Below are 69799 nucleotides of genomic sequence, written 5' to 3'. Positions count from 1 at the left end.
GGTGTATTAAGGGTTAAAGCCTAGCTAAAGGGTAAAGTCCTTAAAGCTAGCAGTGGCTGCTATATACTACGCCCTATAGGAAACTAGTAGTAGTATAGGGGCGTAATACCCTATACTACTGCTAGTTTCTATTTCGCGTTACCTATAGGAGTTTTTTTATAATAGGCCAACCGTGTCTTATAGGAGGGGGCTGTAAAGACGCTAGGTCCCGTACTAGGTAACTTACTCCCCCCTCTTCTACTAACTAAGCTTATATCCCCCCTTTTTATAAGCTAGCCTATATCTCTAACTATTAAGTCCTTGTCCAACTGGCCTATATTTTCCCTATAGCCTCCCCTATATATATACATTAGGTTATATATACTACGCCTATTAAGACCCTCCTATAAGTCGCCTTATATATATACATTAGGTTACATACACCACGCCTATTAAGACCCTCCTATAAGTTACCTTTTAACGCCATAGGGCCGTTAAAGCTGGCCTGTGTTTCCGCTGCCTAGAGCTTTACCTATATTTCCACCTCGTTAAGCCGTCTAGTCGCCATCACGTCGCCGTCACGTCGCTATCGCGTCGCTGTCGACCAGGTCGCGCGCACTACGCCTATTAAGACCCTCTTTTAAGTCACCTAGGTATACCGAATACTAGATAGGCCCTTAAAGGGACCTTAATAAGTTCTCTAGGCAGGGCCTTAACAAGTTCTTTATAGTGGCCTTAGGGCCTTAATAAGTTTCGTATAAAGTATCTGCGACGCGTTAACCTTAACAAGTTCTTATAAAAAGAGGTTCCCTACGCCCTCGCCATATCTTGGTCTTAGAGCTAGTGCAAGCCTAAGGGTGTCCTGTTGTACGCCTAGGACGCGTCTGCATCCGCTAGCTTAATAAGGCCAATTTCGGCCCTAGCTACGAGCTAGGTAGTTGTACGTCGGGTGGTTTTCGTATCCCAGTTTCCCTTGATTGATTGCCTCCCTAGATAGTAGAGCAGGAGCCTCAAGCGGAGGCAGTGAGGCTCCTGGTGGTGTTGGGGGCGATGCTTTGTACGATGCTTCGTACGCGTCGCGAGCTCAACACCACAGAACCGCGACGACAGCGCGCTGCACGCGCTGCGACGGCTCTCTACCATCGCCTCTGCACTTGGCCATCGTAAGGAAGGTTTTCCTAATGATGTTTCCACCCGCGGCGACGTGGACGCGTGCAGTAGGGCTTCGCGGGCAGGCGTTATTAATATAGCTTTAAAAGGTGCCTAGGCCGTTATATACGCTAAAGGGTATAATAGTATATTTAAATTGGCTAAAGCGCAATACGAATATAGTTTTCTATTTATTACCTTCCCGTATTTAGAGATAGTTAAAGGCGGCGATAATATTAAGCTTAGTATAGATTTTAGCTTAACTAAGCCGTTTAAGGGTCTTATATATAAGCGGTACTAGGTATTAGTTTTTAATTATAATAGCGTTAAGTCCTCTATAGTTAACGCAGAATTAAATACCTTTTTCTAGCTTTTTAGCAAGAAGGATAGGGGCGGCTACTAGTAATATGCTAGGACAAATAAATCCTTTATTAAGGTGCTTGTTAATATACTTTTTTATAACTAAAAGTTTATCTTTTAATATTAGGTAGGGTCTCTTATAAGGTAGTATTTTTCCTTATTTAATATTAATGGTATAGTTATTAGGTTAATATAGGGGGAGTATATCTATAAGGGTTATTTTGGCCCTTACTCGGCTGCATCGCTTAGGAGCTTTAAGGGGTAGCTAAGGCCTAGCCGAAGGCTAGGCTTGGCACCTCCTTATAAGCACCTTAGGCTTACAGCCCTTCCCTCCTTATCGGTTTAAATGTAAGGCAGTATTGCTAGGGTATACGGTAAGGAGTAGGCAAGCCGAGTATAAGTCATATAGGGAGTTGATAGAAGAGGACGATATAGTAATAAGGGTAGGCAATAGCCTAGTATAGAGAGACGAACTAATGAGGAGGGAAGGGCTATAAGCCCAAGGTGCTTATAAGGAGGTGCTAAGGGCTAGCTAAAGGCTAGCCTTGGCGACCCCTAAGAGCCCCTAGGTAATGCAGCCGAGTAAGGGCTAAAATAACCCTTATAATATCTACGCTCTTTTATAAGCATATATTAGTAAAGTTATAGTACCTCTTAGGGAGGAGCTTACGGAGTTCTTTATTAGTAAGTTCTTTTTTAAGCTTTATAAACTTTTTAAAGTCTAAAGGTAAAAGTCTATAAAGTTCTATAAGGGCGTCGTCTTCTAAAAGGTTAATTATATCTATTCTATTACTATAAAGGACGTAGTCCTATTCTTTATTAAGCTTATATAATTATAATTAAAAAGCTATAATAATGGTTTAGCCTTTCTTACGTACTATATGGTAAAAGGCTAGGGCACTTATATAGTAGCAGTTAGTTATAGGTGGGGTAATAAGGGGTTCCTTAGGTTAATATCCTAGGGAGTAAATAGAGGCGGTTAGGCCATGCCCTAGGCAAGTCTCTCTATAGTATTTAGAGTTAAAAGTTACTTTTCTCTTTTTCTAGTTAATAGCGGGGTTATATTATTTAAGCTAGTTTATTCTAAGGATAATAAGGTAGTTAGTAATTAGTATAATATAGGCCTAGAGTTTTTCCTAGTGCCTATTTATATCTAGGTGGAGTTATACTATATAGGTAATCTTCTATACGGTATAATTACTATTAGCAAGTTATAGGGCGCGGGCTTTAGTAAGGGGTAAGGTAAGTAGGTTATAAGTACGCATAAATTAAGTATCTATAAATTTATTAGTAGCTCCGCAATTAATTATAAAACGGCTTTTATATTATTTTTTAGCAGTAGTTCCTGTTATAGGTAAAACTATCTATTTCCGTCCATTTATCTTTATAAAGTTATCTATTAAGTAAGCTAATATATAGATCCCTCCGTTATTAGGGCGTCCTAACCTATAACTTAGGGCTAAAATTTAGCGTTTTCCGTTTCTGTATCTAACTCTACTACTATTACTATATCTTTATCTTATATAGTAGTAGCACATAGCAACGTATTTAGTGTTTAGGGTATTAGGTTAGGTATTAGGCGGCGGCTACTAAACCTAGCTATTAGGCAGTTTAGGTTATTATAATAATAGCCTTTTTAATAGCATCTATAGCAGCGTCTTAGTTTTTAAAGTAGCTCGTGCTCTCTATCTAGGAGTTTTTATAGAAAGGTTAGTATAGAGAAATTGATATTAGTTCTGGTAGTACTTAAGGTAATAGGCGTTAGTGGCTTAGTATATATAGGTTTAGTAGGCCTAGGGGCTTCTATAGAGAGGTCTTTAGGTAGAAGTTAGTAGTAGTATCCATGGCCTACGTAGCTGCGCCTTAACCACCCACCCTCTCGGGTGGGTAGTGGACATCCTAATCGCCAGGACACCTCAATAGCTATAATTAATTAACTTTCTTAATTATTTAATTACTACACAACCACTAATATAAGCGATTATCTGTCTACTAAAAACCAGGTCGCTTGTCTTGCTTAAGCTATCCATAATAGCGAATATCCCTTAATTGCAGAGGCAACGCGTAAGAATCCTGACCTATACGGTCGCGTTAAGAATCGCGTTACTGGACGAACATCTTAATCAAATCGACCTGCAATAAATAGGCTACTTAATGACACCAAAGAAGAAGGCATTATGCTATAGATAACACGGCTAAACGATATTGGTCAACGCCCTAGCATTTCTCTGCTTAAACGATTCGTTAATCGTATCCTTGCCGACCGTCATATAGATCCTACTAAACTACCACCTACCTACGGCACTAAATAGGCTACACGCTTCTGTAAGCGCCAAAAGGTTATACTTAGGACTAAGGTACCTAAAGAGGCAAAAAGATAGGCTGCTAAAGATCCCGTTCTTATAAAAGAGTGGTTTAACGCGTTAGGGAAAGACATTAAGAAGTACGCTGTATAGTATGAAGATATATATAATATGGACGAATCAGGCGTACGTATAGGGCAAGGAAAGAAAAAGAAGGTACTTATTATTTATAATAAGGCAGGTAAAGCGTTTAGCCGTAAATCTGTTATGGTTACAAAGACAATTTATATAGACGGCCACGTTATCCCGCCTCTTATTATCTTTAAAGGTAAGACCCACTAGATACGCTAGTACTTAAAAATAACGATTCCCAATAGCTATACTATCGGTATTAGTAATACGGCGTATACAAATGACGAGATTGCGCTTAAATGGATTAAATACTTTAATCTTTATACGTAAAATCAGATAAAGGGTGCATATAGACTCCTTATCCTTAACGGCTACGGCTTTTATAAGACGCTAGAATTTACGCAATACTGTATTAATTGTAAGATCTTACTAGCCTACTTTCCCTTACATCTTACTCATAAGATGCAGCCGCTTAATGTAGTTGTATTTTAGCCATTTAAGCACTAGTACGGCGAGGCCGTAAACTAGGCTTACCGCACTAGCGTATTTAAGATTAATAAGATGGAATTTCTTTACCTTATTCCTGACGTACGGAAGAGCACATTTAAAAAAACAATAATTAAAGCGGCATTCGCAGAGACCGGCCTTTACCTGTTTAACCTAAAGAAGGTACTTAATAAACTACCTCCACTACGTAAGGCTACACTAGAGAAGGACCTAGGGTTAACGACTATTAATATTACGATACTAAAAACACTTAGGCAGGCAAGTGACCTAGCTTTATACATTAGGTAGAATTAGGAGGAATAGGAGAATAAGGACCTAAATAAGGCTATACAGAAATATGTATATAGGGTAGAGATTTAGCTCTAGGCGTTTAGATCTCTTAAATGGCAGCTAAAGGAGACTAAGGCTAAGAATAAGCGACGCTAAAAGCAAAAGGCTAATGCTAGAAAGGTTATACAGAAGTTTAGGGTAGTTACAGTTGCAGAGGGTCGTTTACTAGCTAAAAAGAGGAAGAAAGCTGATAAAAAGAAGCTTATAAATAAGCGTAAAAAGTAGGCTAAAATACTAATACTAGAGCCTGAGACTCTTAATGACTCTAGGGATAAATATAGTGAATAGGATAAAGCGCGTAAGCAGCAGGAAGACTTGTAATTATTATTATAGTGGTGCTTTATAATTAATTCTTTTTAAACCCTGGCGATTAAGGTGTCCTGGCGATTAGGATATCCACTACCCACCCGAGAGGGTGGGTAGTTAAGGCGCAGCTACGCAAGCCACGGATAATCTAATTTAGTCGTCGTTCAATCTTCTATAGAGCTGCTACCATATTATAAATATTATTGTAGTTGTAGCTAGCGGCTGCGTAACTAAGGCAATAAGTAACTTTTTTAAGGAGGTTTTTTTAGTCTTTAGTATTATCTTAGGTAAGGGCTCTAGTATATTCCTAGAATTTAATATAGAATTCGTTAAATAATTTAGTAGGGCTTATCTTTAGGGCACGTAGTTTAGCTTAGTTAGTAGCCAGTAGGTTATAATTACGGTATATTAGGTTAAGATTATTAAGGACTTCTTAGTAGGACTACTACTTCTAGGGGCTACTAGTCTTCTATTAGACGAAGAGTCTGTTAAACGGTATACCCTTTATTCGCCTAATAATATAACTAATCTTAGTGACTTCTATAGGAAAAAGGCAGGCGCTCTAAATTAGTTTCTTGTAGATTTATATCTTCTAGTAGCTATATTTTTTACGGTTTCCCTAAAAGACTAGGGGATTAAGGTAGCATATATTAGACCCTATAGTAGCAGTTTAGGTCTAATTATTATAGCTTTTATTATTGCTGCTTTAGTAGGGGTTCCTGTTAGGTAAAGCTACTTAGCACTAGCCCTCTATTAAGTATTAAGTAGGTAAAGTTACCGGGGGCGTAAAAACTTAGGTAGCGTTATATATAGTAAAAAGGTATCTAGCGTTATTATAAATATACTTATTAAGCTAAAATTATAGGTATTTAATTATGCCTTCTCTTTTAGTAACTATAGCAATTAGTATAATCTTAGCCTTCTTTAACTATTAGACGTCGCGTTTAAATATATAGAGGTCGTCTTTGGTTTCTTAATATATATTATCGGTGAGCGCCTTATAAGCTTATAGGTCTTAGATAATATTGCGATCTTAGGCAGTATATATCTTAGCTCATATAAGCTTTAGGTAGTAGTTCTATAAAAGGCGGTAGTATTTATTAGGGTCTTATACTACTATTTTTATAAACATCTCGGCGTCTCGTATTTTAATTTTAATAGGTAGTAGCCCTTCTATTTACTTATCCGTAGTTATATAATTAATAAAAAATAAGATATTATTAGTGTCCATCTCCTTAGGGGTTAAGGCTAAAGCTAATAAATTAAATTCTTCTAGGATTAATTAGCGTTGTAGGTTAAGTATAGGTATTAGATTGTTCTTTAGGTTTAATATAGTAGCTAGTAAGGGATATTGTCTTACTATTATAGGTTCCTTAGAAGTATAAAGTAAGGTAATTTATAAATACGCTGCTTCTAGCAGCGCCTATAGTATTATAGAGATATAGAATTGGTTATAGGCTAAGCATTAGTAGTAAAAAAGGCGCAACGTAATGTTATGGGACGTGGGCAGTAGCTATAAAGCGTATGTATTCGAGGAGTCTACAAGACGTTACGCGATCGATCGTAAGGGTTAAGGGCGTAAGGAGGTGATATACCTACGCGTAGCTAACATAAGCTGTACGCGAGGTGTACGTAAGAGCACGGGGCTCTCCTATAGAGGCCCCTGCGGTAGGGTTCCGTAATATATTGCTATAATTTACTAGCGGGGGAAATAGATTTAAGTAAACCCTATAGCTTGTACCTTTAGATTTTATATACTTAACACCTTTTATAATAGCTAATATACTCCTTTACTTCCTAATTAAGCTTTAGTTAGTAGTATTTATATTAAAGTAATTCTACTATTTTAGCTTAATTATAGTAGCCATCTAAAGAGTTATTATAATTCTTTATAAGAATCTTCCATTATAGATTTACTTCTTATAGCATATAAACCTTACTATTTCTATATAGTAGGCCTATTAAGCCTAGTTCCTAATAGTAGCGCCTAGTAGCTTCCTTTCCGTTATATTTCGGGTCTACTTCTATATTAAAGATAATATAAAAAGCGTCCCTCTATTATACTTATAGATAAAATCCGTTAACCTTTTAGATAGTTCCTAGGTAAAAGCTATTTTATTTTATACTACTTTAAGTATAAGACTAAATAGTACTATAGATTTTATAACTCTTTAATACGCGTATATTAGGAAGGCTGCTATAAGGTTAAAGTCTATTAGTTATTATAGGACTCCAAGTTCTAATTACTCTATAGCTTTACTATTAGTTTAAGGGGATAGCTTAGTAATTAGAGATAGTATACTACTAGGTTCTAAACTTATATTAGAGATATCCTATCTAAGTATATTTAGACCTTTAATAAGAACGGACTAGGTACTAGCTAAAACGTTAATAAAAGCTAATAAAGTTTATACTACCTAAGATTAGTATATAAAGCTATAAGTACTTAAGCATTTAATACCTAAAGCTTATTCTATAATATAGGGAGTAAGATATCTATTATCTATTTTTATTCTCCCGTTTTAAAGCCTTTAGTATAGTTTAGCCATTATAACGGTTTACTAGTAGGGTTATTTCCCCCCAGCTTATATTTAATCTTAAAATTAAATTATATAAGCTCCTCTACCTATCTAGCTTATTAAGGTATAAGCTCCTTTATAGTTATAAAGTAGTATAAATTATAGTAATCTAAGAGTATATAAGTAGTATAGCTCGCGTACTTAAGTAGTGTCGCTACTATTTAAAGCAGTTAACTATAGCTAGCAGTTTCTTATCGTGGGTATAATACCTAACTTTAGGTCCTTAGAATTTTCTATTATAAAATGCTACTAGTCTCTAGTAGAGCTAAATAGCGTCTAAATCCCTATTAGGTTATAGTAGGATACTAATAAGGGTAAAATTTAATATATTAGTAATTATTATTAATAGCTAATATAGGTTAAAATGCCGTAGTATTAAAGCTTCTATAGATTTTATAAGTAGTTTTTAAAAGGCCTCCTAAACCTTCTTAGGCTATAACTATAGTTTATATTATTTAGTTAGTCCCTTTTTAGTTTTCTTTCTTTTTACCTTTAAGCTTTTTACTTCCTAGGTTAGGTCTTAAGAAGCTTTTATAATATAGTTAAATAGGTATTAGGTAATATCTAAGTAGTTATAAATAAAGCGCTTATAGAAATTAGCAAAGCCTAGAAGTACTTAAATATCCTAATAGCTTTCTAGCTCTGGCTACTCTTAAATTGTCTATACCTATACTAGGTCTATAACTACGCTTATAGGCGTTATAATATAACCTAGGAACTTAACCTACTTAGTATTAAAGATATACTTTAGCGCTTTAGTATAGAGGCCCTAATTATCTAAACATTTAGTACTTTATAGGCGCGTTACTTGTACAAATTCTTATTTTTTTTTTTTAAATATATTAGGATATTATCTAAATAAATAATATATATACTGTTAACTAGTCCTCCTAAGGCTCTATAAATATATAATTAGAATATTAGAGGCGCATTAGCTAGCCTAAAAGGTATTATTAGATATTTAAAGTAGCCGTATTACGTCTTAAAAGCGGTCTTTTACTTATCCCCTTCTTTAATATAGAGCCTATAATAGGCGTCTTATAAATCTAGCTTTATAAAGATCTTCGCCCTAAATTATTAATCCAGCATTTTACTAACCAGTAGTAATAGGTAATAGTTTTTAATTATAATCTTATTAAGACTGCGATAGTCTATATATAACCTTATAGTTCTATTTAGTTTTAAAATAAAGAGGATTGGCGCGCCTGCTAGTAACTTATTAGGCTAAATCTATTCCTTTTCTAGTAAGCTATTAAGATACTTCTATAGGATCTTAAACTCTTTATAAAAGAGGTTATAAATAGAAAGGTTTAGCGGCTATTTACCCCTTTTTAGATTAATTATATAATTATATTCTAAGTTTTATATTAGGACTTTAGCCTACCTACCTAAGAATACCCTTAGTAAATTCCTTAGGCCTAATAGGATATTTAACAGATTAGGGTTACTTTCGTCCTCTATATTATTATTAGGTAGGTCCTAAAGCTTCCCTAAAATACTTATAAGCAGTATCGCGCGCTATAGTAGTTATTTATGCATAGTTGCCACTATATATTAAACTATTGCATATAGTAGCTAGTAAAGGGTAGGGAATTCTTTAATATAACGTTTAAGGTATTATAGTATACTCTCTATATATTACTTAAACTAGAGTAACCTATAATAATTAAAGTATCTTATAAGATCCTTAAGATCGCCACCTCCCTATAATATCTCTATAATCTATCTGGTAGTTCCCTATAAAGTATCTATTTTAAAAAGGCTATCGCCTATACTAGGCTTTATACCTATCTTACTATAAAGTAGGGGTTAAATCTAATACTCCTTTGTATATAAAGTGTATACTATTTTACCTAGAGCTATATTCTTTAGAAAATTTTTAAGCTTATTAGTAATATATACCCGTGGCCGTCGTAGCTGCGCCTTAACTACCCGGTCGTTTAGACCGGTAGTGGACATCCTAATCGCCAGGACAGGTCAATCGCCACTCTAAAACCTACTAAAAATTAGAAAATTTACACCTTAATATCTTAACAACCACTAGTTTGGCAAGAGCGTTTAGCTTAGCCCTACGAAAGCTCTCATGCATCTGGGCTAGCCTGACAAGATACTGGGGCATCTTAATGGGAGAAGTGATGAAGATGTTAGTCAGCAAACGAATATTAAAGTCCCTGTTGAGGACCAGAGCTAGACCCGAAGAGGGAAAGCGTCTTTCAACATCGCTCAGTGCAGGATTCTCGACACTGGCTCAACGTTACAATCACTGTCATTTCAACGAGATGCACAAATCAGGGCACTATTTTCAGAGATCAGTGACATGGATTTTCTGGGGCAGTCCGGGCTATCGAAACTTTACGCAGCGCGAGTCCAGAATTAGGCCTCCGGTGTAGAGCCCTCCGGGGTAAGGGCCACTGGCATGCATTGGACCCGTTCCGAGCTATCAAGACATCACCTAGCTGCGAGATCGTGGATTAAACCTCAAATTCGTAAGATCGGTTTCTTGGAGGCCTCCGGACGATAGAGACACCGTTGAGGAGTAGAGACCTCATTATTGAACAAGTACTCTTCTAACAATCCCTTCTACTATGAGGATTTCAATGATGATGACAATAACTCATAGCTCATGGCTTGCACGAGATAGGGCTCAAAACTTGACTTTACCTTGTGGGATCTGATGAAATTCGAAGCGGTGCTTCTTCTATCAACAACTTTGAAGGTATCTAAACGTTATCGAAAATGGGTATCATATCGTTCGCCAGCCCTAATCTTTCCCCCCCGTCACACTCCCAATGAAGACGACCTCGACCGCGGCAAATCTAGTTTCAGAAGTCAGCCTACATTTCAAGCTTACGTCTTCCGTAGCAAAACAGGACTTAGCAGCGGTGACGTACGTAGCGGTAGCCGCAAAAATCTCCACCCGCCTCGCATCCGTAAAGAGCGCCAGAATGAATGCGAAAACAGCCGTGATGCCCACAGAAATGTGTATCCTCGTGCGTGTATCCTTGAAGCGATCGAGCACCAGGATGGCAACCAACGGTAGGACACTGCTCAGCACCGTAGCCACAATATTAGCAGCTCGCTGTACCGTCGATTCGCTGTAGTCCACTATGTTACTCTCCTCATCCACGATGCGGGAGCGATTTCTGCGGTGCTGGCCGATGCAGAAATGATACCAACGGAGGACTTTCTTGCCCAGGAGACGGAAGAAGGGATCCTGCTCCGGACTTCGGCCGCTGAGCTGGCTCAGCGTGATGAGGTCGTGTTTGTATTCTGGTTCGTAGAGGAGCGATTCGACGTTGTTATTCTTCGTAAGGAAGTCGGAACCACCTTTGGCATCTCGGAGCCATTCCTGTAGGAAGTTTAGGTCCTCTTTCAAGGGCTTGTTGAATTTTGACACTTGGGAGACTAGAGTCCAATTAGAAATGTTTCGTCTAATGGGAGAATGTATTCCACCTTGGAGTAGGAGTTCATCTGGTTGCATTAGCTTATCGGATACACTACAGAAGCATTCAATCACGAAGGTCCATACTATACTCCTTCATTTTATTCCTAATTTCAAGAAGTATCACATACTGCTCTTCATTACTCCCTGCCGCCGCCTCCCGCAGCGACTCGAAGTTTTCCGAAAATTTCTCAAACGGCAGACCTGATATATCGTCGACATTGCATTGATTGAAGAATTTCGCTCGGAGCGCTGCCATCTCCGCTTACAGACTAAGCAGGTTCAGCATATTAAACTCGTTGTAGCGCCGGAATATTGCGATGTCGTTGCGGCCCATGAACTTCGCCAATCTAGGATAGCCTTTCGGCGTCCATAAAGTCGCCTGGGCCACCTGTTGTTGGTTCGTGGAAGCCATATTCGACCAGAAATAATGGGATCGAGAGTCAATATGCGACAAAGGAGGAGAAAAAGTGCAGTGATGAGCGAAGTGGCGAGGCTGGAGGTGAGATGCATGCTAGGCAGCTACTGCATGACATGTGGTGGCGGATCCTCTCACTAGTCGTTGTCGCCGCTACATTGGTCAGTGCGACGGCGTCACTCGCTACCTACACCAAGTCGTTTTCACACGCCATCCCCGAATTAGAACGTCAAATAGCAGAAGTGGACGTCCTTCTCCTCATCTTGCAGGAGACCACGATGACTTTCATAGACTTCGGCTCATTGCCGAAGTCAGTTGTTGCGGCGACGAAGAGGTGCGAGGATTGTTATGACGTCCTCAAGGATATACTGGATAGTATGGCAGAGAGAGGGAAAAAGAAATCGAAGTTCTCGAAGGTGAGGAAAAACCTTATGGTTGTGGCGAATGAGGAACCGCGGAGGGCTGCGTATCACGCCTTTCGTGATTCCGTGCTTCTTTTGAGAGATCTTGCGTCGGAGTAAGTTACTTGGATTAAGAATCTTTGGTGCAATGCTGATGTCAGTATGCAGCGCGAAAATGCAAAAGAAATTGAGTGAGATGAGGTATGCAAAGATCACGCCCAATCATCACTTGAGGCTAACCCAAGGCAATTTAGCGCTGGCATGGTTGAGCTTCTGGGTACGAACTTCGACGACGAGTCAATCGGGGGCGACTCAATGGAGACTGGCGACTCGAGGATCTTGCGGGAGCGAGACGAACCTAGAACCGCCGCGAACGGCCATTGATGCACGCGAGCTCCAACTTCACGATGGACGTCACGCTCGTCTTAAGACTAAACGAGTCTCAGAGCCTCCAGCATATTCCACTGCGGGCGAAGATGGACACCGGGTGCGATCACAACCTTGTATCTATGGACATTCTCCGACGGGAAGGCATCAAAGAGGATCAAATCGAGATTGGTGAAGAGATTGAGCTTACTGGCCTGGAGGGCACAAAATACACGCTGAAGAAGAAGATCACATTTACCTGGTATCTGAAGCGTAACATGAAGTCGAGAGTAGGCGATTTCTACATCGTGGAAGATGACACCTTCGACGTGATACTCGGCGCCCACTTCTGGGGAGGTTCGGGAGGCAAATCGGCTTTATTCCTTCAACGACCATGGAAATCAAAGTGTATGTTCCAGTTATAGCGATTCTCGCATGGAGATTTACTGACTTGTGTTTAGCTGAGCGACGCAAAGAAGAGGTGGAGCACGCAACGAACGTAGCTAATGCGCGAGCTGCTGAGGAAGCACATAACAGGAAGGATTTGGAGGCAAGACTCAAGAAGCGGCTTCCTCGTGTTCCTACGTCTTCCAATCCACCGCCAACCGGCTCGTCAAGCGGTGCATCAAACACCAATACATCGACCGTTCCCGCCGGAGGATCTTTGCGGATGGGCGCATCCTCGCAAACTGGAGCACCTTCGCAGACGGGCACGTCCTCGCAGACCGCCGTATCCTCACAAGTTGGCGCACCTTCCCTTCCAGGAAACACGCAAAGTAACAGCGTACCGTAATTGGCCTCTATTATCCTCCATGATGATTTCTTCTGTAAAATTAGCGTACTTTTCTATCAGCTCGTAAAAGTGGCTTGTGATCAGCCCAATTGAAAGTAGCCATAAGAGACATAATACTAGAAAGACGTCCCATTACTATGATTGACAAGATACGATGGCAACTTGATGATAGAAGTGGTGATGGTGACGTTGAGATACGAAGGATTTGAGCTTGTTCGGAAGAGGAAAAGCGTCATCGTGCCCAACCTCCAGCCCTGGAGGAGAGTAACATTTCCCCAATGCACGATTGGAACGTAAAAGGCGTTCCCAAGCCATACAGACGAAGCCCTTTTTTAAGGCTATAAGCATTTGTGTCCATTTTAGGATCTTTAAAACTAGATCTATATCCTATAGCATCTGCGGTAGCAGGGTTAAACCTTGCTACTAGATAGAACCTTTAGCGCGCTTACGCGTGGCCGGGGCTTTGCTCTTAGCATGGCGGGAAAAGGCCCCCATAAAACGGCGTTACAAACGTCCATTTTTGGAGGGCATTTACCAGAAACTAGCGTTTATTTGTAAAACAGTAGGCTCGGTGCTTTTGGGTTAACGCCGACCATACAGTAGGAAAATTAATAAACAACTTTCTCAACACCAAAGCTTTATCACTACATTCTATTCCTACCTATTCTTACCGCAGGTGGTTATATTGATTATAATTAATTAGATTATATAGTAATTATAACTTATGTAACTAATAGAACTATTATATGTATCCCTGCCGAAGACGACGGTGAATTGTAAATAGGAAACAAATGTGAAATAGTATTAAAATAAAAGATCGTAGAGCACAAAAGTAGATAGCCAACCTAGCAACAACAATTAGATTATCTATAAATTAAAAAAAGAGCTGCCTAGTCCTTTGAGATAATGCAGAATTCTAATACAAAAACATTGTAATAGTCGCCCAGAACTTAATAAACCTTCACCAGTCGCAGATATCTAATCTTAAACTATAATAGTTTAACTTTAATAAATTAGCACAATATAAATATACTAAAGACCTTACGTAATTAAGTATAACCATCCATCACTTAAAATAAAACCGCTAGGTATAAGAGCTGGGGTTAAAGGTTGGAGGTAGTGGTGCTATTTAAAGCGAGTTAAACGACTAGGTTCTGTTTAATCCCTTATTTATATACCGTATTGGTAATAAAGACTTAGTAGGAATTCTATTTAGGCTGCGGCTAGGTAAGTAACTGCTACGCTGTGTTAGCGACTTAGTTAATCGAGGCACGAGCACGGTAAGAGGGACGTGCAAGCTTATACAATTGGATTGTCTATAAACGAGGATCTAAAGCTAGGGAAAGGAAAGGAGAAGAAGAGCAGCGCCGCTCGATGTTTTATAAGATCTTCGCGTCATGTGACTGCAATATGCGGCAATCTATGGCAACTTGCCAGTACGGAGGACTGTGAAGTTCTGCCAAGTTCTGCCATTTTCTGCCAGTGCCGTGACATTACCCCCCCTTAGTAAAGCCTGTCCTTAGGCTTTATATATCTATATTACTCCTATAGGGCGTTCTTATCCTTATATTCTTCTAGTAGCTTATTATCCCTATTATACTAGTACTCTATTTACTTGTTTAGGTATTTTAAAGGTCCTAGTTTATTAAGGTAATAGCTATAAATTTTTTTAAAGCTTATAGGGACTACTAATAAAGTTTTATATAGGGTACTAGGTAGGATCTAGGTTATAGCCTTTCTAACTAATATAGTATTTTAGCGTTCTCCTTACTAGTTTATAGGCTAGTATTTCTTCAATTTTCTATTTATTATTACTATTAACTTAAATTAGTAGGGGGGGTTTATTCTTTTATCTAGGTAATAGGTTGTCTATAGCTTTATATAGCTTATTTAGTAAGAAAATAGGGTAAACCTTTATTAAATCTAGGAGCTTTACCTTATATAAGTTACCTATTATAGGAGTTACCTATATATATTCGTCCCGTAACACCTACACACGTCCTATAACTACCCCTATTTCTTTAACTACGTTAACCTAACCTATTCTATTTCCTTATCTAAATATTTTTATATTAACTACGCATAGTTACGCGTACGTAGCCTTCTTTAATTACTACTCTATTTAGTATATTATATCCTAGCTCGTGCCTACTTCCGTAATACTATATTTAGATCCCTTTTTATATACCTAGTAGGTCTAGGGCTACTAGTTACGGAGTATGCATTTCTATACCTAATAGGGTAGGAATAGAAGCTACTAGCTATAGGTAAACTAGAATGCTAGGGTTCTAAACTAGTATAATATAACTCTATACTAATTTATATATAAACCTTAATAGCTTATACCCTATTACTACTAATTACAGGTAGGTATATTACTGCCCTTTAGTTTAACCTAGCTAGTATTTTACTACTGTTCTACCAGAGCTTATATTATACTGCCTTATATATTAATAAGACCTCGCGCTACTACGCCTATAAAATGACCCTAATAACCTATTATATTAATAAGCCTACGACTTAACCCAAATATAATTAGATAGAGCTTTACTCCCTAGACCCCCGAACCTATTATTTATATTATACTATTACCTAAACTAATAAGCCTTGTGCTAATATGCTTACGAGAAAACTCGTTGCTAGTACTATACTACTACTTATATAAATATGTTACTTATATTATACTATTACCTAAAATAATAAGACCTTATGCTAATATATCTATAAGATAACCCGTTACTAATACCGTACTACTATTATCTAAACCTACTACCGAAGCTCTCTATATCTAATACCTAAATTATCTTAAGCCACCTAAACCTGTTGCTAGTATTGTACTATTATTACTAAAGCTATTTATATCTAATACCTAGACTATCCTAAGCTGTATAACCCTATTACTTATATTATACTACTACCTAAACTAATAAGCCTTATGCCATTACGCCTATAAGATAACCTATTACTAGTATTATATTACTACTATACAAACTAATAAGATCCTATATATTACGGCACTAGTAAAAACTAGTAGATTATAGCTAATAAATATTAGTAGATTATGGTAGGCAGTTATAGATAGTTATAGATAGTCGCAGATAGTTTTATACAGTTCTAGACAGTTGCTATTACGTAACTAAAGGATCGTATATAACGTTAAGCGGCGCTACCCTCCGTCTCCTTTCCTTTCTCTAGCTTTAGATCTTTGTTTATGGACTACTAATCGTATAGGCTTACGCGTCCCTCTCGCCGTACTCGTGCCTTGATTAACTAAGTTGCTAATATTATCTAAAGCTAAACTACCTCTTCTTCCTAAAAAGGAACTTAAAAATATTTATAGACTGTAAATAAAAATAGAACACAGAAGTAGACCTAAAGACTATTACTAGAACTTAAAGAATAAAATAAAACTAGAATAATAAAAAAGAATAATAAGATCTATAGAATACGTATAAACTAGAACCCCTGCAAAATCCTACTAGAAGTTACCCTAATAACAGTACTATAATACTAAGAAATACAGTAGCCAGTAAAGCAGCCGTAAGACCCTTAAATACCTCCGATAATAAAATAGCAACTAACTTAAACTCCTAGGTAGAGCTTATAGCAGCTAATACTAAAATTAAATGACTTTAAGAGCTACTTAAAGCTAGAGAACCCTCTATACCTAGTAAAGAGTTATTAGATACCTAGAGACTTACTATAGTCCTTAAGGCTTTAGCCTAATATATAGCATTAGTATTATTGCGGTCTGTAAAGGTTACGGACCCCCTATTACTTATAAATGGAACCAACCCTATATTTAATAATTAGAAGCTTTAATTATAGAATAAGCTTAAAGTTAATGCGGACTACTTCCCTACTACTTAGGCTAAAATAGCCTACATCTTTAGCCGTACTGGTGGGGATATATAGACGTACCTATGTCCTTAGTACGCACAGGACTTAGTAAATTTCTTCCTCTCTAAAGAAGAGATAATCGTCTACCTGTCTTCTATTTATAAGGACCCCTTTAAAGTATAGAACGCCTAACTTAATTATAAAAGCCTAAATATAAAAACGATAGAGACCTTCTTAGCCTTTTAGACCCGCTTTCTACACCTAGCTAGCTAGGCTTAAATTCCCTAGGAAGATCTAATACTAAACCTATTTAATAAGCTTACCCTAGACCTATAGCGAGCCGTATTACTAGTTTTTATTACTATATAGACGCTAAAGGAACTTATAGACTAGTGCTTAGCTATTAACTAAGGCCTTTACCGAATTAAGGTATACGCTAAATAGTATAAAGCTAGAAACCCTTTAAATTAGACTATAAGCAATATAAGAATAGCCCGTAATGCCCTAGCATAATTAGCAACCCCTATAGTATTACCCGTATAGCCTACCGCTAATTTAGCAGCTAGCTATGCGGCTAGTCCTACTATAGGTCTGGTGAATGCTTAGCCTATATATAGTAACCCCTATATATAGGCCCTTAGTAATTAAGGAGCTTGCTTCTTTTATAGTTAGAAAGGCTACTATATAAAGGATTACTTAATAAATATAAAAGTAAATAAGGTTTTGTTAATTTAGGAGGATAGTATAAAGTTAGAAAAAGAGGAACCCTAAAGGAAAACTCCTCTTTAGGGTTAAAAGGGATTAATATGTTAGATATTAATCTAGGTTAGCTAGTTAGTAAAAGAAGCTATACTATCTCTTATACTTTATTCCGTAATAGATACTAAGTTTTAACCTTTACTTTAGCTAACTTTAGAGTAAATGCCTTTACCTTAATAGATACTTGGTATGCCGTGAAGCTAGCTAACTTTCTAAATATATCTATTAAAGAACTACCTAAACCAATTTCTATTTATGGGCATAACAGGCGGATAGGGCTACCTATTATAACTACCTTACGGATTTACCTCTATATTAATAGATAAAGGTAATATAATATTCCCTTCCTTATTACGGACCTAGGTAGCTATAATATAATCTTAAGGCAAAAATAGCTAGCCTATTTAGGCTTATAGCTTAATATACGGAGTAGATAGCTTATCTAGCCTAAAACCCTATCCCTAACCCCTTCCTTTATAAAAGAAATTAGCATTATAATAGAAAACCTTATACAGCCCTAGATTAATACTATTTATTAGGCTAATGCTATATATAAAGACTAAGCCTTTAAAAAAGATATATAGCTTAATTTATAATAGATTTATATACTACATTACTCCCAGACTACCTATATTACGCCACCCGTATTAAAAACCTAAGAAGTTAGTAGTAATCTAAAAAAGCCCCCTATAGAGAGCTTAGGCCCTATATAGCTATAAAGAACAATAAGGGACGTTAGACGTTATACTAAACTAATAGATTAGAGGGATAACCTATAGAAGATAAAATAGGAGCTAAAAAAGATTATAAACCCTAGGCTATAAAATACGGTCTAGAAAATAGCTATAAGGAAACTAGCGGACCTCCTACTAGTTAATGTCTGCTATATTAGTGCTGTAGGATTCTACTAGAACTTAGTTTAGCTTAATACTATTACCTTTATAATAAGCTTATACAAAATTAATTAAATAATTAAGGAAAAGGGAAGTAAGCTTAGTAGATAAGAAAGCGAGCTTATAAATAAGGAACTAGTAGAATAAAAGCTGCTCTATTAATACCAGAAATTTAAGGATATATTCTCTAAAGCAGCGTTTAATATACTTCTACTTTACTAACTATATAACTATAAGATCGAGATTAAGTAGGGCAAGGAAAACACTTTTAGCTTTAGCCCCCTCTATAAGCAATTTATTACTAAATTATAGGCTATAAAGCAGTATTTTATTAATAACCTAAATAAGGGCTTTATTAAGCCTAGCTAAGCCCCTTTTACCTTACCTATTTTCTTTATTAAGAAGCTAAATAGAGGACTCTGCTTCTGTATTAACTACTATAAGCTAAATAATATAACCCATAAGGACCGCTATCCGCTTCCCCTATTTAATAAGACTTTAGCCTAAATAAGTAGAGCTAAGGTCTTTATAAAGCTTAATATCCGCTAGGCCTTCTACTAAATTAGGATAAACCCTAGGTCTAAGGATCTTACTATATTTTAGACCTATTACGGAACGTATAAATATAAGGTACTCCCTTTTAAACTAACTAATAGACTACCTTAACAACTTCTATACGGCCTATTTAGATAATATTATAATCTACTTTAAGAATAAGCTAGAATATAAGGAGTATATTTATAAAGTCCTATAACAGCTCTATAAGGCTAGCCTCTAGGTTAATATTAAGATATTAGAGTTTAGTGTTAAGCGTATAAAGTACCTAGGTTTTATTATTAGTATAAATAAAATTAAAGCTAACCTAGAGAAAACGGCCGTAATTAACTAGTAGGCATCCCTATGGACTGTAAAGAGGGTACAGTTATTTCTAGGGTTTTATAACTTTTACTGACGCTTTATTAAGAACTATAATAAAATTTTCTAACCTCTTAACCGTCTTACTAGAAAAGACTAGCCCTTTTACTTTAACGCTATATATAGGTAGGCCTTTAATAAGCTTAAAAAACGGCTAGTATTGGCTTCCCTACTTACCTACTTTAACCTAAAATAACCCTTAATGCTAAAAACTAATACCTTTAATGGCGTAATAGCTAGTATTTTTTCCTAGAAGTAATTAGATGGAGAATAGCACCCTATTATATACTATTTAAAGACTATAATAGATACTAAGCTAAACTACCATATCTATAATAAGGAAATGCTAGCTATTATCTCTAGCTTTTAGCACTAGTATATATAGCTAAAGGGGACCCTTAAGCTAATTAAGGTAGTTTTAGATTATAAGGCCCTAAAATACTTTATAATAACTAAGGCCCTTATAGCCCGGCAATTACGCTAGGCGGATATCCTATCTTAGTTTAACTTCTTAATTATATATAGACTAGGCGCTATAAACCGTGTAAATACTCTTATAAGGCGTAAATAAGACCTAAATAACTAGACGGCTATATAGATCTTATTATAGACCTAGACGCTACTATAATTAAAATACTTTAACCCTTAAATATAGGCAGAACTAAGTATAGAATCTTTAAAAGCCAAGATATACCCTATTAACTCCCTAGAACTTAACCTTATTAATAAACTACTATAGGCAAACTATACGGCCCCTTCTCTATAAGAGTACCGTAAAAAGGTAAAGGACGTTATTAGCCTATAGTCCCTTAAAAATAGACTGCTTAAGCATTAGGTATAGCTAGTAGTAGTAAAGGAATAGGACTTACGGACTTGGTTTATTGCTAAAGTATATACCTAGGTCTCTACGGCCTACCCTAGAAAAAATAAAACCCGTAGGATTATTAGTAACCGCTATTACTAGCCTAGAATAGTTATAGATATTGACTGTTATATATAGAACTGCGATAGCTACTATAGATCTATAATCCTACGAGATAAGACCCTAAGACTATTAAAACCACTCTTAATACTAGAATGTCCTTAGTAGTATATCTTTATAGACTTTTATAAGCTACCTATAGACCGTAATAGATATAATATAGTTATAATTTTAGTTAACCGCTTTAGTAAGCGCCTATTCTTAATCCTATATTATAAAAATATTAATGCTAAAGAAGCGGCCTAACTATATTTACTACGTTTACCAAATTTATAGACTACTAGATACTATTATGTCTAATTATAGGCCGCAATTTATATTAGCTTTCTGGAATAAGTTTACCTAAATCTTAGGTATTAAGCTGAAGCTTTTTATAGTATACTACCTCCAGATAAATAGTTAAATGGAAATTGTAAATTAATACTTAGATTAGAGACTTCGGCCCTTTATTAACTACTTCTAAGATAACTAGGCTAAACTGCTACCCCTAATAAACTATACCTAAGTAACCCTACCCTATAACTCTACAAAATTTGCCCCTATTTAACTAGAAATAGGTTACTTACCCTATATAAGCTTTAACTAGGAAAGACTAGAAGGACCCTAGACTATATATAAAAAACTATCTTATAAGGAAGTACGGTAGTATATTAAGCGCTTAGAAGAAGCCTAGACGGTAGCTTATATAAATCTAGAAAAGGCCTAAAAATTAATATAATAGTAGGTAAATAAGTATAGGTAAGAGCCTAACTTTACTATAGGAGATATAGTCTAGGTTATAATAAAGAACTAAAAAACAGAACGACCTAGCTATAAGCTAAACTATTAGATAATAGGACTGTATAAAGTTCTTAAGAAGATAGGCAACTTATATAAAGTAAAGCTCCTAAATTTAATTAAAGTTTACCCTATTTTCTCTTTAGATAAATTATAGAAAGCTATAAATAACCTATTACCTAGATAAAAGAATAAACCTCCCCTACTAATTTAAGTTAATAACAATAATAAATAGGAAATTAAAGAAATACTAGCTTATAAGCTTATAAGGGGAATATTAAAATATTATATTAGTTAGAAAGGGTATAACCTAAACCCTACTTAGTACCCTATATAGAACTTTATAGGCAGTCCCTATAAGCTTTAAAAGTTTTATAGTTGTTACTTTAATAAACCTAGACCCCTAAAGTACCTTAATAAGTAAATAGAGTACTAAAATAGCGAAGATAATAAGCTACCTATTAAGTATAAAGATAAAAATACCCTATAGATATAATACGGACGTATAAAGCCTAAGGGCGGGCTTTTTTAGAGGGGGGGGTAATATTACGGCGCTAGTGGAAACTAGTGGAAACTAGTGGATTGTAGCTAATAGATATTAGTAGATTATAGCAAATAGTCGCAGATAGTCGCAGATAGTTTTATATAGTTTTAGATAATTGCTATTATATAACCAGAGGATTATATATAACGTTAAGCGGCGCTACCCTCCGTCTCCTTTCCTTTCTCTAGCTTTAGATCCTTATTTATAGACTACCAATTATATAGGCTTGCGCGTCCCTCTTACCGTGCTCGTGCCTCGATTAACTGAGTCGTTAACACTATCTATTTAATTCTATTCTATAATTCTTTAAGTAATTCTATATATACCTTATATATTATATAATATTCTTTATTTATTAAATACTTTAAATTTAAATTTAAAATTTAAAATTTATATATACGCTATATGCATATATAAACTTAGCGTGGTTAGAAGTTAAGAATAGTTAGAAAGTTAAACTTAAGTTTTAACCACGCCGAGCTGCGACCCCCAGGTAGAATACAGTGGGGAAGTAGAGGCGGTAGGAACAGGTAAGCGTGTGCAAGGTGTTATGGGGTGGTCCGTAATAGAAACAAAGTAGTATTTTGGATAAAATACTTAAATAGTAACTTAAATTTTTTTTAAAATTAGACGCTATAATTCTAAGAAGTATAGACTACAGTATAGATAATGGATAAGTATAAAATAGTCTATATCGATAATAGATTAGAGTTTAATCCATTTATAGAAAACCGCACTGGTACAATCAGCTCGACTTGGCGGCGTCTTCGAGAGTGAACGTATGCCACGATGTGCCTGGAGATTTTGGGCCGATAGGGGACCTCACCTGCAACTGTGCAGCTTTGCGAATGAAGTTAGTTAGGCTGGGCTTGGATACTTATCGCAATAAAAAATACTTTTATAATAGATACAGCTTGGTTGTATAATAGTAATGCACCCGTTTTGTAATCGGAAGATATGAGTGCACATCCCGTACTGGGCTTATTAAATTGTTTGTACATTAATGCGGATTAATGTAATAGTAACATAACTAGCTCATGCCTAGTCACTAGGGGTGCAAATCATCTGTCTGCATAAATATTATTATGTTAAGGCTATAGCTTAATAGGTAAAGCAAGCTGCTCATGATAGCTCAGATGAGTGTTTGAATCATTCTGGCCTTATTTATTATCTTGCCCCTGCTCTATATAGGTACTGTCTTCTTCTTGCAACTCTTCTTATTACATCAATCTCCTGCATCCGGGCTTACTTATTCGCAATCCCGACGTCGCGTGTATACGGGTTGGAGTAACACATGATACTGCTCCTCTCGATACCATCTAAACCTCTCCTAATCTCTCCCAATCCGTCCCACGCAGTCCCCGCCTATCTACCAGCCTCCATGTCCATCGACAGCCAAGCCAAATACTCACACCCACACATCTCCAAGCGGCCGCAGGGCATACAGAGAACCAGGCTCTACATATCCGTACATACTAAACGTATCGTTTTATTCTCTTTCCTCATTAGTGTTCACCAGCACAGGCAACTGGACAAATTTCATCTAGTCAGGATATCCATATTATTCTTAAGGTGAACTCCGGTAGATCTATGACATTTGCAAGTTTAGAGGTCTTCCCATCCTCCCTCCAGCCCAAGGATTCGATTGCGACTTCATAAGTGGCAGTCTCCGCTGAAACCTTCGGGCGCGCAAGATCAAGCAAAAGCGCCCTCTGGAATTCAGCATACCCCCTGCGAGGGAAGTAATACTCACTATGAACAAATGGGTACGAATTCCATTATCCCGTATCTAAGGAATATTCTTCACCACAGCCTCTCCCGAATTCAGCAACTTCAATCGATCCCAAATCGCGTAGTTCCATTCCTTCACCACCTTATACACCCACAACGCCGCCAGGGCAAATACTAGAACGGCCGAGCATATCACCGTCACAACACCAAACCATGAACTCACGTGTATCAACAACAGAGTATTCCCCACTGGATCAATCTGCTCTGCCGCGAGAGCGATTTGCATGCCGCTGAGCGAGACGGACAAGATACCGAAGATAAATAAGATCGGACCGTAAAACTTCGCGAAAACTGCACCGTACTGATACTCAACGCGCTGGAAGTTCTGCTTCCCGAGGATGAGCGGCGCGTACAAGTTCAGCCGCGTTAGGCGAATCTCGCCGTATGCCCAACGACCCGAGACCTCGCTGTTCGAGATGCTGGTGAGGTCCGCGCTGAAGGCGCAGAAGGCTTCCCATGTGACGTCTTCCGGGATGACAGTGAGACTCTTGGCCAAGTCAAAGTCGGACTCGTGCTTGACGAGGTAGCGGAAGGTGCGGAGGTAGCCGAGCGCTGCGGCGCGGGTACGGCGAACCTGGCGGGCCTCCTCGTTCTCCCCGTTCATGCTCTTAGCGCCCAGGTAGTCCCGCCAAAAAGCGTGTGAGAGGATGTACTTGGGTAGCGGCTTTATGAACACGCGGTCATAGATCCATACGAGGTGCAGCTTTGGATCTTCGGAGATGACGATGTTGCGACCCTTGACTTTCTGTCGATGCAGCGCAGAGATGCTGGCCTTGTCCTGTTTCGCCATCCACCAGAGCCGTGGCGCAACTCTGTCCATGTCGAGCGAGTAGAACTCTTTCTCAAGGAAGTTGTAGAGCTTGCATCGCTCGCTGAGCTTGATGCTGGGATGACCGGGCAGATGCTGCTCGTGCTGCGTTCTAACAACTCCTTGCTTTGTCTGGCCGTCCGAATTGCTACCCAGTTCGTGGTTGAGCTGGTGCTCAAACGTGAATGGGCAATTTTCTGGCCCTGGAGCAATTTGAGCGATGCTCGCCATCTGATAATCGTTAGTCGTGCTGGAACAGCTCCCTTGGACCGGAGTAATATGTCCAGGACTCTGACAAAGGAGGCCAAGCTGTGCCTAAATATTTGTTACGTACTTCGGGGACTCCGATATCAGCTTCCCGGCAGAGCAAAGAACGTGGCTCAACGTAATTAGGTAGGCAGCCGCACACACCTACTTAATGTCCAATTCTCTGTGAAAGAACCCCGGGCGTCAAAAGGTGGGACTGATATTCCCTTCTTGTACCCGCAGCATCGCTTAATCGGGAACATCAATATTCAGCTAAGCCATCCCTGCAGGGCTTGCAAGCTCTGGCGAAAACCCACATTGCATCCGCGTCCAGCTTCCGTTACGGTCTGTGCGAGCTCCGGCGTCCTATGTGTGCGCGCGCAAACACAGCAATTTCGGTAATCACTAGTCAAGTGCAGCGTAGATACTGTGCGCTTGCCAAAAAAGCTGTGCACCCGCAAGACAGGTAAAGCCTTTCATTTTTTTAAGCGTAATTATAAGAGTTACACTTGAAATTCTCTAGTGCGTACGAAGCGAAATTGCTGTGCGGAACGCCGGAGCTCGTGCAGACTGTAGTGGCACTTTCAGACTTACGACTTATAATCGTTAAACCGTAAATACCACATTTGATGCCTACAACCCCGTGACGACCTATGAGCAGCCTTTAATGAACGCGCCTCTGCGACCCGAGCAAATGCTGTGCAGCATCATGCTATTCAGCTACAGCTCTGGGCACGACCAGCTTCCACACCCTTTGGCAAGATTCTAATTCGCTACAGCCTGACTCAGTTTTGGTGCGTACTTTATTTAACCGAGAGTCTACTACACTTTGTAAGGCACATTGCCCAGGTGTATGGTAGGGAGCAGGCAAGCTGAGCATGAGCCACAGGAGAGTCGATGGAGGAGGACGATACAGTAAAGAGTATGGCAATAGCCTCGTACGGAGATGAACTGATGAGGAGGACAGGAGGGCTGCAAGCCCGAGGAGCTTATAAGGAAGTGCCAAGGGCTAGCCGAAGGCAAGCCTTGGCAGTCCCTAAGAGCTCCCGGGCGTGCACCCGAGTAAGGGATAAAAGATCCCTTACAACACTCTCGTCAACTCTGGTGGTTAGCGCTTTTGGTTAAGCCGCCAACTAACCCGAATTCGGTGCATTCCTTCTTGGCAGCTGAATATCAAAAAGAGACTGTCACCTGACAGTCAATCCGAAGCTTTCCGACGCCTCTGCCAGCCGCATCGCGATCAGGTGTATTGGTGAACTCCACGCGGTAAGGAACTTAACTCAGGAAGTCCCTACCAACTAACAACACGTCTTCCAGTCCCCTACCCCCCCCCTAAGCCGTCGACGCGTTCATAATAGTCCTTAACTTCCTTAAGCCTCTATTATAATAATTATCCCATCCTTTTATACTAGCGTCTAAATAACATTTTAAGTAGTAATAATGTTTAAAAATAGCTTACTTTTGTCCTAGGTAACTTTATAGAAATTAGAAATAGGTCCTTAGATATATTAATTACGCTATTAGGCTAGATATTAGGTAACGGAGTTATCTCGCCTATATATATTGCTCCGCACAGCTATGCCTAGTATCTTACTAGTCACTAACTTACCTTTTATAGGTTTATATTATAGCTAAGTAGTACAGAGCTTATCACCTCATACTAGATATTAATAGTAGTAGTTATAGATATATTACGGACTTTATATTGGCAGTAGTAATACTACTAAGGAGAGATATAAATAGACTATATTACGGCGCTAGTGAAAACTAGTAGATTGTAGCTAATAGATATCGGTGGATTATAGCGGACAGTTGTAAATAGTCGCAGACAGTTTTATACAGTTTTAGATAATTGCTGTTCCGTAACTAGAGGATTGTATATAACGTTAAGCGGCGCCGCCCTCCATCTCCTTTCCTTTCTCTAGCTTTAGATTCTTGTTTATAAACAATCCAATTATATAGGCTTATGCGACCCTTTTGCTATACTCGTGCCTTAATTAACTAAGTCGCTAATATTATCTAAAGCTTATCTACTCTTCTTCCTAAAAAGGAACTTAAAAATATCTATAGACTAAAAAAATAAGAATAAAATATAGAAGTAGTGTTACGGACGCTTTAAGTACAATGTTATAACTACTTAGAGAAGAGACGGAAGAAGCTAGTTGGTTGATTTAGGCACGGTCTAGGATAGAGCCGATAGAACTATGTGACGAGGAATGGTAACTAAGGTCATATAATGTGCTACGTGTTAAATAAGAGGCATGAGAGGAACTCACGTACCTTATATATAAGACGTATATTACGTATAAGAAGGATTTTATAAGAGTACAGTTGTGTATTTAAGGACCCTTAGTCCCTACTTAGATAGTTCCTTCCTTATAGTAATTCTCAGAATACAATTAAAGTTAATCTATTGAGTAACCACTCCACTAGTTATTATTACTTGTTAACTATTGTTACTTATATTTCCTATACACCTAGCCCAATAATAGGACCTATTGTAGTTCTTGCTATAAGGTTCCGTTACATAATTACTACCTAGTTACGGTATTAATAATAGTAAGTTAAATAATATACCACTAAAAGCAGCTACTATAACGCCATTAACGGCGGTAACTACTTTAAGGTTAGGTAACGACACTAGTATAGCAGATACTAACTTATAACAACCTATAACGGTTAGATAACTATAAGAGATAGTTAACCAGTTAATAGAAAATAATATAATATTAGAAAATAGGATTAACGGGATAGGCGTAGTAAAGGTTAAGTTACTATTAATTAAAAGATACTTAGGAGAGAGATTAAAGCTTAAAGGATTTTTTATATAAATATATTTTAAGGTTGCGCAAGAAGGAGCTAAGCTGGTAATACCTATAAATTAAATAGTATACGCAGGATTATTCTTAACAGGAAGAGTACTTAAGTAGTTTAAGCCTTACCTTACGGAAATCCAGGTAAATAGAATAACGACTATAAACTAAGAGGTACGGTTTATATTCTAAAGCTAGAATGGATTTGTAGAGCGACTTATATAAATATTTAGAGACCAGAAGGCAGTAACTACGGCGGAAAGAAAACTCTAAAATATTATGTAATAAACCTTAGTAATTAAGTATATAACGCAGTTCCAGACGTTAGCGATATAAGTTAAGTGGAATAATAGGGCGCTTATAGCATAGTATAAATAGGAACTTAAGGCTAAAGTCTAGGACGTAATTATTCTAATAGAAGATGTAGACACCCTAAGGAAACTAATAGATTAAGCAATTAAGATTAATAATTGGATCTACTAAAGGGAATAGGCTAAGAAAGGTTAGGATAGAGTTTTATAGTTATATAAGGAGTAGAGTACGCAATAACCTAAGCTAAGTTAGAAATTATGGTATAGCGCAGAGCTAATAGACTTAAGTAGTACTAAAGAAGCCTATAAGAGATGGAGTAAGAAACTATAAAAACCTAGAAGTTAAGGATCTAGTAATTATAGGACTAAAGAGCAGAGGCTAAACCAGGGATCTTAGTAGTAGAAGATATTTAGGCGGACTTTATAGTAAAGTTAATAGTTTAGAGATAGAGCTTATATAAATTATGGGAAATAAGGTTATTTTATAAGGGATTATAAAGATAGTTAGAGATACTATATAATAAAGGGAACTAGACTAATAGTAGACAATATATACGTATAGAGGGATAATAGTATACTGCAAGGAACAAAAGAATGTTTAATTAGGAGTTTTATGTTTTATTATAATAATATATACCAAATTTATAAAGACGCTAAGTATAGCGTAAGCTATTGGCTATAGGAGCTAGCACCTATAGGATATAGAGAAACTAACGAACTAGTTTATAGATCGGATATTAAGGACAATAAATTTAACGTAGGTAAAATATTCTATAATAATAAAGTAATAAGAGCGGTTTACTGGGAATGCGTAGCCATTAGAGATGTTATATTAGAAGTAGAGAATGATTCTACTATAAAATAGGGAACGTTAGTAGGGATTGAGACCCTACTAGACACGATGTCTATCGCTTTATAAAACGTAAGAGAAGTAGGACAGCGAACTACTTTAGTACTTAATAAAGGTAAAAGGCTAAAGGCTTAAGATTTTTAAGATAAGATAAGAGATAACTAAGATTTTTAAGACGAGATAAGGTAAGCTTAAGGACCTATAATAGACGATAACCAATAAAGTAGAGTAGTAGCTTAGTTTAAAGATATACGAATAAGCTTAGGACGAAGTTTCCTATAGGTATAAGACTCTTAAGACGAGATAAGTAAGATTTAAGACTTTTAAGATAAGATAAGAATATTAAGTAAGCCTAAATAGACTAAGGCTAGAGCTAAGCTTAAGTTAGAAGCAAGCTTAGGATTAAAGAATCCAAAGGGTTAAGAATTTAGAGTATAAATTAGGACACCTATAGATAAGAGGTAAGGAGCTTCTTTATAGATTAGAGAATCTATAATATAAATAGTAACTAAACTAAGAGACAGATATATAGACCTAGAGGACTTACTAGTAGAATATAGTATTCGGACTAAAGATCGAAAAGTTAATATTAAGATTAAAAAGTAAGACGACTTTAAGGATTTAAGCGTAAGGCGCAAACTAAAAAAAACTATAGACGAATTTAGGGCAAGAATTATTGTATAATAAGAATAGAAACTAGATAAGAGATCTAGTATATTAGGACGTATAAAGGATAGAGTACTAGTATAAAGAATTACTAATAGGCTAAGAGCAGGTATATTAAGAGCTAAGTAATTTACCAAATTGGAAAATAAAGAGGATTTAGGGATTTTAACTAGGTTTAAGGAATAATATATAAAGGGCTATTATAATATAGTAATAAGAAGATACTTCCTTACGGACAAGCTATATATACTCTAGTAGCTATACTAAAAGTAGTATAGGCAGAGGTATAACGATAAGTGGGAAGATTTCTATATATAGTTAGATAAGAAAGTTATCTAAGACTACCTAATTACTAAGAAGGCTATAACTTATATTAAAGGAGCCTTAATTATAATATTAAAGGATTTAAAGGAACGATTAGAGGACTAGAGAAGTGAGAGACGTATTTTAGTACCTATAAATAAAGTTATAAGGTTTAGATTAGCATAGTAAAGGTTTAAACTTAAGAATAAAGATAAGCTAAGAGTTAACCTAAAGCACCTAGCGCACTATACGTTATTATAGATTGCGTGCGTGGATAATATATATAAGATACATAAAAATCTAAAAGAAAAGAATCGGAAATACCCTATAAGGATATACTAGATAATAGATAAGCAATAATATAGAAATGCTAAATATATATATAGATGGCATCTAGTAGAAGTTTAAGAGGAAGGAGATTTAATACTTTAGCTAGAAAGATTCCTTACGGAAGAATGCTTAAACGGATAATAGTAGTGGGAATGCCTAGAGAATATGTGTCTATAGTATATTAAAGATAAAAAGCGAACTAGGTATTGGCTAAAGAATAAGCTAAGTGCGATAGAATTAAGTAGCTAATAGTTAGGAAAAGTAGAGGCCTACGGGACTAAAGGGAGCTAGTAGTAGAGCCTTAGACCCTTAAAGGAATTTAAGGAAGACACCTAAATTTATAAGTTAAGTAGTAAGATTAATAGTTTAAAGTACTAATAGATAGTGGAGTAATAAGAAACTATATCTTACTAGTAGCAGTTAAAAGAATGGGATTACCTTATAGATAAAAAGAGAAACCTTACCTATTAGTTATAATTTTAGGAGATCTAATAGCCTATAGAGGAGGGATTATTAATCTTAAAATAGGACCTATTTAATTAACTATTAAAGGGAGATAAATTGAGATGTCTTTTAATATATTACTATTAGGAAATAATAAGGTAGTATTAGGGATGCCTTAGTTATAGGAATACAATCTAAGGATTAATTAGATTATAGGTTAGGTTAATATTAGAGATACTTAATGCCGTAAGATGTAATAATAAGCTAAGTTAGTATAGTACTAAGTTAAAGTAATATACGAGGAGACTAAGCGAGGCTTAAGTTATGTACTAAAAAGATACTATAAGTATAGTAAGAAACTATAGTTACTAAAGAGTAAGAAGCTGTTAGAGTATATAGTATAGGACTATAAGATAGAATTAGAATTAGGAATAAGTCTAAGGTTTTTTCTAATCTATAAGCTTACTAAAGAAGAAGGTAAAGTATTAAAAGAGTTTGTTTAGGAAAATCTATAAAAGGGATATATTAGACCATTACAGTTATTAGCGGGTTATCTAGTACTATTTATACTAAAGAAAAATAGTAAACTAAGGCTGTGTATTAACTATAGGTAGTTAAATAGTATTACTAGAAAGGATAGGTATTCTTTACCCTTAATTAGCGAAATCTAAAATAGGATAGGTAACGCGCAAATCTTTACGAAGATAGATCTAAGATAGGCGTACCATTAGATTAGGATTAAGGAAGGTAATAAATAAAAGGCAGCCTTTAGGTTAAAGGAAGGACTATATAAACTATTAGTTATATAATTTAGGCTTATAAACGCATTAGTAACGTTTTAGAAGTGTATTAATAATATATTAGGAGAATACTTAGATGAATTTATTATAGTATACCTTAATAATATTATTATCTACTTAATAACTAAGGAAGAATATAGGGAATACGTTAAATAGGTTTTAAAGAGATTATAAGAAGAATAGATGCTAGTAGTAATTAAAAAATGTGAGTTCTTTATAAGGGAGACTAATTTTATTAGATTTATTATTAAACTAGGCTAACTTAGTATAGATTTAAAGAAGATTAAGGCTATAGTAAATTAGTAAAAACTAGAGAACGTTACGCAGTTAAGGTTATTCCTAGGGTTTTACAATTACTATAGAAGGTTTATAGTATAATAGTTAAAAGATATTAAACCATTTACGCGATTAATAAAGAAAAAAGAACTATAGGTATAGGGAGAGAAATAGTAGGAACTTTTTAAGAAAGTTAAAGAGTTATTTACCTAGGAGCTAGTTCTTAAGATCTATTAACTAGGACTAGAAATAGTTATAGAAATGGATATATTAGACTATATACTAGGGGTATACTTTATATAAAGATATTAAGATAAATGGCACCTAGTGGCATACTATAGTTGGAAGATAATACTACTAGAGTTAAACTATAACATCTATAATAAGGAGTTATTAGGTATAGTTATAGCATTAAAGAAATAAAGAGTATTCTTATAAGGTATAAAAAAAACTATTTATAGTTAAGATAGATTATAAGAACCTAATAGGATTCTTAATAATAAAGGAACTTAACTAAAGATAGGTTAGATGGGCAGAGATGCTTATAGAATACTATTTTAAGATTTAGTATACTAAGGGTATAGATAATATATAAGTAGATACTCTAAGCTATAAAGCTAAACTATAAAATAATAAGAAGCTATTAGGGGCTTTATTATAAAAAGATATAAATAAATTAATTAGGTATAATTATTTAAAGATTACAGCGACTTAGAAAGATAAGGAGCTAGGGAAAGTCTATAAGATACTAGAAAGCTTTTAGGTATAAAGAATTCTAAAAGTATAGCTAAAAGATCTATAAACGGAAATATATAAAAATTAAGAAGTAAAGTATATCCTAAGAAGCATAGTAGAGTAATTTATAGAAAAATTCTATAAAAATTCTATAAGGGATTAACTTAAGGATATAATAGAGCTATAGGCCTAGTGTTAAGACTCTAAGAAAAGTACATTATTAATAGAATCTAGAGGATAGCTAAAAGGGTTACTAAAAAGTATCTAGATTGCTAAAGAAATAAACTAATAAGGTATAAGCTATATAGAGGGCTATAACCTATTAAAATACTAGAGAGACTATAGGAGGTTATATTATNGGACTTTATTATTAAGTTACTAAAATTAAGAGATCCTATTACTGGATAAGATTATAACGTGATTTTAGTAATAGTAGATAAGCTTATAAAGTGGGGATACTTTATAGCCTATACAGAAGAAATCTTAGCGGAAGATATTGCTAGAATCTATATTAAAGAAGTATTTATAAAATATGGAGCACTAAATAAGATTATATTGGATGAAGATCTAAGATTTATAGCAGTATTCTAGGAGGTATTTTTAGCGGAGTAAGGAGTTTAAGTAGTAACTTTTATCGTATATTATTTATAGACAGACGGTTAAACGGAAAGATTAAATTAGATACTAGAGCAGTATTTAAGATATTATATTAATTATATATAGAATAATTAGGTATTACTATTACTAGTTATATAGTTTATATATAATATAACACCTTAAAAAGGAATAGGTATATTACTATTTAAGGCAAATTATAGATATAAGCTAAGAATATTGTTATTACTACGGTAAGTAAAGAAAATGAGTAGTATAGCTAAAAAAAGAATAAAGATATTAATAAATCTTTATATAAACCTTATAGAATTAGTAAAGAAAGTATAAGAGAGAATAAAAAGGTATTATAATACTAAGAGATCTAAGGGATTAGATTTTAAGGAGGGAGATAAAGTATAGCTACTATATAAAAATTTTAAGAGTTAATAACTAAGTAAGAAGTTAGACTATATTAAACTAAGACCTTTTAAAATTATATAGAGGATTTCACTAGTTATATTTAAGTTAAACCTATTAGCTAAAATAAAGATCTACCCTATATAGCATATTATAATGCTAGAGCTAATATATAGAAATATTAAGCTACTAGTTTATAAAGTAGATATATATAGAGGATAGGAAGAAGATAAATAGTAAGTTTTAAAGATTGTTAACTATAAGGACGTTAACAATAAAATATAGTATAAGGTTAAGTGGATAGGCTATACTAAGACTACCTAGGAGCTATTAGAAAATTTAAAGAATGCTATAGGAAAGGTATAGGAGTATTAGAAGAGATTAGGTTAGGCAGTATTAATAAAGAAGAATTGCTAAAAAATAAGTTACCTAAGGGGGACCTAAGAAGAGTAGTTGCTAAGCTACTTAGATCTATTTCCTTTTCTATTAAAAGAAAATCTGTTTTTTTATCACTAAGTTCCTATAAACCTTATTCTATAAGTTTCTACTTTTTAAAACGCACCTTTTTATAACCCTTTTTAAGATGGAGTAAATAAGTAGATGCCGTAATGCGAGTATTTAGGGCCTTCTGTTCTATATCCTAAAAACATTTTAATTTAGTAAGGGCTTAAAACAGTTTACTATCTAGCCATATAGCAGCAGATTAAATATAAAACCCTAAGATAAATTAATTAGGGAACTAGACGACTATTAAGAGTAATAGGTCGCGTATATTTAGTATTAAAGGTAAAGCAAACATCACAAGATAAATAAATATTCGCTTTAGTGCACTTTAAGTAAAAGGATGGTTATTATAAAAATAGGTTTGCTAACGTAATATAAATTAAACCCTTTTTTAAACAGCGAGAATATAGAGATGGTATAATCTTACTAAGAGACAATATTGCAGTAATAGTATAAGCACGATGTTGGGCGTATAAAGAAGAAATTGCTTTAGGTATAATAAACAATAATATTAACTAAATTAATTAGACGGATATTATACCTCTAATAAATAACTTAAAGATATTAGAAATCTTTAAGGATAAAAATTAAGAGGAGGGAGATAGTATTACGGACGCTTTAAGTATAATATTATAACTACTTAGAGAAGAGACGGAAGAAGCTAGTTAGTTAATTTAGGTATAGTCTAGAATAGAGCTAATAAAACTATATAACGAGGAATAGTAACTAAGGTTATATAATGTACTACATATTAAATAAGAGGTATAAGAGGAACTTATATACCTTATATATAAGACGTATATTATATATAAGAAGGATTTTATAAGAGTACGGTTGTGTATTTAAGGACCCTTAATCCCTACCTAAATAGTTCCTTCCTTATAGTAATTCTTAGAATATAATTAGAGTTAATCTATTAGGCAACCACTCTACCAGTTATTATTACTTATTAACTATTATTACTTGCATTTCCTACACACCTAGCCTAATAATAGGACCTATCGTAGTTTTTACTACAAGGTTCCGTTACAAGTAGACTTAAAGACTATTATTAGAACTTAAAAAAATAGAATAGAACTAGAAGAATAGAAAAGAATAATAAGACCTATAGAATATATATAGACTAAAACCCCTATAGAATCCTATTAAAAGTTACCCTAATAACTATACTACGATGCTAAGAAATATAGCAGCTAGTAAAGCAGCTGTAGGACCCTTAAATACCTCTAATAGTAAAATAGCAACTGACTTAAACTCCTAGGTAGAGCTTATAGTAGCTAATACTAAAATTAAACGACTTTAAGAGCTGCTTAAAGTTAGAGAACCCCCTATACCTAGTAAGGAGTTATTAGATACCTAAAGACTTATTATAGGTTTTAAAGCTCTAGCCTAGTATATAGTATTAGTATTATTATAGTCCGCGAAGGTTATAAACCCCCTATTGCTTACTAACGGAATTAATCCTATATTTAATAATTAGAAACTTTAACTATAGGATAAACTCAAAGTTAATACGGACTACTTCCTTACTACTAAAGCTAAAATAGTATATATCTTTAGCCGTACTAGTGGAGATATATAGACGTATCTACGTCCGCGATATGTATAGGACTTAGCAGATCCCTTCCTCTTTAGAGAAGAGATAATTAACTACCTATCTTCTATTTATAAGGACCCCTTTAAGGTATAAAACGCCCGCCTTAATTATAAAAGCCTAAATATAAAAAATAATAGAGACCTTTTTAGCCTTTTAAACCCGCTTTTTATACCTAGCTGGCTAAGCTTAAATTCCTTAAGAAGATTTAATGCTAGACCTATTTAATAAGCTTACCCTAAACCTATAGCGAGCCGTATTACTAGTTTTTACTACTATATAGACGCTAAAGGAACTTATGGACTAGTGCTTAGCTATTAACTAAGGCCTTTATTAAATTAAGGTATAAGCTAAATAGTATAAAGTCTAAAACTCTCTAAACTAGACTACTATAAGAATGGCCCGTAGTGCCCTAGTATAATTAGTAACTCCTATAGTACTAGCTATACAGCTAGTCCTACTACGGGCCTAGCGTATACTTGGCCTATATATAGCGACCCCTAAAGATAGGCTCTTAGCAATTAAGGAGCTTACTTTTTATATAGTTAGAAAGGCTACTATATAAAGGACTGCCTAATAAACAAAAAAAATGGATAAAGTTTTACTAATCTAGGAGGATAGCGCGGAGTTGGAAAAAGAGGAAACTTAAAGGAAGACTTCTCTTTAGGGATAAAAGGGATTAATATATTATATATTAATTTAGGTCGGCTAGTTAGTAGAAGAAGCTACACTATCCCTTATACTTTATTTCGTAATAAATATTAAGTTTTAACCTCTGCTTTAGCTAACTTTAGAGTAAATACTTTTGCCTTAATAGATACCTAGTATACCGTAAAGCTGGCTGATTTTTTAAACGTATTTATTAAAGAACTGCCTAAACTAATCCCTATTTGCGGGTATAATAGACGGATAAGGTCACCTATTATAACTATCTTATAAATTTACCTCCGCGTTAATGGACGAAGGTAGTATAATATCCCTTCCTTATTACGGACCTGGGGAGCCACAATATAATCTTAGGAAGAAAATAGCTAGCCTATTTAGGCTTATAGCTTAACGTATAAAGTAGGCGGCTTATCTAGCCTAAAACCCTACTCCTAACCCCTTCTTTTATAAAAGAAATTAGCATTATAATGGAAAACCTTATACAGCCCTAGATTAATACTATTTACTAAATAGATACTATGCGTAGAGATAAGGCCTTTAAGAAAGATATATAGCTTAACCCGCAACGGATCCGTATACTATACCGCCCCTAAACTAGCTTAAAACTAATGTATCTTACTTATAGAAAGTATTATTTCTAGCTTAATAGCAATATAAAGAGTTTTTTCTTTTATACCTTACCCTAGTTATAGCTAAAAGAGGTCCGCGACTAAGGTTTTTTTTTTAGATTATTAGTGCAGTTATTACCCTACTTATTTTTCTAATAGGATCTACCTCTAGAGTTTTCTCTTAACTTCTTAAAGTGTTCCTATAAAGGTGCTAAATAGGTATTAGGTTAACCCTAAAAGTCTTTTCCGTTATTTAAGGCTCCTAACTTTAACCCTTTTAAAGTTCTCTTTAAGAACGGCTTCTTTAAAGATTAGGTCTGCCCTATATTACTATTAAAGTGTTTATACTTTTAGTAACCCTTTAGCTTTTTACTGGAAGAGGTCTAGTTCCTTACCGTATTTTTAGTATTTAAAACTACTCGTTTAAAATCCGTATATATATAGTAATCCGTAATAAGGCTCCTATACGCTTTATTTTATTATAAATTACTAGTTTAATTCTAGCCCAGATAAACCCAATCTTCTCCTTTTTATAAATACTACTATTCTTATTTTTAAAGGGCTTTAGATCTATCTATTAAGTATAAGTTTCTATAAAGTTTATAAACTAGCGGAAGTTATAGTGGTTAAGCTATATCCTATTCTAGAATAGCTCCATATTATTATATTATATAATATACGGATCTTAAGTCTATTTTTTTTAGGAAGGTTTGCAGCTATAGCTATATAGTAATTTACTCTTTATTAAGTTAATTAAGTGCAATCTAGTTTAGTAATTGGTCTTTAATCTTACTAATAATCCAGCGTGCACGCTCTTTAGTATTATCTTATATTATTAATATCTTAGAGAAGTTATTTACCTTATAAACCTAATCGTCCAACTACTAGGCGTTAGGTCTATAGCGGAGTTCTAAACTACTAAAGGCCTTAGCCAGTTAGTTTATATCCTTTTTCTATTTATAGTATAGATAACTCTCTAAGTCTTCTATACTTTAGGTAAGTACTAAATAGCTCCTAAGAAGCCCTTAGCCTTAGCTAGATTATAAAAGATTTTATCTAGCCTAAATTAAGCTCTACTAGATTTAAACCTACCTCTAAAGGTTTCTAATATATTTATTAGTGGCTCCTTCCTATATAGCTTCTAAGAGCCTTATAGTAGCTTCCTAATATCTATCTTAAAGAATATTAGTTTAGGGCTCTTAACTTTCTAACCTTAGCCTTAGGGAAACTCTAGCTATAGAGGTAGTATTAATATTAGTGACTAGTATAAATTTCCCTATAAGGCTTAAGTTTTAAGTTAGTAGTTAGTTTAGATTACCTAAAGGGGTAGGCCTACTTAGCTTATAAGTAGTCTATATACTACTACTACTATACTAATTATAGGCTGGTGGTCTTCTGGGAGGGTTTTAGTTAGTTCCCTAGTTAAATATATTAGTATATTCCTTTAGCATTTCTAGCTTAGGGGAAGATCTTAAAGTTACCTCTGGCGTTTAATCTTCTAATTAGCCTAGGTAGAGCTAAAGGGGTTTTAGTTACTTTTTAGTAACATTATAACCGTTATAGAGGATATTTACGTTTTCCTTAGCGGTAACTATAGGTATATAAGAGTTTTTAAGCTCCTAGAGCATCTAGGTATTAGGGCTTATTTAGCTATCTTACCTAAAGGGTTATATTATCGCAATCTCTCGCTATTAGAGGGACCTTTCTACCTTTACGCGACGGCTTTCTATAAAGTATTTATAGAGTTTCTATTTAGGTTATTATAAGATTTTAAGGGAGAATAGTAGTTATAAATAAAAGATATAAATAAATAATCTGGTTTTTAAAGCCAACTACCCTTCTAAAAAAGAATAGGAAGGATTTAAATATAAGGGGATCTTGTAGATAAGGGGTTATAAGGACACGATTATAAAACAAAATAGATTGGTAAGTGTTAGGAATAAAGGCAAGTGGTTACTATATAAGGTATATTGCCATTACGTATAGCAAGTTACCGGTACGTGCGGCAAGTTACCGTCACGTATTGCCGCGGCACTAGCGTAGCGAGGAGCCTTAAGCTCCTCGCCCTCCTTCATTTTTAGTAAGAATAATTATTATTATACTATCTACGAACTATAGCTACGTGATATTACCTTATATAACCAATACTAATTAGTAGTTAACTTTACTATTATACTATAAAATAGCTAGATATTCCACTAAAAAGAGACAAGCTACTATACTAGTGCTACTTATGCTAGAGAAAGCTATCTTTTAGGGTTAGAACTGGTCCTAAACCTTAAATAAAACTCTTCTACGAATCTAAGGATTTAAAGGCTAGAACTAGTCCTAAGCCTTTTTAAGATTATAAATTCTTGCGTTTATTACGTAGAATAATACGCTTTATAAGTCTTTGCGATTTAAGGCTAGAACTAGTCTTAAGCCCTATAATTGCAAATATATGTCACAAACGCGTACTAAACAACAATCCCTATACAAATAACACTTCCCTTCCTCTAAAAACATGGCTACGCCTACCTTAAATAACTAGGAAAACTCCTTACTGCTAGGGGTAGCTTTATACGCAAAACTTATTAATAAAAATTAAGACGAATTTACCTTTAATATAATAACTTATACCGTAAAATAAGTTAATAGCTTTCTCCTATACCGTATTATATTCTACTAAAGTAAATACTACGCTAATTTATAGCTGTAGGAATATTTTAGGCAGGATTTTATAGGATGGACCGCTAATACCTAGGTACTTAGCAATGTTAATATTATTTAGGATTTTTAAGACTTTCTTTATAGGAATAGGGTATACGTTACTAAGAATAGTAACCCAATTACTAGTAATATTTAGGCTGTTATTATTAGTATAGAAAAACTAGTATAGATAAAAGCTAAAATTATACGTTAATTACGGAAACCTAGAACTAACCTATATTCTTTAAAAGGCAACTTTAGTTTAGAACAAAACCCCTAAAGCGCTACCCTTTTACCTAGAGGTGCTCTCCTACCTAGAGGTACTCTTCCTCTACCTTTACTGCCTTTAGCTTTTCTACTCCAGCTAACTAGTAAGCCTTTACTATAAGAAGTTACAAATCTAATAAAGGTATATTTAGATAAAGAGAAGAAGTTTAGAGGAGAATTATATAATATACTTAGAGCAAAACTATAGGTTTTTTATAACTGTTTGTTATGGTACGGGGGTAATGGCTATAAGACGTATGTATTTAAGGAGTCTATAAGACGTTGCGCAATCAATCGTAAAGGTCGAGGGCGTAAGGAGGTAATATACCTACGCGTAGCTAATATAAGCTATATGTGAGGTGTTATGCGAGAGTATGGGGCTCTCCTATAGAGGCCCCTACGGTCGGGTTCCGTAACACTACCCCCCCTCCTATTAAGGCGGAGCTCCGGCGACACTATAGTTGCTATATATATATAGGGGGAATGCTTAGGGTATAGAGAAGAAGAAGAAATATTGTTATAGGTGTGACGGGCTCGTATAGATGCTGTAACGGCGCTATCGCACGTTACCTACCAAAATTCTGCCATATTCTGCCGACCTGCGATTGGCCCGCCTAAAGCTAGCGCCTTGGCGGCTCACCCTATATATTTATTTACATCGGTTCTAGCAACCCCTTTTCCTTCTCTTTAGCTTAGTATCTTTGTAATATAGCATTCGTTTAAGCTTTAGTTTAAAGGCATTTATTTAAGCCGTAACATTATACTAAGCTCTCCCTACCTTGCCTGGGAAGGCCTTAATAATATCCCACTCTAAAGAAACTTTGTCTGCAACAACGTATTAACATACTATACTTAGACACTAAAATAACTCTACATTACCTAGGAAGGCCTAGATAATATTTTACCTTACGAGCTAAACAGGACTAGACCTATACCCCTAGAATTAAAACTAAAGCATATAATACTGACGAACCTTAGGAAGCTAATAATGGCACCTAAAGCAAGCTTATTTAAGAGAGCTGCCTCTACCTAAGAGGAACCTAAGATTTAATTAGGATCAGAAATCGAAGACAATAATAATATTGTAGACATACGCGAGCAGATTCGCGCCCTTGCAGCCAGCTAGGAAGCTAATTATCTTAAAGTAAGAAATATATAAGAGACCCTATAAGAGATCCTAGAAAGCCTTGCGGCCCTATAAAATAGCCTAGCTTCCCCTTCTTAAAGCCCTAGCCGACCTGTTTACTCTACTAAATGTGATATACTAGGGAGTACGGATATAATAATAAAGCAATTAAAGTCCGTTAAGCTCCCTAACCCCCTACCACTATCTAACGGGATAGACCCTACCTTTAAGAATTAGAGGATTTAAGTATAAAGAAAGCTCCGCGTTAACTATAACTATTTCCTTTCTAAAGAAGCTAAAATACTCTACCTCTTTGGTCGAACCACTAGGGACGCCCAACGGCACCTTTAAGCTAAGTTTAAGGACGACTCCCCTATCCAATTTATATCTATTAATAAGATAATACGGCACCTAGTGGCTATCTATATTAACCTAAATAAAGTACAGGATGCCCATTATAACTATAATTACCTAATAATAAAACCGAACTAACCCTTTACTAAATTTTAGACTTAATTCCTATACCTTGCAGGAGAAGGCTAGGTTCCCCTTAAGAACTACTAATTAGACCTATATAATAAGCTAATAATCCGGCTATAAAAAAAGATCGCTATAACCTTAGATAACCTACTAACCTATAAAAAACTCGCAGCTTATTGCCTATTATTAGACTTAGAACTAAAGCGGATTAACGCCCGCCCTAATTAGTAGAAGCAACTCCGTAATAATTAGAACTCGCTAGCTATACCTATAGGAGCTAGAGCAGGAAGACAAGTTATAACTACTCTTATACTAAAGGCGGTTATAACTACGTACTGGCGAGCCTTGCCTGACTAGCCATGTACTACGCCATTAACTAGTATTCGCCGTAATACTCCAATTAACCCTACCTTAGCTATATACTTTAACTGCAATAAGTAAGGTTACTTTGCCTTATTCTGCCCGGAGCTAAAGAATATAGGCAATATTAAGGAGATAGAGGAAGGAGAAACGTCTAATAAGTCGGGAAAAGAAGAACCCTAGGGAAAGACTCCCCCCTAGGGTACCCTATTAATCTTAAAGAGATTAATCTTAGTTAGTTAATGGGTGGAAAGTATTTTATAGTTCTATATATAGTATCTTAAAATGGATATAGAGTTAATATAACCGCCCTTATTAACACTGGAACAAATGGCTTCGCCTTTATAAATACTGCCTATATAAATAATATTGCTAAGTTTCTAAATATAGAAGCTATCTAACTAGAGAAGCCTATTTAGGTAAAGGGCTATAACAGCTAAGCCGGTTGGCCCGTTACCCACGTCTTAAAGTTGCATATTGCTCTTAATAGATAACGCTAATACGGCATTCCCTTTTATATCCTAGACCTAGGGTCCCACAATATAATCCTTGGACGAAAATGGATATCCTATTTTAATATTTGGTTAAATATATAAAAAAGACGGTTTGTCTAGCCGGAGGATAGACTAAGGTTACCCTTTTTTATTAGGGAGATCTAAACTAACCGTAAGACACTAGCTATAAGGGCTAACCTTACCTACTAGCAGAATGTCCGGGCCCGTAACCTAGCCTTTGCCTAAGAGGACGCCCGCTATAAAGCTAGAAAGAACTCCGTACTAATAAAGATACTCTTCTAAAGCGCTATATTTAAAGAGGACTCTATATATAGAAGTGGGACAAATAATAACGTAGATAATATCTAAATTGTATAGATTTAACCGTTATAGAAAAGAACGTATTAATAGGATATAAGGGATAACCTCTAAAAGATGTAATAGGAGCTAAAAGGAGTAATAATAACGTTAGTACCCCGGAAGTCCCTAAAGTTACATACGCCCCTATTATTAGTTAACCCCCCTACTATAGATATCGCCGTAATTAGCGCTATAGCGTTTTACTTTAATATATACTAGAAGAATAATAAGGTCTTTATAATGAGCCTATATAAGATTAACTGAATTATTAATAATAGAGAGGAAAGGCTAGATAAGGAAACTAATAAGGAACTAGTTAAACGCCTCCTTTTTACCATTTATATAGGCTATAAAGATATATTCTTAAAGGCGGCCTTAGACAAGTTACCCCCCTACTAGACGTATAATTATAAGATTTAATTAGAGGCTAATAACTTACTAGGCTATAGCCCCCTCTACTATTAATTAACGGATAAGCTAAAAGTAATAAAGTAGTACTTAATTAATAACCTGGATAAAGGGTTTATTAAGCTAAGTTAAGCCCCTTTTACTTTCCCTATCCTATTTATAAAAAAGCCTAATAGAGGCCTTTATTTTTATATTGACTATTAAAAGCTAAACGCTATTACTTAAAAGGACCGGTATTCTATTTCTTTAATTAACGAGACCCTTATACGTCTAAGCTAGGTAAAGATCTTTACTAAACTTAATATCCGCTAAGCTTTCTACCGAATTAGGATAAACCCTATATCTAAAGATTTAACAACGTTCTATACCCGCTATAGTTCCTATAAATATAAAGTTCTTACTTTTAGACTAATAAACGGACTGGCTACGTACCAAAGGTATATAAATAATATTCTTTTTAATTACCTTAACGAATTCTGCATAGTATACTTAGACGATATTCTTATATACTTAGACGATAAACTTAAGCATTAAGTTTATATTAAGAAGGTCCTAGAGAGACTACGGAACGTAGGCTTATAAGTTAATATTAAGAAATGCGAGTTTAGGGTAAAACGTATAAAATACCTTAGGTTTATTATAACTATGGAAGGAATTAAGGTTAACCCTAAGAAGGTAGAGGTAATCCGTAACTAGAAGCCCCCTTATATAGTAAAAGGAATCCAGTCCTTCCTTAGTTTTTATAATTTCTACTACTAGTTCATCTATAACTATAGAATTATGGCAAAACCTCTTATATAACTAACTAGGAAGAATACGCCTTTTATTTTTAATAATAGCTATATAGAGGCCTTTAAAGAGGTAAAGGATTGGCTTATCTCTTCCCTAATTCTTTATTACTATAACCCGGACCTTAAATTAATGCTAGAAACAGACACCTCTAATAGGGTTATAGTAAAAATCCTATTACAGTTACATCTAGATGGCGAATAGTACCCTATAGCTTTCTTCTTAAAGATAATAAACCTGGCTAAGTGTAACTATAAAGTACATAACAAAAAAATACTAGCTATTATTTAATTACTCTCCTAATAGCGCGTAGAGCTTAAAGGTATAAACTCCCGGATTAAGATATATACAGATTATAAAGCCCTAGAGTACTTTATAACTATAAAGCAGCTTATAGGGCGATAAGCCTAGTAGGCCAAAATACTCTCTTAATTCTTCTTTATAATTATATATCGTTCTAGTAAGTAAAACTCTAAGGCTAATGCCCTAACCTGAAGAGAATAAGACGTAGGACCCTAGGATAAGCTAAAGACCTAATACTAGACGCGCGCCCTCTTCTATCTAGAATAGCTTAACCCGCGGATCCTTAAGGAGCTAGACTTTTAGTAAAACAAGCTAGCACTAATAGAGGAGTCCTTAGATAAGCTAATAGGGCTAATTAACTGCCTCCTAACTGCAAACCGCACGGCTAACGCCCTAAGGGCCCTCTGTGAATAAGCCGTAAAAGGAGACTCTAATTTTAAGACGGAGGAAGGATTGCTCCTATACTAGGAGCGGCTTATAGTCCCTAACGTTGATAATCTATGGACTAAACTAATCCGCGAAGCTTATTGCCAAGTCTCTATGGTATACCCTAGCAAGAACAAAACCCGTAAAATTATTAACTGCCGCTATTATTAGCTAAGAATGGTTGCGGATATCAATTGATATATACGGAACTGCGAAGACTACTAGAGAGCTATAATCCCACAGGATAAGACCCTAGGACTACTTAAGCCACTCCTAATATTAGAGCGCCCTTAGCAGTATATCTTTATAGACTTCTATAAACTACCTAGGGACCGTAACGGATACGATATGGTTATAGTTATAGTTAACCGCTTTAGTAAACGCCCGTTTTTAATTCCATGTTATAAGAATATTGATGCTAAAGAGGCAGCCCGGCTATATATCTATTACGTCTACCGAATCTACGGACCACTAGATACTATTATATCTAATTATAGGCTATAGTTTATATCGGCCTTCTAGAATAAGTTTACCTAGATCCTAGGTATTAAGCTAAAGCTTTCTATAGCTTATTACCTCTAGATAGACGGTTAGATAGAGATTGTAAATTAGTACCTGGACTAGAGGCTTAGGCCCTTTATTAACTATTTTTAGGACAACTAGTCTAAACTACTACCCTTAATAGACTACGCGCAAGCAACTCTACCCCATAACTCCATAGGGTTTGCCCCGATTTAGCTAAAAATAGGATACTTACCCCGTATAAGCTTTAACTAAAAAAGGCCAAAAGAACCCCAGACTGTATAAGAGAAGCTATCCTATACTAAGGCCTAATAGTACGCTAAACAATTGGAGGAGGCCTAGACGGTAGCCTATAAGAACCTAGAAAAAGCTTAGAGGTTAATAGAACAGTAGGCGAACAAACACTGTCAAGAGCCTAATTTTGCCCCTAGCGATATAGTCTAGGTTATAACAAGGAATTAAAGGACTAAATAACCTAGCCGTAAGCTGGACTACCAGATAGCAGAACCGTATAAGGTTCTTAAGAAGATAGGCAACTCGTATAAGATAAAGCTCTTAGACTTAATTAGGGTTTACCCTATCTTCTTATTAGATAAGTTACGGAAAGCTATAAACAACCTATTGCCTGGATAAAAGAATAAGCCTCCCCTACTAGTTTAAGTAAACGGTGATAATGAATGGGAGGTTAATAAAATACTAGCCTATAAGATAGTATGGGGAGCGCTAAAATACTATGTCTAATGGAAGGGCTACAATCCTAACCCAACCTAGTACCCTATATGGAACTTTATAGGCTGCCCCTAGAAGCTTAAAGAATTCTATAACTAATACCCTAATGCGCCTGGACCCCTAAAGTACCTAGACGAATAGATGGAATGCTAGTATAATAAAAATAATAAGTTACTGGAAGAATATAGGGACAAAAACGCCCTAAAGCCCTAATATAGCTGTCTGCCAAATTCTGCTATATTCTGCCATTTTCTGCTAGTACCGTAAAATTTTAGATGTTTAGGAACTTTAACCGTCGGTTGAAGTTGTCTAATTAGTTAGATCTGTGCCAAGACTTTTAGCGGCTACTTTTTCTGGCCTAGTGCTTCCACTTAGCCCACAATCGCCCTTTATACTTAGTTAGGACGGACTCGTGTCCCCTTTATCTCCTTATCTTATATTTTTATAATCCTACGTTTATAAGCCTAGTGCTACCCTATTTTTTCTAACTAAGCCTAAGGGCAGGCTTTCTTTTAAAGAGGGAGGTAATGTAACGGCGCTATCGCACGTTACCTGCCAAAATTCTGCTATATTCTGCCGACCTGCGATTGGCCCGCCTAAAGCTAGCGCCTTGGCGGCTCACCTTATATATTTATTTACATCGGTCCTAGCGACCCCTTTTCCTTCTCTTTAGCTTAGTATCTTCGTAATACAGCATTCGTTCAAGCTTCAGTTTAGAGGCATTTGTTTAAGCCATAACAGATGCTTTTAACTTAAAGTTTATGGGTTACTTACTATGCGAAGGTACTAAGCTATAGAGGGGAGGAAGACTATTAGAGACTTAGTGAGATGCGGGGGGGGTCGCTAAGGCACTAATAGTAAGCGAGCTAATAGCGATTTTCCATCCCGGGGATAGAAAATCCTAATTAGTTGGATTCTCCTTAGTGTCTAAAATCTAACTAATTAGATAACTTTAACCGGCGGTTAAAGTTCCTAGATATCTTATTGGAGTAGTTATGTAACGGTAATGTATAATAATTTAGCTGTGACGGTTCCTATAGGGGATTAGGTACGAAATCTTTGCTTAGGCCTAGTTTCTATAGGTTTACGTAGTAAAAATCGCTAATTAGGTCCTTTGTATTTTTAAAGTCTTCCTATAATTGCCATTCTGGCTAATCTATGTCGAATCCTATATAGATAGCTCTGTAGTAGAGCCGCCGTCCTCTGCCTTTGCTATGGTATTTAGAGTTAATAATTCGTTTAATAGTCTACTCCTTATAGTTCTCGTCTTTGTTCTCGTCTTAGATTAGTACTAGTAGGGGTTTAGGCTGTATCTATCCCGGTAAGGGGTTAGGCTAGTGAAGGTGTAGTAGCTATAGGTAAAATATAGGCCATATCTCGCGGGTGGCTAGGGTAGGCGGGAGCTCTAGCTTATATACGGCTCCTCTATTAATAACTTATTTAATTTAATAGGGGCTAAGATTCTTATAATTAAGTGACTTTATAGGCCTCTGCGTAGAGATATTATATATATCTAGCTATACCTAGTCGCCAACATGCATCTCCGGTGGTGGCGTTTTATAACAGTCGGCAAAGTAGGCCTACTTTGCTTAAGCCCAGGCCATCTCTCCCTTATAGTAGTTAAGTAGATTTTTTATACGGTCTATATACTTATCAGTAAGTAGTATCTTAAGGCGTTTTCTATATAGCAGTTCCTTATTAATAGGTTCTAGTAGCTCTATACCGGATTAGGGGTAAAAACCCTTATTCGCGAAGAACGGGGTAAGTCCTGTAGTGGTTAAGATATAATTATTTACTACGAATTCACCTAGTAGAAGGTAATCCACCCAGTTATTTTAACTATAGGCGACTACCTATTATAGGTACGCTTTTATGCCAGTATTAGCGTTTTCCGGTTACCTAGCAGTTTTATAGTAAAAGGATATAAATATCTTAACGGAGATGCCAAGGCGTTAGTAGATTTGTCTCTATATATTAGAGTTAAACTATATGCCTTAGTCGGATATAATCGAGTTAGGTATCCTATATAATTAGTAAACTTCGCGAAGGAAGGCGTTAGCGACGTTGCTAACGGCTACGCCTTCGGTTAGGACGTAGTGGCGCTCTTTTATAAGTCGGCATATTATTATAAGGATATTTTTATAGGTACGACCGTGTTATTTATAGGGTAGTAGGTTAATAATAAAGTCTATAGCAATATCTGTCTATTATTATATGGGTACTAGTAGGGGGTGTAGTAGTCCTTAGTACTTTATATTAAAGGCCTTAGCGCGCTTATAACTGTAGCAGGCACCTATAAAGCATTTAACTAAGTCTATTATCTTAGGCCAGAAGTAGTATCGGCTAAGAAGCTTATAGGTTCCTTTTTTACCTAGGTAGCCGCTTAACCGGAGGTCATAGGCCATTTAGATTAGTTACCGTTGTAGGTTTTTTAAGTTAGGGATAAATAGGCGGCCTCTGTAATAGAGCCTGTTCTCTTTTACTTTTAAGGCTGCTATATTAATCTGGCCTAAGCTTTAGAGGTTAATAGGCAGTATATAGGTGCTAGCGGTCTTTGCGGAGATAAGTTAATATAGTAGTGGGTTAATAGAGGTGTTATATACTGCGGTAATAAGCTCATTAATTTTAGGGGGTAATTTTAGTTCTGTGGTATAAAGCTAGGGTATAGTTAGCTCTGTTATAGGTAGCATACCTAGGGCTAAATTCCGTGCTTTTAGGATTGTCTGTTGTTGGAACTAATTATAGGGGTTATTTTCTAACTAAGGAAGGTCTTGCGAGTAGCGTATTAGGCTATTAGGCTTAGTGTCTTATACTCCTAGCCTATATATAATTTTAAAGTTAAAACCGGAGAGGAACTTGTTCTAACGTACTTAGCGTTGGTTTAGCTACTTTATAGTTATAAAATACTTAAGGTTATAATGGTCTGTAAGGACTTTAGTTAGCTAATTAGGTTCTGCTAAAGAGAGTTCTAATTAAAACTCTTTAAATGCTTATATAATTACAAGGAGTTCTTTATTATAGATCTTATAGTTACACTCTTATAGCGTAAGCTTAGCCGAGTAGAATGCGACTAGGTAGAGGAGGCCGTTATCGCCCATTTAGAAGAGGACGCCTACGTTAACGTGGTCTAAGGAGTTGGTTTTAAGATAGAGTTATTATTCTGGTGTAAAGTGAGCTAGAATAGGTGCTTTAGTAAAGGCATTTTTAAGGTCTTGGAATGCCTTCTTATATTTAGGTATCTAGGTAAAGCGTAAATGCGTTTTTCTTCCTTTTATAAAAAGGCCCTTTGTTTGCATTATTACTATAAGTAGTGCTACTACGCCTAAGAAGTTATATATAAATTTCCGATAGAAGTTAGCAAAACTGAGGAAGGCTTATACGTCCTTAATGTAGTTAGGGGCTTGCCATTTAGTAATTATACGTACCTTCTTGGGGTCTATACGGACGCCCTTAGTAGTAATAATTAGTTTAAGGTATTTTACTTCTATAACTAAGAATTCGCACTTCTTTAAATTAATATAAAGTCCTACGTCCCTAAGGCGCTATAGGACCTTTTAAATATGCTTGGTATGCTTAAAAGGGTTATTGCTGTAAATAAGTATATTGTTTATATACGCAGAGTAAAAGTCGTTGAGGTAGTCCCGTAGGGCGTTATTGATGTAGCTTTAAAAGGTGCCTGGGCCGTTGCATACGCCAAAGGGCAGGACGGTGTATTTAAATTAGCCGAAGCGCGATGCAAATGCGGTTTTTTATTTGTTACCTTCTTATATTCGGAGATAGTTAAAGGCGGCGATAATATTAAGCTTAGTATAGATTTTAGCTTGACTAAGCCGCTTAAGGGTCTTATATATAAGCGGTATTAGGTATCGGTTCTTAATTGTAATAGCGTTAAGTCCTCTATAGTTAATATAGAATTAGATACCTCCTTTTAGCTTCTTAGTAAGAAGGATAAGGGCGGCTGCTAGTAATATACTGGGACGAATGAACCCTTTATTAAGGTGCTTGTTAATATACTTTTTTACAACTAAAAGTTCGTTTTTTAATATTGGGTAGGGTCTCTTATATAGTGGTATTTTTCCTTATTTAATGTTAATGGTATAGTCGTTAGGTCGATATAGGGGGAGTATATTTACGCTCTTTTATAAGCATATGTTAATAAAGTTATAGTACCTCTTAGGGAGGAGCTTACGGAGTTCCTTATTGGTAAGTCCTTTTTTAAGCTTTATAAACTTCTTAAAGTCTAAAGGTAAAAGTCTGTAGAGTTTGGCCGGGGCGTTGTCTTCTAAAAGGTCGACTATGTTTATCCTGTTACTATAGAGGATATAGTCCTATTCTTTGTCGAGCTTATATAGTTATAATTAAGAGGCTGTAGTAACAGTCTAGCCTTTCCTATGTGCTATATGGTAGAAGGCCGCGGCACTTATATAGTGGTAGTTAGTTATAGGTGGGGTAATAAGGGGTTTCTTAGGTTAATATCCTAGGGAGTAAATAGAGGCGGCTAGGCTATGCCCAAGGCAAGTCTCTCTGCAGTATTTAGAGTTAAAGGTTACTTCTCTCTTTTTCTAGTTAATAGTGGGGTTGTATTATTTAAGCTAGCTTATTCTAAGGATAATAGGGTAGTTAGTAAGTGGTATAATATAGGCCTAGAGCTCTTTCTGGTGCCCATTTATATCTAGGTAGAGTTATGCTATATAGGTAATCTTCTATGCGGTATAACTACCGTTAGTAAGTTATAGGGCGCGGGCTTTAGTAAGGGGCAAGGTAGGTAGGTTATAGGTGCGTATAAATTAGGTATCTATAAATTTATTAATAGCTTCGCAATCAATTATAGAACAACTTTTATATTATTTTTTGGCAGTAGTTCCTATTATAGGTAAAACTATCTATTTCCGTCCGTTTATCTTTACTGTGTTATTTATTAAGTAAGCCAATATATAGATCCCTTTATTATTAGGGCGTCCCAACCCGCAACTTAGGGCTAGGACTTGGCGTTTTCTGTTTCCGTATCCGACCCTATTACTATTACTACGTTTTCGTCTTATATAGTAGTGGCGCGTAGTAATATATTTAGTGTTTAAGGTATTAGGTTGGGTATTGGGTGGCGGTTACTAAACCTAGCTATTAGGTAGTTTAGGTTTTCGCAATAATAGCCTTCTTAACGGCATCTATAGCAGCGTCTTAGTTTCTGGAGTAGCTCGCGCTCTCCGTCTAGGAGTTTTTTTGGAAAGGTTAGTATAGCGAGGTTAATATTAGCTCTGGTGGGATTTAAAATAGTAGGCGTTAGTGGCTTAGTGTATATAGGTTTAGTAGGCCTAGAGGGCTTCTATAGGGAGGTTTTCGGGCGAGGGTTAGCAGTAGTAATTTAATTTAGTTGTCGTTTAATCTTCTATAGGGCTGCTACTATATCGTAGATATTGTTATAGTTGTAGCTAGTGGCTGCGTAACTAAGGTGATAAGTGACTTTTTTAAGGAGATCTTCCTGGTCTTTAGCATTGTCTTAGGTGAGGACTTCAGTATATTTTTAGAATTTGACATAGAACTTGTTAAATAATTTAGTAGGGCTTATCTTTAGGGCACGTAGTTTAGCTCGGCTGGTGGCCACTAGGTCGTAGTTACGGTATATTAGGTTAAGATTATTAAGGACTTCCTAGTGGGACTGCCACTTCTAGGGGCCGTTAGTCTCCTATTAGGCGAAGAGTTTGTTAAATAGTATACCCTTTATTCGTCTAATAATATAGCCGATCTTAGTGTCTTCCGTAGGAAAAAGGTAGGCGCTCTAAGTTAGTTTCTCGCGGATTTATATCTTCTAGTGGCTGTATTCCTTACGGTCTCCCTAAAAGACTAGGGGATTAGGGTAGCGTATATTAGACCCTACGGTAGCAGCTTAGGTCCGATTATTATAGCTTTTATTATTGCTGCTTTAGTGCTAACCCTCCGTTAAGCGTTAAGTAGGTAAAGTTGCCGGGGGCGTAGAGACTTGGGTGGCGTTATATGCAGTAGAGAGGTGTCTAGCGTTATTACAAATGTGCTCATTAAGCTGAGATTATAGGTATTTAATTATACCTTCTCTTTTAGTGACTGTAGCAATAAGAGCGATCTTAGCCTTCTTTAACTGTTAGACGTCGCGTTTGGATACGTAGAGGTTGTCTTTAGTTTCTTAATATATATTGTCGGCGAGCGCCTTATAAGCTTATAGGTCTTAGATAATATTATAATTTTAGGTAGTACGCATCTTGGCTCGTGTAAGCTTTAGGTAGTAGTTCTATAGAAGGCGGTAGTATTTATTAGGTTNTNNTNCTACNATTTTTATAAANGTCTTAGCGTNTNNTATTTTAATTTTAATNGGTANTAGCCCTTNNACTTACTTGTCCGTAGTTATATAGTTAATAAAAGATAAGATATTATTGGTGTCTATCTCCTTAGGGGTTAAGGCTAGGGCTAATAAATTAAATTCTTCTGGGATTGATTGGCGTCGTAGGTTAAGTATAGGTATTGGATTGTTCTTTGGGTTTAATATAGTAGCTAATAAGAAATATCGTCTTACTATTATGGGTTCCTTAGAAGTATAAAGTGAGGTAATTTATAGACACACTGTTTCTGGTAGCGCCTATAGTATTATAAAGACGTAGAATTGGTTGTAGGCTAAGCGTCGGTAGTAAAAAGGCGCAACGTAATGTTATGGTACGGGGGTAATGGCTATAAGACGTATGTATTTAAGGAGTCTACAAGACGTTGCGCGATTAATCGTAAGGGTTGAGGGCGTAAGGAGGTGATATACCTACGCGTAGCTGATATAAGCTATACGCGAGGTGTTACGCGAGAGCACGGGGCTCTCCTATGGAGGCCCCTGCGGTCGGGTTCCGTGACACTGTTATAATAAGGTTAAAATTTAATGCCACTAGTACTACTACGCTTTCTCTATTATATTAACGGGACGGGCGGTAATATTTTATTACGACTATATTATAAGTAGAAACTATAGCTTTAATATAATACTTTAGCTTACTAAAGCCTACTTTAANACTAATAAAAATCGNTANCTTTATATATCTAAATNNNNGGAGACTATATTNTAAAGAGTTATNACTTCTAANTTAATAAAGACTTATTTAGAGTGCCTTTAACTACTCTTTAATAAACTTTAGAAAATTTAACGTGGCCTTATTAAAACTTACTAAAATAAGAACAGCCTAAGGGACTAGGTTATTTTAGCATGCTATAGCGTTTTTAAGTATAACTTAGCGCTATATAAATCTATAGATACGTTTAAAGGAGTATATACTAAGCTACGCTCCGCTATAGGTACTATAATATAAATATAAAAATTTTAATAGTTTTATACCAAAAACCTTACCCAACTAAGTATTCCTAACTAATATAATTATAACTAGACTAATTAAATATATAGTAGCCGTAGTAGGGAATATAAAAGAGGGTATAATTAATATTAACTATAAGGTAATTATGGAGGTCCTTATAGAGGTTTATTTCGAAGTAATTACTAAAAGAAGTGCTATATTTATAAGAAGTTAAATTACTAGTTAACTAGATACTCCCTTAATAAGTTCTATTAGAGTATAAAAAATATTAAAAATTATAAGGTTACTACGGCCTGCTTTTAAAGCTTCCTAGTTTAATATAAAGGCGTAAAAGATTTTAAGGGTAAGGTTAATAATGTAACGGAACCTTGTAGCAAGAACTACGGTGGGTCCTATTATTGGGCTAGGTGTGTAGGAAATACAAGTAATAATCGTCAACAAGTAATAATAACTAGTAGAGTAGTTACCCAATAAATTAACTCTAATTATATTCTAAGAATTACTATAAGGAAGGAACTATTTAGGTAGGGACTAAGGGTCCTTAAATACACAACTATACTCCTATAAAATCCTTCTTATATATAATATACGTATACTCTATCTACTTTATTACGGATTATATAGATCCTATAAATTATATAAATCACCCTACGTAACTTTAGTTACCATTCCTCGTTATATAGCTTTATCGGCTCTATTTTAGACCGTGCCTAAATTAACTAACTAGCTTCTTCCAACTCTTCCCTAAGTAGTTATAATATTATACTTAAAGCGTCTATAACACTATCTCCCTCCTCTTTATCTTTATCCTTAAAGATCCCTAATATCTCTAAGTTATTTACTAGAGGTATAATATCCGTTTAATTAATTTAGTTAATATTATTGCTTATTATACCTAAAGCAATTTCTTCTTCCTTAACCGCTCGTCGTATTTACACTATTACTGCAATATTGTCTCTTAGTAAGATTATACCATCTTTATATTCTCGCTATTTAAAAGAGGGGTTGGTTTATATTATATTGGTAAATCTATCTTTGTAATAATTATCCTCTTACTTAAAGTACACTAAAGTAAATATTCGTTCGTCCTATAATGTTCGCTTTATCTCTAATACTAAATATACGCAACCTATTACTCTTACTAAATTACGTTATTCTTATAATGCTAAACAGGAGGCTGCCGATACTTAATAACGGGCCCTTAAGTCTCGTCTTACGGCGTCCACTCGGTTAATCCGTCTTAAGAAGGTTCGTAAGAAGGTATATTCTAAGGAGTAGAAACTTATAAAATAAGGTTTATAGGAATTTAGCGATAAAAGAACGGATTCTCTTCTAATAGAGAAGGAAATAGATCCGAGTAGTTCGGTAACTGCTCTTCTTAGGTCCCCCTTAGGTAACTTATTCTTTAGCGATCCTTTTTTATTAATACTGCCTAACCTAATCTCTTCTAATACTCCTATACCTTTCCTATAGCATTCTTTAAATTTTCTAGTAGTTTCTAGGTAGTCTTAATATAGCCTATCTACTTAACCTTATACTATATTTTATCGTTAATATCCTTATAACTAATAATCTTTAAAACTTGCTATTTATCCTCTTCCTATCCTCTATACGTGTCTGCTTTATAAACTAGTAGCTTAATATTTCCATATACTGGCTTTAGTATTATAATATACTATATAGGGTAAATCTTTATTTTGGCTAGTAGGTTTAACTTAACTGTAACTGGTAAAATCCTTTATATAAATTTGAAAGGTCCTAGTCTAATATAGTCTAACTTCTTACTTAGTTGTCAACTCTTAAAAATTTTGTGTAGTAGCTATACTTTATCTCCCTCCTTAAGATCTAGTCCCTTAGATCTTTTAGCATTATAGTACCTTTTTATTCTCTCTTATACTTTTTTTACTAATTCTATAAGGTCTATATAAAGATTTATTAACATCTTTATTCTTTCTTTAGCTATACTACTCGTCTTCTTTACTTATCTTAGTAATAACAATATTCTTAGCTTATATCTATAATTTGCCTTAAATAGTAATATACCTATTCCTTTTTAAGGTGTTATATTATATATAAACTATATAACTAGTAATAGTAATACCTAATTATTCTATACATAATTAATATAATGCCTTAGATACTGCTCTAGCGTCTAATTTAATCTTTCTATTTAACTATCTGTCTGCGGATAATATATAGTAGAAGTTACTGCTTAAACTCCTTACTCCGCTAAGAATACTTTTTAGAATATTGCTATAAATCTTAGATCTCTATCTAATATAATCTTACTTAATGCTCTATATCTTATAAACACTTCTTTAATATAGATTCTAGCGATATCTTCCGCTAAGATTTCTTTTATATAGGCTATAAAGTATCCCCACTTTATAAGCTTATCTANTATTANTAAGATCGCATTATAATCTTATCCAGTAATAGGATCTCTTAATTTTAGCAACTTAATAATAAAGTCCTATCCCTTGCACCGATAATAACGTCCTATAAAACGTGGCCCGTGCGCACCAATTATATATGGGCGGTAAGTCGTTCTGCCGCATCACCAGGACTGCGAAAACACGCGAGATGCCCGCACCCACCCCAAATTTGTATGCGCACGCATGAATGCACCCATTACCACTATATCTCGCCTATATACTCCTTAAAATAACGACTAAATTAATTACTATAAGCCGCATAAGTGCATTTATGCGTGCGCATACAAATTTAGGTAGGGAGAGGTGGGTGCAGGCATCTCGCCAACTTTTTTGTCCACAGCGTGCGCAAGAAAGTTTTGTTGTTCTTGACAGCGTGCACGGGCCACATTTTATAGGACGCCATCGGTGCAAGGGATAATATAACCTCCTATAGTCTCTCTAGTGTTTTAATAGGTTGTAGCCCTCTATATAGCTTATACCTTATTAGTTTATTTCTTTAGTAATTTAGATACTCTTTTATAACCTTCCTAGCTATCCTTTAGATTCCATTAATAATATACTCCTCTTAAAGTCTTAATACTAGGCCTATGGCTCTATTATATCCTTAAGTTAATCCCCTATAGAATTCTTCTATAAATTACTCTACTATACTTCTTAGGATATACTTTACTTCTTAATTTTTATATATATCCGACTATAGATCTTCTAGCTATACCTTTAGAATTCTTTATACCTAAAAGCTTTTTAGTGTCTTATAAACCTTTTCTAGTTCCTCGCTTTCTTAAGTTGCTATAATTTTCGGATAATTATACCTAATTAATCCGTCTATATCTTTCCACAGTAAAGCCCCTAATGGCTTCTTATTGTTTTATAGTTTAGCTTTATAGCTTAGAGCGTCTACCTATATATTATCTGTACCCTTAATATACTAAATCTTAAAATAGTATTCTATAAGCATCTCTACCCATCTAACCTATCTTTAATTAAGTTCCTTTATTATTAGGAATCCTATTAGGTTTTTATAATCCGTCTTAACTATAAATAGTTTTTCTATGCCTTATAAGAATACTCTTTATTTCTTTAATACTATAACTATACCTAATAACTCCTTATTATAGATATTATAGTTTAACTTTAGTAGTGTTATCTTCCAACTATAGTATGCCACTAGGTGCTATTTATCTTAATATCTCTATATAAAGTATGCCCCTAGTATATAATCTAATACATCCATTTCTATAACCGTTTTTAGTCCTAGTTAATAGATCTTAAGAACTAGCTCCTAGGTAAATAACTCTTTAACTTTTTTAAAGAGTTCCCGCTATTCCTTTCCTTATACCTATAGTTCTTTTTTCTTTATTAATCGCGTAAATAGTTTAATATCTTTTAACTATTGCGCTATAAACCTTCTGCAGTAATTGCAAAACCCTAGAAATAATCTTAACTATATAACGTTCTCTAGTTCTTACTAATTTACTATAGCCTTAATCTTCTTTAGATCTATACTAAGTTAGCCTAGTTTAATAATAAATCTAATAAAATCGGTCTTCCTAATAAAGAACTCGTATTTCTTAATTACTACTAGCATCTGTTTTTCTTATAGTCTCTTTAAGACCTATTTAATATATTCTTTGTGTTTTTCCTTAGTTATTAAGTAGATAATAATATTATTAAGGTATACTATAATAAATTTATCTAAGTGTTCTCCTAATATATTGTTAATATGCTTCTAGAATATTACTAGTGCGTTTATAAGCCTAAATTGTATAACTAATAGTCTATATAGTCCTTCCTTTAACCTAAAGGCTGCCTTTTATTTATTGCCTTCCTTAATCCTAATCTAATGGTACGCCTATCTTAGATCTATCTTTATAAAGATTTATATATTACCTATTCTATCTTAGATTTCGCTAATTAAGGGTAAAGGATACCTATCCTTTTTAGTAATGCTATTTAACTATCTATAGTTAATACACAGCCTTAGTTTACTATTCTTCTTTAGTATAAATAGTACTGAATAACCCACTAATAACTATAATAGTCTAATATATCCCTTTTATAAATTTTCTTAGATAAACTCTTTTAATGCTCTACCTTCTTCTTTGGTAAGCTTATAGATTGGAAAAAACCTTAGACTTATTTCTAGTTCTAATTCTATTTTATAATCCTATACTATATACTCTAACAGCTTCTTACTTTCTAGTAACTATAGTTTCTTACCATACTTATAGTATCTTTTTAGTATATAACTTAAGCCTTACTTAGTCTCTTTATATATTGCTCTAACTTAGTACTATACCAACTTAGCTTATTATTGCATCTTATAGCGTTAAGTATCTTTAATATTAACCTAACCTATAATCTAATTAATCCTTAGATTATATTTCTATAACTAAGGCATTCCTAATACTGCCTTATCCCATCCTAATAGTAGGATATTAAAAGACATCTTAATTTGTCTCCCTTTAATGGTTAACTAAATAGGTCCTGTTTTAAGATTAATAATACCTCCTCTATAGGCTATTAAATCTCCTAAAATTATTACTAATAGGTAAGGGTACTCCTTTTACCTATATGGTAATCCCATTCTCTTAACTGCTACTAGTAAGATATAGTTCCTTATTGCTCCACTATCTATTAGCGCTTTAAACTGTTAATCTTGCTATTTAACTTATAAATTTAGATATTATCCTTAAATTCCTTTAAGGGTCTAAGGCTCTACTACTAGCTCCCTTTGGTCCTATAGGCCTCTACTTTTCCTAACTATTAGCTGCTTAATCCTGTTATACTTAGCTTACTCTTTAGCTAATACCTAGTTCGCTTTTTATCTTTAATATACTATAAACACGTGTTCTTTAGGTATTCCTACTACTATTATCCGTCTAAGCATTCTTCTATAAGGAATCTTCCTAGTTAAAGTATTAAATCTCCTTCCTCTTAGACTTCTGCTGGATGCTATCTATATATATATTTGGCATTCCTATACTATTACTCGTCCGTTATTTAGTATATCCTTATAGGGTATTTCCAATTCTTTTCTTTTGGATTTTTGTGTATCTTATATATATCGTCTATACACGCAATCTATAATAATGTATAGTGCGCTAAGTGCTTTGGGTTAACTCTTAGCTTGTCTTTATCCTTAAGTTTAAACCTTTACTGTACTGATCTAAACGTTATAACTTTATTCGTAGGTACTAAAATATATCTCTTACTTCTCTAGTCCTCTAAACGCTCCTTTAGATCCTTTAACGTTATAATTAAGGCTCCTTTAATGTAAGTTATAGCCTTTTCTGTAATTAAGTAGTCTTAGATAACTTTTTTATCTAACTATATATAGAAATCTTCCCACTTATTGTTATACCTCTGCCTATACCACTTTTAGTACAGCTACTAGAGTATATACGGCTTATCCGTAAGGAAGTATCTTCTTATTACTGCATTATAATAGCCTTTTATATATCGTTCCTTAAACCTAGTTAAAATCCCTAAATCCTCTTTATTTTCTAGTTTAGTAAGCCACTTAGCTCTTAGTATGCCTGCTTTTAGCCTATTAGTAATTCTTCGTACTAGTACTCTGTCCTTTATACGTCCTAATATGCTAGATCTCTTACCTAGTTTCTGTTCTTGCCATATAATAATTCTTGCTCTAAATTCGTCTATAGTTTCTTTTAGTTTACGCCTTATACTTAGATCCTTAAAGTCGTCTTACTTCTTAATCTTAGTATTGACTTTTTAATCTTTAGTCCGAACACTATATTCTACTAGTAAGTCTTTTAGGTTTATATATCTGTCTCCTAGTTTAGTTGCTATTTATATTACAAATTCTCTAATTTATAAAGAAGCTCCTTACCTCTTATCTATAGGTGTCTTAATTTATACCCCAAATTCTTAACCCTTTGGATTCTTTAATCCTAAGCTTGCTTCTAACTTAAGCTTAACTCTAGCCTTAGTCTATTTAGGCTTACTTAGTATTCTTATCTTATCTTAAGAGTCTTAAATCTCACTTATTTTATCTTAAGAGTTTTATACCTATAGGAAACTTCGTCCTAAGCTTATTCGTATATCTTTAAACTAAGCTACTGCTCTGCTCTATCAGTTATCGTCCGTTATAGGTCCTTAAGCTTACCTTATTTTATCTTAAGAATCTTAGTTATCTCTTATCTTATCTTAAGAATCTTAAGCCTTTAGCCTTTTGCCTTTATTGAGTACCGAAGTAGTTTACTGTCCTATTTCTTTTGCGTCTTATAAAGCGATAGATATCGTGTCTAGTAGGGTCTTAATCCCTACTAATGTTCCCTATTTTATAGTAGAATTATCCTCTACCTCTAGTATAATATCTCCGATGGATACGCGTTCCTAATAAACCGCTCTTATTACCTTATTATTATAGAATATTTCGCCTACGTTAAATTTATCGTCCTTAATATCCAATCTGCGAACTAGTTCATTGGTTCCTCTATATTCTATATGTGCTAGCTCCTATAGCTAATAGCTTATGCTATACTTAGCGTCTTTATAAATTTAGTATGCGTTATTATAATAAAACGCAAAACTCCTAATTAAACATTCTTTTGTTCCTTGTAGTATACTATTATCCCTCTATACGTATATATCTTTTACTGTTAGTCTTATTCCCTTTATTATATAGTATCTCTAACTATCTTTATAATCCCTTGCAAAATAACCTTATTTCCCGCAATTTATATAAGCTCTATCTCTAAACCATTAACTTTGCTATAGAGTTCGCCTAAACATCTTCTACTACTAAGATCCCTAGTTTAGCCTCTACTCCTTAGTCCTATAATTACTAAATCCTTAACCTTTAAGTTTCCACGGTTTCTTACTCTATCTCTTATAGGCTTCTTTAGTACCACTTAGGTCTATTAGCTTTGCGCTATACTATAGTTTCTAACTTAGCTTGGGTTATTGCGTACTTTACGCCTTATATAACTATAGAACTCTATCCTAACCTCTTTTAGTCTATTCTCTTTAGTAGATTTAATTATTAATCTTAATCGCCTAATCTATTAGTTCCCTTAGGGTATCCACATCTTTTATTAGAATAATTATATCCTAGACTTTAGCCTTAAGTCCCTATTTATACTGTGCCATAAGCGCCCTATTATTTTACTTAACTTATATTGCTAACGTCTGGAACTGCGTTATATACTTAATTGCTAAGGTTTATTGCGTAATATCTTAAAGTTTTTTTCCGCCGTAGTTACTGCCTCTAAGTCTCTAAATATTTGTGTAAGTCGCTCTACAAATCTATTTTAGCTTAAGAATATAAACCGTACCTCTTAGTTCGTTATTATTATTCCGTTTACCTAAATTTCTATAAGGTAAGGCTTAAACTATTTAAGTACTCTTTCTGTTAAGAATAATCCTGCGTATACTATTTAATCCATAGGTATTACTAGCTTTGCTCCTTCTTACGCAACCTTAAAGTGCATCTATATAAGGAATCCTTTAAACTTTAATCTCTCTCTTAAGTATCTTTTAATTAATGGTAACTTAACCTTTACTGCGCCTATCCTATTAATCCTATTTTCTAATATTGCATTATTTTCTATTAACTGGTTAACTATCTTTTATAGTTGTCCAACCGTTACAGGTTACTATAAGTTAATATCTGCTATACTAGTATCGTTACCTAACCTTAAAGTAGTTGCCGCCGTTAATAGCGTTATAGTGGCTGCTTTTAGTGGCATATTATCTAACTTATTATTATTAATACCGTAACTAGGTAGTGATTATATAACAAAACCTTATAGTAAGAACTACGGTGGGTCCTGTTATTGGGCTAGGTATATAGGAAATGTAAGTAACAATTATTAATAAGTAATAATAACTGGTGGAGTGGTTGCCTAACAGATTAACTTTAATTGTATTCTAAGAATTACTATAAGGAAGGAACTATCTAGGTAGGGACTAAGGGTCCTTAAATACACAACCGTACTTTTATAAAATCCTTCTTATATATAATATACGTGTACTCTATCTGCTCTATTACAGATTACACAGATCCTATAGATTATACAGATCACCCCACGTGACCTTAGTTACTATTTCTCGTCATATAGCTCTACCGGCTCTATCCTAGACCGTACCTAAATTAACTAACTAGCTTCTTCCGACTATTCCCCAAGTAGTCGTAATATTGTACTTAAAGCGTCCGTAACAAATAAGACTAAATAGCTCTTTATAGATATAGAAATTAAGAACTACTTTCCTAACTAATACTTTACTAAGTATAGTAAGGTAGATAGTATATAAACCGTTACTATTTTTAATAACTAATCTACGCTCTATTCTATTACGAAGTTAGATATCTTTAATAAGCTAAAGGAGAGCTTCGCGTTTTTCTTTAATAATAGATACTTAGTAAATATCTTCTATAGTATTATACTAGATACTAAAGCCGTAAGAGTATCTATAGTAGGAGAATCTTAAGTTTAAGCCCTTTAATAGCTTAATAGCTCTATTTAGATTAACTATTTAATAGTAGGCCAATATACGATTTATTTTAGTAAGGGTACTGCAACCTTTTTTTTAGCATAATTAGGGTCTAAACCCCCTTAGGGTATATTACCTTCTATATTATTCCTATAAACACTCCGTTTCTATTTTATATTAAAGATATAAATAAATTAGGTATTAGGCTTAATAACCTTAAGAATATACTTGTTTAGGGAGATAATTAGGTACCTATTATACGCAAGTAGGGTTACCCCTAGTTACTCCTTTATTAACTAAAAAAGAGTGTTACTTAAAGCTATTTAACTAAGTTAGAATTACGCTAACTACACTATTATTTTAGCCATCTATCCGTTTATTAATTGCTTAGAGTTCTTTAGTAAGTAGGCTATAAAGTTAAGGTTAAGGTAATTAAGCATTTTATAAAGTACTACTATTACTACTAAATAAACTAGAAGTCCCCTAGCCGATTTAAGTTTACCCTTAAGGATAACTACAACTTTAACTTCTATATTATTATTAACGTTATATATCTTAGCGGCAAGCTAGTGCTCTAAGTTATTAACTTTTTAACCTCCTTCTAAGCCGCGCGTTTCTTAAAAGATATATCTACTAGAAATATATAGGATACCCTTTAGTTATACTAGATTAATATTTATTTAAAACCCCCTAATTAAATCGTCTATAATATAGGAAAGAATTTCTTATCTATCCCTTAACCCACTGGAATTCGTCTACTCGTTATTAATAAGGATCGGCTAATTAAATTAATGCATCAAAATCATCGTGATTAGAAATACGAAGCTGGTAATATTAATTAATTCTTATACAAATACATATATATAGCTTATTATTTAGAGTTAAGTCGCTTAATATAAGGTAGCTAGCACTCGTCCTCTCTACAGAACGGTATTTGGCATACACTACAGCCATATTTAGTCCTTAACGTCCGCTAAGGCCTTTTCTAATCCTTACTATTACGACGTTTTTTAATTATATTTGTAGAGAGCTCCGAAAAAGGCTTGCGGTTTCCCTTAACTACCCTCCAAGACTTCCTGCTAGCCTCTATATATATAGAATAGTTAATAGGCTTGGCCTAAAGCTTCTTCAGTGTATACTGGTGTGTAGGATACCATAGTATATCGTTGGTAGAGCGTCGCAAAGGTGCATTTTGAGTATAGGCCTTTCGCTTGCGGATTGAGCGCTCGAATAAGGCGTCGCGGAGGTCCCTCCTAAACTTCTTATGGCCATCATTTCAGCCAGTTCGACGATTGGTAGGACGGTAGGAGTTGCTAAGGACTATATTTAGTAAGAAGTGAAATAGAGGCTTCCACGTCTTTCTATACGTCATCTAGGTGTTAAAATACGACCGTAGCTAATCCGCAATATCTACGCCGCCTATATATAGATTGTAGTAGAATATAAAGGTAGGAATGCGTAGAGTCTTAACTACCTTATCGCTAAAGACTTTGCGAGTCATTCGGGCGCCAGTTTAGGTAAGGGGAGGACATTTATAGTTAGTTTTCTGCGTTAATCGACCTGGTAATATATGACGAAATTAGTATATAAGGTTCAAATAAGCTTATTTTAAGCCTTATTTTTAGAAGCTTTTACCTACCGTTGTTAATCGTACTTATAAAAAGCACTATATTAGCGTCCTTCTAGGCGAATTCCATAACCTGGCCATCCTTTAACGTCGTTACATATAGTATACCCCATTCTATTTAAGCTGCGTAAGTTAATTTAAGGTCAGCGAGCCTATGGTTAATTTACTCTGCAGCAACTTTAACCTTTTTCCTACTAGCTGCATGCGTTAATATATTGCCCTCCTCCCCCCCTTTCGTCTCTTGCTCTGTTTTAGTAGTCTAAATAGTTTTCTGCACCTCTAATACTAAGCCCTCAAAGCTATATAAGAAGCTTAACGCTTATAAATAGATTATTAAGCCAAATAACGTGCTTCCCTGGAGGATAAAGGGGCTTATTTAACTCTGCATCGCGCTAAGTAAGTAGATTAAGCACTACTGCCTACGTCTTTAAAAAGCCTTCTTTAGTAAATGTCTTATCTAAATTAACTAGGCCTGCTTTATTACCTCTTGCGTGCTACAGCCAATTAAGTATATAGCCCTCGTTCGCTAGGACCTATATTTTAAAGCCTTTAGGCGTTAATTTAAAAGGAATATTAACGATTTTAGGTATGCAACCTATAAAGCGTTTAATCGTCTTATTGACCGCGAGGTGGGCGCTAGGGTTATAGAGCTTCCTATAGGTAAGCCGAATGTATTTAGCAAGCCTTTAACTCTATTAAATGTAGATCGTGGTATAGGATTGTTATCTAGCCATAGTTCTATACACCGAAAGTAATAATTAAGCTGTTCAAATCGTACCCAGCCGATATATTTTTTGACGATATACTCTAAGCCAGTGGTGTCTAAAGAACCCTAGTAATCCTTAATAGACGATTCCCGTATAAGGCCTATATAAATAAGCACACTAAAATACGCCCAGAGTTCTTCTTTATATATTGGCTTCCATAGACGGGCCCGTAGCTTTTCACCTACATTATTTAACGGGTGCAGCTCTGCGTACTTATTCGTCCACTCTACCAGCTTATTTATAATCTTACTAGTAAAGAATTAACTAAATATAGCGAACGGATCGTTTCGATTAAGCATAGGAGGTAAATTTGGGGTGCTATGGTCGTCGAAATCGTTAATATGCAAAGGCTCGAAATCGGGCAGCTCCCATGGCTTAGGGGGTGGTTTTTTAGCAACCCGGTTTAGTGGAACTTTGTATTAAGTCGGTTAAACAAGATCTATATTATTGGAAGTACAATTAGAAGGCATAGTTGATGGTAATTAATTGATTAAATCTATAGAGGTATAGGCGTAGTTTTGATTCTGGTGTTCCGCACGGACTACCTACTAAGTGGACGTCGGCGGGTTAAGGGATAGAGTTCCGATAATAGATAAAGGCAATAGTAATTAAGGTTAAGGAAGTCCCCGTTAAGGCATATAATAGTATTAAAAAAGTGGAATAATATTATATACTATTATACCGTGTATATAAGATTATCTCTTTAAAACTAAAGAACGCTAGTAAAAAAACTTACCCCATAAATAGCTGTTAAAGCTATTAACGATTCCGCTAGCCTAGATGGACTTATACCTACGTTGCTAGTCTTTAGCGCCTACCCTTAAATAACTAATAATTCTTTACTATCTCCCTCTATTATAACGTTTTCCACAAGCGAGCTGGCCACATAAGCGAGCTGGCCACCACCAAAAATTAGAAAAATCGCACTTTAATATCTTAACAACCACTTAATAATAAATTCTAATAATTTGGATTTAGGCTTTTATATATACTCTATAGCTTCTATTAAGGTTATATAGTAAATAGTTTAGTAGTTTTTAAGATATAGTAATTTGGCCTTAGCTTAGCCACTAAACCTTAATATCTTAAAAACTACTAAACTATTTACTATATAACCTTAATAGAGGCTATAGAGTATATATAAAAGCCCAAATCCAAATTATTAGAATTTATTATTAAGTGGTTGTCGAGATATTAAAGTGCGATTTTTCCAATTTTTGGTAGTGGCCAGCTCGCTTGTGGAAAACGTTATAATAAGCTAAGGCTATTTATAAGGTAATAAAGAAGGTACAACGTCTTTATACTACACGCTAGGTTAATAATATATTAGGAATAAGAAATAGCCTAAATACCTTAACTACGCTTAATCTGCTACTTTAGTCTAAGGTACGCATATAGCGTAAAAAGGGAGGATAGTTAGGCCCACATTAACTTATTATAATTAATAGTTAAACTTATACTATTTAGATGCCTTATAGACCTACTTAATTCTGTTTAAATATTATTAAGCCTTACTATAAAGATAATAAATCTAAGCCTTTATAGGATGCCCTAGAAGATGCCCTAAAGGAGAACTACGATTAATATACTCTAGAAGGCGACTATAATCCTAAGATAATTATAGTAGATACGCTATAACTATAACGNGGTAGAGGTCGCCTAAAGGGATTACAAAATCGCTAATATCTTATTAATTTTAATAAATAATTTATTGCCGCTATTAAGAGTAAAGTTAAGTTATTAATAGCCTTTATAATAGCTAAAGAGAAGGCTGACTTTAAGCTTGCAAAATAGCTTTAAAAGGAAGGTTATATTATAACTCTAGGAGCTCCTTTCTAAATATCTAATAAGTAGAAGATCGACGGTCTTATTATAAGAGAAGTCTTTAAATTTAAGAAGTATAACCCTACTAAGTTTAATAAAGTTCGCATCTTTAAGTTAAGGATAGTTAATAAGATTAAGGGTAAGGCTACTAACACCCTATTTAAGAAATTAAGGCTTATTATCTAAGGTTATAACGATAATAGTAAGGAAATAATTCTTATATAATCCCCTATAATTTAATAAGCTAGTTAACAAGTTATTATTATATTAGCTTTCTCCTTAATAAAGAATAAAATAGCGGTCTATTTATGAGATATTACTTAGGCCTATACCTAATTAGAGACGCACCTTTAGCGCTTAATATTGGCGTACCTTCTAGAGTAAATTCGCTACTAATATCCTAAAGATACGATTATAGTTATGCTTAAGCCATTATACGGAATTATAGAGGTAGGAACTTATTAGTGGACTACCTATAGCAAGTACTATAAAGAGAAGCTTTTAATAACTATATCTATATTTAATCCCTACTTCCTTATTATAACCATAGGAACTCTATTTAGAATTATTGGTATATAAACTAATAATATAATTATCTTAGAAGATAACTAATTCTTAGCTCTTAAAGAAGATAAGCTAGTAAAGGTAAATCTTATAGCAAAGCTAAAAGAAAAGCTTAATTTAATAATACTATTACTCTTTAATAAATGCATCCTCTTCCTAAATAAGGATTCTATTGCTTTACGCTAGAAGGGTTAAGGTAAAAAGATTAATATTATTAACGTTAATTCTCTAAAGTAAGGATATATAGAGTAACGTGCTTATAGAGCTTATATTACTTTTATCTATTAACCTAAGGCTTTATTTAATCTCTCTATTGTCGCTTAATACCAGAAACCTACTAAGGATAACGTTTTTACCTTAAATAAGCGTCTTTTCTAGTAAATAAACTATCTTGATTGGGGATTACTCTATATGCCTATTAATCTTCCTACTATTAAGCTCTTTATATTTGTTAATAGATTATTTATAAATAATAAAGACTTTAGCTCCTAATTAGGATATAAAATTATTATTATAAACAAATCTACTAGGAAGAATGACTTTATAATTTATAGCAATCTTATCTATTAGAGCTTAACTAAGAGTAAATATATTACTTAAAGCGTTCTAGTGTTAAAGATATATAGAATAGTTAGCAGAGTTAATATAGCAATTGCAATTGGAACTACCCTAAAGATAATTATAGATCGACTCGAATTTTCCGTTATCCCTATAATTATATATACTAACTTATATTTCCTTTATAAGTGTTTAGTTAAGCTTAGTACTATAAAGGAGAAGCGTCTTATAATTAATATTATAGTACTTTAGTAATTCTATAAGCGTTAAGAACTCTTTAAGATTTAATAAATTAATAGCTAAGATAACCTAGTAGATATAATAATAAAGGCAAACCTAAATAAGGTACTAGAGACGTTTATTAATATAAATACTCTACGTATATAAGTTAAAGGTTAAGTTAAAAGAGAGTAGGAGTATAATATTCAATAGACCCTAACTTAAACTAGCTAATTAGGATTTTATATCCCTAGGATAGAAAATCGCTATTGGCTCGCTTACTACTAGCGCCTTAGCGGCCCTAATAAGATATCTACCTACGACTTCTAAGTAAGAAAGCACTATATACTAAGAGGTAAATTTTAGAATAGCGAGACTTATATTATAATAGCAATAGTAAGTAAGGAGGATTAATATTTATTACGCTAGTTAAGCGGTATATATATATATATATATAAATAGCAACTATAAAAGAAGAGTTGCTAGTATTAGGAATAAAGGCAAGTGGTTACTATATAAGGTATATTACCATTACGTATAGCAAGTTACCGGTACGTGCGGCAAGTTGCCGTCATGTGTTGCCGCGGCACTAGCGTGGCGAGAAGCCTTAAGCTCCTCGCCCTCCCTTATTTTTAGCAAGAATAATTATTATTATACTATCTACGAACCGTAGCTACGCGATATTACCTTATATAACCAATAGTAAGAGAGATAAATCCTTAAGAAGGTAAGGCCTTAGGGATTATAGAGATTATATACTACGGATATATACCTCTAGCACGTAACTAGCGATTATTTAAGGGGCGTTTAGGGGTTGTCTATAATAATATCCCTTATATAAAGCCTTATATAGAGCTTTATATAGAGCTTTATATAAAGTTTTATATAGAGCCTTATATAGAGCCTCTAAGTAATAAAACTATATAAAATTATATAAGATTGCGTAATTAGTATATTAATTACGCGAAACGCGCTAAATAAAGTCTACTTAAATTTTATCCTATAAATATTTTCCTAATATAGAAGTAAGCTAGTAAAGATAAGTTAGGTTAGCCTTTAGAAAACCTAAAGCCCTAATAATATATATCTCTTAACTATAACTAGGGCCTAATATAAAGAGAAAGAAGAAATATATTATAGTATATAAATAGTAAACGTAGGGCTTATGTAACTCTTACGTAACTAGGGGATTATATAAAACTTTTTATATTACTACTTATCTTTTCCTTTCCTTATCTTTAAATTTAAATCCTTATTAATAGACTACTATTATATAATAATAATAATTTATTACTTAACGTCCAATTTGGATCCCTATTAGGCCCACGCGGACTACTCCTTATGTATATATAGGGAGAAAACTCTATTTAAGAAAACCCCGTAATCTATCTCTCTACCTTTTAGGACTTGCCTATAAGGCGCCTATAAGGCGTCTACAAGTTACCTATAGTGCTCCTACTACCTTACTTTTTAACCTTTTTAGGAACCACTGCTGCCGTAACAAGCTTACGGACACGCTAGTATTGCAAACTTTACTCTACTACTGTAGAGTTATTAGGGGGCGCCCATTACTCGCCCCCCTACCCTTTATTACCATTTCCCTTACAACTTAGAACTAGTTTAGTATATTTTAGCTAATAAGCTACTAGGTAACCGCCTTAAGGCCTTTTTATATTAAGAGTAGTATATTATAGTTCTCTATACTAGCTACTAAAAGTATTACTTCTTAGTTAGTATATAAGGGGCATAACAGTATTACGTGTTTTAGTGTCTATCTTAGCCAGCTATATTCGCATTTTAGGCTACCTACTAAGACACCTACCCAGTAGAGCCAGTCTTTTAGTCTTATTATTCCTATTCTTAAGAGTATTACTATTATATTTTCTACCTTTATTAGGCCTTCTTAGAGCCCTAGAGTATTTACCCCCTATAGCGTTAACTATGCTACAACTTAGGTTCCTCTTACCTTAGTCAGCCTCTATACCTTTAACTCCTATATATCTCTCTAGCATTAGTCTAACCAGTATTATATTATAGTAGATAGTTTCCTAGCGTTCTTTTATACTCTACTTTAGCTCCTTTCTCTCTCTTACTGTTATCTTTACTAGCCTCTTACGCGTCTTCCTTTCTCCTCTATATAGGCCTAGGCCCTAAAGCAGCACCATTCTTCTTCTACTTTCTTTACCTGTTTCTCTAATATATCTTCCCTACTTTAGGGTTATTGGTTTATTCTCCTATAGGGCGCCTTAGAGTCCCTCTATAGTTTATTTAGGCGTGTCTTAATATACTTTATAATATTAGAGTTATATTTATTTTAGGCCCTTTATATTATAGCGGCTTTAATATATAGTTATAGGGGGGGAATATTGGCTTCCTTCTTAAGAAGTACTGTAGCCGTTCGCTTATATCCACCTATTATACTCTAGAGGTAGGCTATTTAGACCTTTTGGAGTAGTTTAAGAAGTAACTTAGGGGGGCCTTTCTTAAATTCTCTAATAGCCTAAATACTAGACCTATACGTTATAGTTAGCCGGACAACTGCTA

At 34.6% G+C, this 69799-nt stretch overlaps 4 protein-coding genes across 4 annotated transcripts; 2 read left to right on the top strand and 2 right to left on the bottom strand.

Moving 5' to 3' along the window:
• Positions 1 to 10068: 10068 nt before the first annotated feature.
• Positions 10069 to 11236, bottom strand: K441DRAFT_664115 (uncharacterized protein). The gene is made up of 2 exons (XM_067649299.1): positions 10537 to 11236; positions 10069 to 10461 (listed from the first exon to the last, which is right to left on the bottom strand). Exons 1-2 carry the CDS (start codon positions 11124 to 11126, stop codon positions 10407 to 10409), a joined length of 645 nt encoding a protein of 214 aa, XP_067501139.1. The 5' UTR covers positions 11127 to 11236; the 3' UTR covers positions 10069 to 10406.
• A 358-nt stretch (positions 11237 to 11594) lies between these two features.
• On the top strand, positions 11595 to 13065 carry K441DRAFT_679371 (uncharacterized protein; the record flags this gene model as incomplete). The annotated part of the gene is made up of 4 exons (XM_067651255.1): positions 11595 to 12022; positions 12075 to 12183; positions 12353 to 12680; positions 12734 to 13065. 4 exons carry the CDS (start codon positions 11595 to 11597, stop codon positions 13063 to 13065), a joined length of 1197 nt encoding a protein of 398 aa, XP_067501138.1.
• A 6141-nt stretch (positions 13066 to 19206) lies between these two features.
• K441DRAFT_573513 (uncharacterized protein) lies at positions 19207 to 19509 on the top strand (the record flags this gene model as incomplete). The annotated part of the gene is given in 3 exon segments (XM_067644056.1): positions 19207 to 19302; positions 19336 to 19434; positions 19450 to 19509. Coding segments are annotated over 3 exon segments (255 nt in total), but the record flags the coding sequence as incomplete, so codon positions are not given.
• Positions 19510 to 23321: 3812 nt separating this feature from the next.
• K441DRAFT_664113 (uncharacterized protein) lies at positions 23322 to 24799 on the bottom strand. Its single transcript, XM_067649298.1, has 2 exons — positions 24709 to 24799; positions 23322 to 24605 (listed from the first exon to the last, which is right to left on the bottom strand). The coding sequence occupies exon 2, from the start codon at positions 24603 to 24605 to the stop codon at positions 23565 to 23567; it is 1041 nt and encodes a 346-aa protein (XP_067501136.1). The 5' UTR covers positions 24709 to 24799; the 3' UTR covers positions 23322 to 23564.
• Positions 24800 to 69799: the final 45000 nt, after the last annotated feature.

Source organism: Cenococcum geophilum, assembly GCF_001692895.1.
Source record: "Cenococcum geophilum 1.58 unplaced genomic scaffold K441scaffold_37, whole genome shotgun sequence".
Lineage (NCBI taxonomy): Eukaryota > Fungi > Ascomycota > Dothideomycetes > Gloniales > Gloniaceae > Cenococcum > Cenococcum geophilum.
Note: the sequence above shows the minus strand (reverse complement) of the source record. Positions and strands in the feature narration are given on the sequence as shown.

What these genes read in the sequence shown, in the direction of transcription:
- K441DRAFT_664115 (XM_067649299.1), bottom strand. Translation starts at nt 11,126, where the DNA reads ATGCAACCAGATGAACTCCTACTCCAAGGTGGAATACATTCTCCCATT. An exon ending in ATTTTTGCGGCTACCGCTAC is followed by an intron (nt 10,462 to 10,536) that starts GTACGTCACCGC and finishes TTCTGAAACTAG; the next exon opens with ATTTGCCGCGGTCGAGGTCG.
- K441DRAFT_664113 (XM_067649298.1), bottom strand. Translation starts at nt 24,605, where the DNA reads ATGGCGAGCATCGCTCAAATTGCTCCAGGGCCAGAAAATTGCCCATTC.